This window comes from Ipomoea nil, unplaced genomic scaffold (assembly GCF_001879475.1).
Source record: "Ipomoea nil cultivar Tokyo-kokei standard unplaced genomic scaffold, Asagao_1.1 scaffold3105, whole genome shotgun sequence".
NCBI lineage: Eukaryota > Viridiplantae > Streptophyta > Magnoliopsida > Solanales > Convolvulaceae > Ipomoea > Ipomoea nil.
In genome coordinates, this window is record NW_017619533.1 from 2348 (window position 1) to 74436 (window position 72089).

General features: G+C 39.6%; 3 protein-coding genes across 9 annotated transcripts; 1 reads left to right on the forward strand and 2 right to left on the reverse strand.

The window, feature by feature from the left end:
* Positions 1-8396: 8396 nt before the first annotated feature.
* Positions 8397-9154, forward strand: LOC109166752 (uncharacterized mitochondrial protein AtMg00810-like). Its single transcript, XM_019315642.1, has 2 exons — positions 8397-8851; positions 8971-9154. Exons 1-2 carry the CDS (start codon positions 8397-8399, stop codon positions 9152-9154), a joined length of 639 nt encoding a protein of 212 aa, XP_019171187.1.
* A 6800-nt stretch (positions 9155-15954) lies between these two features.
* On the reverse strand, positions 15955-22370 carry LOC109166811 (RNA-binding protein 25). 7 transcript variants are annotated; one of them, XM_019315688.1, is made up of 10 exons: positions 21762-21876; positions 21338-21424; positions 21080-21124; positions 20751-20769; positions 20332-20582; positions 19975-20127; positions 19012-19462; positions 18201-18848; positions 17527-18104; positions 15955-16369 (listed from the first exon to the last, which is right to left on the reverse strand). In XM_019315688.1, exons 2-10 carry the CDS (start codon positions 21392-21394, stop codon positions 16118-16120), a joined length of 2454 nt encoding a protein of 817 aa, XP_019171233.1. In that variant the 5' UTR covers positions 21395-21424; positions 21762-21876; the 3' UTR covers positions 15955-16117. The 7 variants fall into 7 exon arrangements, with proteins under 7 accessions (XP_019171233.1, XP_019171236.1, XP_019171232.1 ...); XM_019315691.1 differs by lacking the exon at positions 21080-21124; XM_019315687.1 differs by lacking the exon at positions 21338-21424 and having other exon boundaries at positions 21762-21865.
* A 6373-nt stretch (positions 22371-28743) lies between these two features.
* On the reverse strand, positions 28744-34211 carry LOC109166743 (deoxynucleoside triphosphate triphosphohydrolase SAMHD1 homolog). The gene is made up of 19 exons (XM_019315636.1): positions 33901-34211; positions 32976-33013; positions 32836-32858; positions 32313-32419; positions 32178-32229; positions 32018-32102; positions 31682-31772; positions 31342-31377; positions 31170-31237; positions 31020-31082; positions 30799-30854; positions 30603-30676; positions 30412-30504; positions 30225-30326; positions 30032-30112; positions 29847-29944; positions 29693-29708; positions 29178-29288; positions 28744-29072 (listed from the first exon to the last, which is right to left on the reverse strand). Exons 1-19 carry the CDS (start codon positions 34126-34128, stop codon positions 28965-28967), a joined length of 1530 nt encoding a protein of 509 aa, XP_019171181.1. The 5' UTR covers positions 34129-34211; the 3' UTR covers positions 28744-28964.
* Positions 34212-72089: the final 37878 nt, after the last annotated feature.

Sequence of the window (72089 nt, forward strand, 5' to 3'; positions counted from 1 at the left end):
GTGCAAGAGGAGAGTTCTCCGGCTTCTTTGAGGAATCCTTGAGGGTCAAAACTTCCTCCGGCCTTGATCCCACTGCTAGCTTTGCAAGGTTGAGTTGTGTGGTGTGTTCTTCATTTGGTTGTGAGCTTGTATCTCCAATGGTGGCCATAATGCGGTTGATATTTTTAGGAGATTTAAGGGATTGAGAATTTTTGGAAGAAGAGGTTTGTATTTCGGCTATGGAAGATGAAAAGCTTTTGAAAATTTGAGTGTAATGGTGGCTTCTCCAACCGATCGGGTAGAAAGGAGGTGTCTTTACACAAATATCCTCACAATTAAATGTTGACTTTTAGTAAGTGAGGGGTATTTTTGATATTCCAATAGCTTCCAACCTTTGACCTAACTGATAGTTAGTTTAGGTTATATATTCTCCATCCAATTTGTCTGCTGATGTGGCGCCAAAATTTAGATACTCGGACTGATTTTACCTGAAATAAAATTCAAAGAGCACTAAATCTGTTCGAAAATAATATGTATGTATCTACACGTTTTTATGTAGATAGAAGGGAGAGAAATCTATTCTTCTAGACTATTTATTGTGCACAACTACCATAAAAAGGTGTTCTCATTTAAGACATTCTATCATCACACCATCTTATCACTCTTAAATGGTAAGATTTGGCATATCTAGATGATTTCTACTTGTACAAATGTATATAGATATACGGTTAGAAAGATATATAAGCACTATGTGCTTTAACACCATTTAATAGATATAGGTGGACATTAAAAAGATGTGACAATTTTTGCATGTGTGACACATAGGCACGAAAATTTAAATCAGATAAAGTGTCGAAATATCAGATGGAAAATTGAGCTTATAAATAGAATAGAGTTTAGAAACTTAGCTCAATTCAATCATGCCCATTTTGTGTCTCAATTTCGAAAATCTTGATTCACACAGAGGCTTTGTGAGAATATCAGCTAATTGATTCTCGGTTGGGATATATTCGATTGATAATTCCTTCTTTTCAACATGATCCCGGATAAAATGATGTCTCACATCAATGTGTTTTGTTCTTGAATGCAACACGGGATTATGTGTTATGGCAATAGCACTTGTATTGTCACACAATATATTGACATTTTCACAATTTACGCCATAATCTTTCAGCTGTTGTTTCATCCAAAGAATTTGCGCACAACAACTTCCAGCAGCTATATATTCAGCTTCGGCTGTACTTGTAGCTATGGAGTTTTGCTTTTTGCTGAACCATGAAACCAACCTTCCCCCTAAGAACTGGCACGTTCCTGAGGTACTTTTGCGATCGATTTTACATCCTGCAAAATCTACATCTGAGAAACCAGTTAGTGTAAAGTTACCTTCTTTGGGATACCATAATCCCACATTGACTGTTCCTTTTAAGTATCGGATGATTTTCTTGGTAGCAAGAAGATGACTCTCTTTTGGCTTTGACTGGAACCTAGCACATACTCCCACTGAGTAAGATATATCTGGTCAGCTTGCAGTGAGGTATAGTAATGATCCAATCATTCCTCGATATTTTGTTTCGTCAACATCCTTGCCTTCATCTTGACCGAATTTCCTTATCAGATCTTTTGTGTACTTGGCCTGATTAATGAATATTCCTTCACTGAGTTGCTTTACTTGTAGTCCAAGAAAGTAATTCAATTCTCCCATCATGCTCATCTCAAACTTATTCTGCATGAGCTTAGAAAATTTCTCACAAAGAATTTTATTAGTACTTCCAAAGATAATATCATCAACATAAATTTGTACTAATAAAATGTGATCATTTTCTTGAATTCTAAATAAGGTTTTATCAACAAGGCCTTTTGTGAAACCACAGTTAATTAGGAACGTTGATAGGGTGTCATACCAAGCTCTCGGTGCTTGTTTTAACCCATATAACGCCTTCTTTAATCTGCAGACCTTATTAATATCACCTTTTACCTCGAAACCGGGAGGTTGCTCAACGTAGACTTCCTCTTCAAGTAATCCGTTTAAAAATGCACTTTTCACGTCCATTTGATAGACAGTGAAATTCTTGTATGCGGCATAAGCTAGAAATATTCTGATGGCTTCTAGTCTTGCAACGGGTGCAAATGTTTCATCGAAATCTATGCCTTCTTCTTGTGAATATCCTTTTGCCACTAAACGTGCTTTATTTCGAATGACGATTCCATCCTCATTAGCTTTATTCCGAAAGACCCATTTTGTTCCAATTACATTGTAATTTTCAGGTCTTGGAACTAATTCCCATACGTCATTTCTTTTAAACTGTTCAAGCTCTTCTTGCATTGCATTGATCCAATCTGGATCACTTAGTGCTTCTTCAATGCTTGTGGGCTCCACCTGAGAAAGAAAACAAGAGAATAAAGAGTTTATACTTGAGGACATTGTTTTTACTCCTTCTCGTGGATCTCCAATCACTAGCTCTGGAGGGTGATTTTTGAGCCATCTCAAGTCAGGTTGTAGATTATGTGAGCTTTCCACGTTTCCCTGTTCAGTAGGTAAATTGGAGGTAGACACATTTTGCTCATCAGATTGATCTCCAATTTGTGCATTGACTTGAGAGTTTTGATTTTCCACGTGTGCATCTTCATTGGCTTCCACGTGTTCTTCACTATTGCAATCAATGTCCAATTGCTCCATACCCTGTACAATTTGATCTTTAAAAGATATGTCAGCATCATTAAATGATTTTTCAACTTGACAAATCTCCTGATCATTTTTGTTGCTTTGGGTTTCCTTTATATGAGCTTCATCAAATGTGACATGAATTGATTCTTCTACCACCATTGATTTCTTGTTCAATACTCTAAATGCTTTACTGGTAGATGAATATCCCAAAAATATTCCTTCATCTGCACGCTCATCAAAAGTCTTTAGATATGTTTTACCATTATTAAGAATAAAACATTTGATACCAAAAGTATGGAAATAGTTGAGTTTAGGTTTTCTCCCTTTCCATAATTCGTACGGAGTCTTATTGTAAGACTTATGTATCAAGCTCCGATTTTGTGTGTAGCAAGCGGTGTTGATTGCTTCAGCCTAATATCTTTTAGGTAGCTCGGCTGACGTAATCATCACTCGTGCGGCTTCTTTTAGCGTTCTATTTCTTCTTTCGACTACACCGTTTTGTTGAGGTGTACGTGCGGCAGATAGTTGATGTAGAATTCCTTGGGAATTGCAGTAGGCTTCAATCACTTGATTCACGAACTCAATTCCACGATCCGTTCGGATTTTTGCAATTTTCAAGTCTTTCTCATTTTGTAGTAGCTTCAGTAGCTCTGGCAACTTTTGCTCCACTTCATTTTTCTTTTTGAGAAATATTGTCCATGTGTACCTGGAAAAGTCATCAACAACAACTAGTGTATATTTCTTACCACTTAGACTTGCTGGGTCTACTGGACCAAATAGATCCATGTGTAGTAGACTTAGCGGTCTTGTTGTAGATTCTTGAGCTTTGGATTTGAAAGATGTCTTGACTTGCTTTCCTCTTTGGCAAGCATCACATATTTGATCTTTCTTGTAGACAATGTCGGGCAGACCTTCAACTAATTTGTTTCTTGCTAGCTTGTTGATAGTTTTGAAGTTTAGATGATTCAACTTCTTGTGCCATTCCCAACTTGTTGCGTGTGAGTTGTTTGCTAGTAGACACACTGATTCTTTTGTTGTGTTCCAATCCACAACGTACATATTTTTCTTTCTTATTCCTTCGAGAACAACTTCTCCTGTGGAATTATTTTTCACTTGGCACTTCTCTTTGAAGAATTCTACTAGATATCCTTTGTCACAAAATTGACTTGTACTTAACAAGTTGAATTTTAGACCTTCAACAAAGGATACATCTTCGATTTTCAAACCATTTCGAAATATTGTACCGATTCCTTTTGTTATGCCGTATCGTTCATTTCCACCGAATACAACTTTTGGTCCTTCGATATTTTTAAGATTCACAAGACTTGATTTATTTCCAGTCATGTGTCTAGAACATCCACTATCGAAGTACCAAACTTCCTGCAAATGAATTAAACATTTTTAGGTACCCAACTTGACTTGGGTCCTTGAGTGTTAGTCATTTTTGGTACCCAAATCCACCTTGTACTCACTGATCTAAGTTTAGGTGATTGGTAACCATTAAACACATTATAATCATATTTAATTTTTGAAAACATTTTTTGTGCCGGTTTTTGAAAATTGACTCGATTTCTTGGCACGTGGGATATAGATTGTTTGGGCCTGTGATAAGCATTAAATCTGGACTTAGTCCATGGTTTAATATTTCCAAACCAATCTTGTTTAGAGGGATAGAATCTCCCTGCCCCAATCTTCGGATTTCTTCCCATTTTCCTATGAGGACTTTGTGCACTAGACTCATTGGTGTATTTCCATTTAGGAACAAACTTTTGTCTTTTAGTGTACTGTTTGGACGAAATATTGTTTCTTTGAGGCTTTGGTCCAACAGTGTTAATTTTGACATCAGTTTGGTAACCAGTTCCTTGTCTCACTGTGCTTTCTTGACCTTTTACAAATTTTACTACTTGAACTTTATTACTTAAAGTAGTAGTAGAATTGGTCAATTTCTCGGAGGCTTGAGAACACGATAGATCATAACCAAGTCCGGTTTTATCACTTGAGGGTTTTTGCATATTTACCATTTTGTCCATTATTTTGGACGAATGCGTAAATGTTGCTATAACCTCTCTGAGGTTGTGTTCTCTCACTTCCCTTGATTTACACTCTTCTTGAAGACAAATAATTTTATCTTTCAAGTCTTTCATTTCAAGTAGAGCATTTTGCAATTTTTCATTTAATTGATCTTTTTCAAGAATCAGATGATTATTGCGCTCTTTGAGTTGAGAGTGAGTGTCCATTACGGTTTGACATTCTTCCATTAAGTGAAAGAGGGACTCTCTAGAAAATGAAGAATTAACAGAGTCATAAGATTTAGATGTTACCTCATTTTCTTCATGCCCATTAGCCATAAGACACATGTCCTCGTGTGGTGTATTGTTGGAGATGCTCATGCAAAACATTGCATTGTCATCCTTTGAGGTGTCACTTTCATCACTTGAAGATTCTTCTGACTCACTTATTTCAAGTGGATCACTGATGAGTGTTTTTCTTCTTTCTTTTAATCTTTTATCTTTGGGCTTGAATTCTTCCTGTTGAGGGTTAGTAACATTTGTATACTGACTTTTACTTACCTTGGGATATGGACAACTTGCTGCAAAGTGTCCCGGTTTTCTACAGTTGTAACACAAATTTGAATCTTCCTCAATAATTTCTTTCTTCGAATTCTTCGTTGTATTCCATGATTTCCCTTGTGGATTTTTCTTTTAGTTGCTTCTCTTCATGAATTTCCTGAATTTCTTGACAAAGAGAGCAAATTGATCATTAGGCAATAATTCAACATTTTGTACTGACCTTGAGGTTGATGGTTGCTCGGCTATAAGCGCGTTGTTCTTTTCTTCATGATCTTCCTCTAATCTTGATTTCATCTCAAATTCATAAGCTTTTAGATCACTAAAGAGCTTATCGGTTGATAGGGTTTTTAGATCCCTATGATCTCTCATGGCTGTGACCTTCATGTCCCATGTAGATGGTAGACCACGTAGAATTTCGAGTGAGATTTCTTTTTGATTAATATCTTTTCCAAGATCATTAATCTCTCCTAAGATTTTGGCAAATCTCGTTTCCATATCAGTAATATTCTCGCCACTTAGCATTTTGAAATCCTCAAATTTCTTTAATGCTATGGTAAGCTTATTATCCTTTTCTTGTTCGTCTCCTTCGCCAATTTGAATGAGCGTTTCCCAAACTTCCTTTGCGGATTGAAACTTTCGAACTTTTGGAAATATCGTGTCATCGATAGATTTAAACAAAATATCCTTGGCAATATTGTCCAAGTTATTTCTTGTTCTATCTTCACGAGACCATTCCACTTTAGGTTTTGGAATGTATTGCGGAGTCTCACTTGTTTGTTCGGATGAAGTGTTGACTTGCAAAATCTCAATAGGACCACTTGTAACCACTTCCCACATTTCATCATGTAATGCGGATAAATGTACCTGCATGCGAATTTTCCAATCATCAAATTTTTCTAAGGAAAATAATAAATTTTGGGCAAGAGCGTAATCTCTTTTCATCATCTTGATTTTTCGAGATCTGTCTAGCAGTCAAAATTGACTCAAATAGACAACCGCTCTGATACCAATTGTTGGTCCCAATAGGGTGGTGAAAGTCTAGAGGGGGGGGGTGAATAGACTTCCAAGCTTTTTCAGATTAAATAACTCTTTGGTAACTTCAACTCTAAGTAACAAGTAAATAGAGCAAGTTTGTACTGCACAGCGGAATAATAGTAAAGAGTTATGCCCAACTAGTAAATTAAGTGTGCAGGTATAAGTAAGTTAGGTACAAATGATATGTAAAGTAACAGAGATATCTTGAATATATAGAGGAGATGGTTCACTCAATATATAATGACAATATTCAAGATTGTAAATAAATATCGTATCACGTCGAACGTGTGACGAATGTTACATGCAACACGTCAAACTTGCTTAGAATAAATCACTATTTAAGCTCGAGAAGTTTGAGTCACATGCATACGTGAGAACACACTAAACCCGGATGATTAAAATTAACTGTGAATAGTAAACGGGTTAGTCGGATGAGATAGATAGATATAGCAAATAAAGTAAGTGCGGTATGTAAATGAGAGAGGCAATTTATAGTGGTTCGGAAGTGGCGTAATCTTCCTAGTCCACTTTTCTCCTTTCACGTCTAGGAGAAATTCACTATTTTCCACACACAGTTACAATAGTGAACAAGTGCTACACAGGCACTTCCTCCGGATGTCTTGCACACAGCTACACCCTGCTCCGAGTGTCTCGCACACAGCTACACTCAACTCCGAGTATTTCGCACACAGCTATACTCAACGCCAACTAAGTGTCTTGCACACAGCTACACTTAGCAACTACGAGTGTTTTGCACACAGCTACACTCACTAGAGTATTTTGCACACAGCTATACTCTTTCTACAGTTTACAAATACAAGGATTTGTATTTCTCTCTCCAACTAGATTTTGAGACTATTCAGACTAAGTCTCTTTGAATATTTGAGCACTAGCACTTTTGAATTTTGTACTTGTATTCTATCTCGTTTTTCTCTGTTCTTCTCACGCCCTTTGTCTTCAAGTCTTCATGGCTTTTTATACTTAATCAAATATATCCGTTGGAGTGGGATAATTTGATATTTGAATTTTGAATCTTCATAGCCTGATATTGTTGACAGTAGATCTTCAATTTTGATTTGATTTGTCAACTTGCCTGACAAAGTAATTATTTCTAGCACAACTTTGATTTTCTAGTTGTTTCTAAAAATATTACTTTAATTGTCAATTTGAATATCCAACGAATCTTTGAAATAAATTCATCTGATAGAATTTATTTCTAGGATAAGTTTTTATATTCATGCCTTCATAAATATTTTTCCGTTCTGATCAAATGTCTTTCAGGCAATTTTGGAGTCTTGTGGCATGTGGGTGGACTTGGAGTAAATTCCTTCGAATTTATCCAATTTCTGATCATCTTGCTCTTTTGCCACATTGTGCTCCTTTGACTTAAACATCGTGCTCCTTGACTTTGAACATTGTGCTTCTTTCGATACATTGTGCTCTTCTGACAACATTGTGTTTCTTAGACAACATTGTGCTTCTTAGGTGGCATTGTGCTTCTTCGCATTGTGCTCCTTAGCAGCATTGTGCTTCTTAGCAGAATTGGTCACATTGTGCTCCTTTGGTGAGCATCGTGCTCCTTCGGACACATTGTGCTCCTTTAACACACATTGTGCTCTTTTGATAAGCATTGTGCTCCTTTAGCACACATTGTGCTCTTTTGAACACATCGTGCTCCTTTAGCACACATTGTGCTCTTTTGAACACATCGTGCTCCTTTAGCACACATTGTGCTCTTTTGAGCACACATCGAGCTCCTTCAAAAATCTGCCTTATTAAAAATATAGTTCCTTGGGGGGGAATCGATCTCGGGTGTGATCGTTTAGAATAAGGACCTCTACCATTTCACCGTTAAGCTCATCCGATCATTCCTTGCAACGCCATTGCTTTATGCTTCTTTCTCGGATGAATACTCGTAGGGCCAAAATTAATTTCTCAAATTAATTTTGTTCTTCCTATGGTAGATTCCTTCTGATTTCAATATTCTGATTTATGATGCTTGTACTAAAGACTTAAAAACCAAGGGGATCTAAAGATACATTTGGCTCATCAAAACTTACAAAAATATTCCTATCACTATACCAATAGACGGTGGGATGGTTTTGTCACAACGCCGTTATATGCGGGACATTCTAGCTCGTGCAGGTATGACGGACTGCAAACCACTCGCCACCCCGGCTTCACTCACACAGCCTGTGTCTACAACAGCTGATCTGTTTGATAATCCGACCCAATACCGTCGTCTGGCGGGTGCCCTACAATATTTAACTATTACTAGGCCTGATCTTTCTTATGCTGTAAACCGTTTGTGCCAGTTCATGCATGCTCCTACGCAGGAACACTGGAGTCTTCTCAAGCGGGTTCTACGCTATGTTAAAGGCACCCTGGCGTACGGGCTACGGCTAGCTGCTTCACCGTCTACGGATATTCACGCCTACTCGGACTCCGACTGGGCCGGCTGTCCGGTGGATCGCAAGTCCACAAGTGGGTATGCGGTCTTTATTGGCACCAACCTGGTGTCTGGGTATCACGGAAACAACGCACTGTCGCACGTTCATCGACCGAAGCCGAGTACAAAGGCCTTGCTGATGTTGCCGCTGAGGTAACTTGGGTTATCTCCTTACTTCGTGAGCTTGGGCTACACTCCGACCGTCCTGCAACACTTTGGTGCGACAATCTCGGTGCTACCTACCTGTGCGCCAACCCGGTGTTCCATGCCAGGACTAAGCACGTAGAGATTGATTATCACTTCGTACGAGACAAAGTGGCTTCAGGGGCCTTCCAAGTCAATTTCATCTCTACAAAGGACCAAGTCGCAGATATCTTCACCAAGCCACTGCCGGCTCTCCGCTTCACCGGGCTACGTGACAAGCTCAATGTTGTCCCAGTTCAACCTTGTACTTGAGGGGGAGTGTGAGAGATAATAGTTTATTGTTATGTCTATTCCTAGTCTACATGGTTAAGTTACGATAGTTTAGTTGTGTTAGTATATTGTACCTATCCTGTATCAGTTTGAATTGAATAGCAACGTTCATCTAATGGAATATTACATACAACAGCAATTTTATACCATATTTGGAGAGCACGGAACGGAGCAGTGTGGGATGCTATCCTGCCGCGACCAAGGAAGTTATTAGCCATGGCGGCCGCAACAATGCATGCATGGCGCAATGCATGGTCCACCGCTAGTACCACGCCACCGCCATTACCCGACCACCCAGGAGCTGTTGGGGAACCACCGCCGCCGCACGAACACATAGTGGTGCCTTCATTAGAAATAAGCTGCAATAATGTCTGGTGGGGAAGATCCCAATACATAATAGTAGGCTACTGGAACGCAGCAGATGCTAAAGCATGAGCTAAATAATTGTCTGATCTAGGGATAAAATTAAAAGAACAGAAATCAAACGAAGCTGTAATAGACTTGCAGCTATCAATAGCATAGCCAACATACGAACGAACTGTAGATGGTGGTGAGATGAGATATCGTTGTAATGATAGGCAATCTGTGTAGAGATGTACTAATCTTTCGCCCCGGTCCTTCAGCCATGATAATGCTTCCTTGCACGCGAATGCCTCGGCCATGAGTGGTGAAAAACAAACCGGGAGAGGAGCACTGAAAGCCGCTACATATTCTCCATTTGCATCGAGGAGCACCGCCCCTACCGTTGCCATGCCCGAGTCGTGGAGGTAGCCGGCGTCGACTCGGCAATTTCTGGGCAGTGGTACCGCTGAGATGGGAGGCGCGGCGGTTATGTGTTCGTGCGGCGGTGGTGGTTCCCCAACAGCTCCCGGGTGGTCGGGTAATGGTGGTGGCGTGGTACTGGCGGTGGACCGTGCATTGCACCATGCATGCATTGTTGCGGCCGCCATGGCTGCATCGAAGAGCACCGCCCCTACCGTTGCCATGCCCGAGTCGTGGAGGGGAAGAAGAATAAATTAGAGTGCAATTCCATTACCCGCATTCCCATAACTGGCTGCCATACCGAGGCTAAAACATGCCGCATATACTCCATCTTAATTAGCTTCTTAGTCAAGAAACGGCCGACTACCGAGTAGACGACCGCCCCTATGCCCGACGCCGGTTCGAAAGCGTCACCCGCTTCCACGCCGACTTCCTCGCCTTCCAGAACCATATCCTCCCAACGTTCGGTCGCTGCCTCAACTCCATCATCATATCGGCGCTGATTCATGCTTGCCATGCTGCTGGACTGCGTCAACGTCGATCGAAAGTACCGCCAAAAAACGGAGAAACCCTAGTAGGGAGATATTTAGAGAGAAACCCTAATTAGGGAGAATATATATATATATATATATATATATATATATATATATATATATATATATATATATATATATATATATATATATATATATAGTAAATACCCAAAATGGTCCCTCGACTATAGCTAAATTCACAAATTGGTCCTCAACTTTCAATTTTAACCAATTAAGTCCTTAACTTTGCAATTTTGACACGATTTGGTCCTCCATCTATTTGACCATTTGTTGACCGTGATCGACGATCTCCAGAAGAACCTTCAGCTTCGTCGGAGCACGTGGAAGCCTCCAGGATGACGTTGCACCGGTTCGGAAACACGTCGTCTTCTTCGCTCTGGTACGAACTCAACTACATTGAATCCAAAGGGAGGATGAAGAAAGGCGACCGAATTTGGTAGATTGCTTTCGGCAGTGGATTCGAATGTAACAGTACGGTCTGAAAATGCAACCGGAACCTTAAAAAACCGATGATGGACCATGAAAATACATATATATTCTCAAAAATCACAGTCAACAAACGGTCAAATAGACAGAGGACCAAATTGTGTTAAAATTACAAAGTTAAGGACTTAATTGGTTGAAATTGAAAGTTGAGGACTAATTTGTGAATTTAGCTATAGTCGAGGGACCATTTTGGGTATTTATATATATATATATATATATATATATATATATATATATATATATATATATATATATATATATATATATATATATATATACTAGGACTATGTGGTCTAATGGTATTCGGGTTGGACTTCGATTTCGAAGGTTGTGAGTTCAAGCCTCAGTGGAGGTGTTATTAGCTTTTTGTGTTTCAATAGGATGAGAAAGTATATGAACAGATACTACATTGTAATAACAGATACTACATTGTAATAGAGCTAGTAGCATTCAAATATATATATATATTAAAATTAAAATATATATATATTATAACAGAAGTGATTGTGAGATTTTCCCACCCAAATTCATGGACAATTTAGTAATATCAACATCATTAGACAAAAGTGTCATTTAGGATTAATATTTAAAGACTTCAAATAAATGATTACACTTTCTTTTCAAAAAATCATACAAATTTATAATTCTCACATTTTCCACCTATAAATACAATAGATTGGTAATTAAATAAATCATAATTCTTCATTTTCAACTTCTTCATTTTTCGTTCATTTTCCTTTTCTTCGATCTATGTTTTCTTTTGCTTCTTTTTTTTTTAAATCATGTTTTCATTCATTTTTTTTTTTTGGTAATCTCAATCATAATTCTTCATTTTCCTCTTTTTCAGTTTCCGTGCGTTTTCCTCTTCTTCGACATGTGTGTTCTCATTCGCTTTTTTATTTTTTGGACAATCCCGATCATAATTCTTCATTTTCATCTTCTTCATTTTTTTTGTCACTTTCCTCTTCTTTGATATGTGTTTGTTTGCCTTCCTTATCATGATTTCATTCATTTGTTTTAGGTGATCCAATGATAAAGTAGAAATTGAAGATACATTTATTTTGAAATTTGATAGATCTGGAGTTCTCAAAATATTTTTTTTCGTGGGGGTTAAGGATTTCAATGGTTAATGAATTGTTTGTGTTTTGCGGCAAGTTGGAGGGATCTGTGATGGGGATGTCGCATCTGAGAATGGGTTCAAGTGCGGGTACAACTGCACATGCAACCCTTGCAATTGCAAGTGATGCGAAATCCAATGGCAAGAAAAAATAAAGCAGAGACGAGTCTATATTTAATTTGCGTTGAAAACTCATCTTAAAATTATTTCAAAGACTTTATTGTGTACGTAGTTCGTGCAGTGAAAAGATTAAGGATTAATTATCTACTTTGTAATAAGACAAGTGGATCGTAATATATATATATATATATATATATATATATATATATATATATATATATATATATATATATATATATATATATATATATATATATATATATAGTAGTGTCGTCTAACAACTTAATGGGGAAACTCCTTTGTTATCTTATTCTAGGAGTGTAAATGAGCCGAGCAGCTCACGAGCCGCTTGCGAGCGGCTCGGTCAAAGCTCGGCTCGAGCTCGGTCAATATCGAGCTCGAGTCGAGCTCGAGCGGCTCGTTTAGTAATCGAGCTCGCGCCGAGCCTAGATATTCTAGGCTCGTGGCTCGTCGAGCCGCTCGCGACCCATATAATATATATATATATATATATATATATATATATATATATATATATATATATATATATAATGATATAATATAATATAATAATAATATATATAAATAACAATTAGAAATTAGAATTTTCAACTCAAAATCCCTAAAAGATTTCTATTATTTATGTATGGATAAAACAAATTAGTTTGAATTTTAAACCAAAAGTATTAAATATGTCAAATTCAATATCAAAATCGAGCTCAAGTTCGAGCTCGAACAATAGAGCTGCTCGAGCTCCGAGCTCGAGCTCGAGCTCGAACTCGAGTCGAGCCTCCATTAACAAGCACGAGCTCAAGCCTACCCAGGCTCGAGCTCGGCTCGGCTCGGCTCGTTTACACCCGTATCTTATTCTAAAGTTTTCTCTTATTTCTACAGATGATTCTTCTTAGTAGAACAAACTGAATATTCATTTCAATATAAACAATTTTTATTTTATATATATATATATATATATATATATATATATATATATATATATATATATATATATATATATATATATGAACTAATGTATAATATTATTATAATTAATGAATTAATTCTGTTAGAAGCAAAGTAGGAAGGGGGCAAGTTTTTCCAATTGCAGTAGTAATACTCTTTAACTCATTACCGAAAACAATAGATGGAAGAGACTTAGACTTGGTGAAATGAGAAAATAAAGATGAGATAGGCTCAGAGGCACCTGAATCGATTAGATTGTGATACAAGGCAGTATGAGCTCCTTTAGTGTAGGCTGAAAGAGTGACACCGAGAGCCTTGGCATTGGTTTTAAATCGAATAAACTCTTCATATTCAGTAGCAGAATGTAAGTGTGTATGTATGTATGTAAACTAAGGTATAATATTATTATAATTAATGAATTAATTGTGAGAAGCAAAGTAGGAATGGGGGAAGTTTTTCCAATTGCAGTAGTACTTTTTGACCTATTACCGAAAATAATAAATGGAAGAGACTTAGACTTGGTGAAATGAGAAAATAAAGAAGAGATACGCTCAAAGGCACCTGAATCGATAACTCATGGTCCGCTCAGGCTAGATTGTGTTACAAGGACAGTATGAGCTCCTTTAGTGTAGGCTGCAAGAGTGACACCGGGAGCCTTGGCATTGGTTTTAAATTGAACAAACTCTTCATATTCAGTAGCAGAATGTATGTATGTATGTAAACTAATGTATAATATATATTATTATAATTAATGAATTAATTCTGTGAGAAGCAAAGTAGGAAGGGAGGAAGTTTTTTCAATTGCAGTAGTAGTACTTTTTGACCCATTGCCGAAAACAATAGATAGAAGAGACTTAGACTTGGTGAAATGAGAAAATAAAGATGACATGCTCAGAGGCGCACCTGAATCGATAACTCATGGTCCGGGTAGGCTAGATTGTGTTACAAGGGCAGTATGAGCTCCTTTAGTATAGGCTGCAAGAGTGACACCGCGAGCCTTGGCATTGGTTTTAAATCGAACAAACTCTTCATATTCAGCAGCGGAAATGGTTCGAGAATTTTGTTCTCCGAGTTGAGATTAAGATTGAACAACACTTGACTGGGTTAACACCAGTTTCCCATGAAGTTTCCAACATCGGTCCTGTATGTGTCCAAGTTTATTACAATAATCACAAAATCTAGTGTTTTTCTGTTCAACACGATCTTTAGTTCGTCCACATCCTCCTGTGTTACTAGAGCTGATTGTTCGGGAGTAGATGTGTGAACAATAGGAATGGAGGTTACCTACAAGAGATGTTTGAACAATTCGGTTGGCCCTAGAACAATGTTACTTCCAAGAATTTGATTCTAGGTACTTTCAAATTCTGGACCTAATTTGGTTAAGAAAAGTACTACAAAGAATTTTTCTCGTTGGGTAAGTTGTTCTGCAGGTGTACGGTCAATAGGCATGAGTGTACTAAACTCAGTTATCAAACTTTGGATTTTGCCAAGAAAAGTTTCCATACCAATACCATCTTTCTTCAAGTTAACTAAATTAGCAACAACATTGTAGAATTGAGAGACATCATTAGTGTATAAAGATTTAGCTTGATTTCATACCTCCACACATGTCAGGGCTTGAAGAGAGGCAACAATTGTGGAGAAAGAGACTGCCAAAGGAGGCTACATAGCTGAGCATCTAACCTTTGCCAAATTGCCATTTCATTTTCTGATATTTCATCTACTCACTTTTGTAAGTGGGTACTGGGTAGCAACTCTTTGGCCTATAAACCATAACTCAATGGCATCAGACCAAAATTGGTAATTTTGAGACCCACATAATTTTTTGGAAGTAATCACCAGCTTCCAAACAAATTAGGCACATAAATAGAGTCGAAACAGTAGGCATAAAACTGGCAAGAGAAAGAAGCGTACCAATATTAACAAAATTTCTATCAAAGGACATTGTTACCAAAAAGAAAATGGATTGCACAGATGGAGTCGCAGATAACCAACGGGAAGATATGAAAACTATCGTCGAAAAATTCTGTCGCAGATGGTCACACGCGACGGCGCGTGAGATCGGAGGGCCGTCGAAAAATTCTGCCGCAGATGGTCACACGCGACGGCGCGTGAGATCGGAGGGCCGACGATTGTGCCAGCGCATGAAAGTCAGTGAAGGCGTTTACTGGGTCAGGCTCGCCAAAGATTGTAGAAGGGATGGGTTACACCAATTTGACAAAAACTCTTACTAATAGCAAGTAATTTGAGAAAATAGTTTTAAATGAACAATAACTTTTACTGTTCACGAAAAAAAACTTTAAAATTTTTAATTGGCTTCTGATACCATGTTAAGAAAGATTTAAAAGAATCTGATGTGTTACTTCATTTTCTCAATGGAGAGACAATAGGCAAGGCATATATATACAAACTCAAAAGACACAATCCTACAAACACAACTTCAAGAATCAAGAGTATATACCTACAACCTCCGTAAGTACAAACAGTGTTCGATTTTTTTTTAAGTTTCTGCAATACCATAAATAGTTTCGTTCTTTCAAAATAGAAAGTGAATGGGACAATATGACAATCAAATTTCCATAGCTTGTTCGCCTACGTCTATTGAAAATGTCAATATCTATTTCATTTTATTTTTTGTGCAAAACCATAAATTGCCAATATTTCATGATTGGAAACATTCATTCATATGAAGAAACTATCTGTTCTGGTTTAACTATCATCAGTTTAACTCCAGATGAGCTAAGACTTGAAGAAACCCAAATCCCATTATGCATAGAAGAAAATGGATACCAAATGAGCAAGTATTATTGTGTTTTCCATCATTTAGGTCCTGTAGCAATGTGATTTTCCAGGAGTCAAGGGGGCAAAAAAGAAAGGAAAATACTAGTACACAGAGATATGGCTCCAAGACAACAAACATGATATGAAAATAAACAGGAAACAAAATTAAGACTTAGACCTGGAAGCCAAACCAGTTTCAACTTTCTTGACTTCAAAGATGAGCATCCTCCACATCTTCAAAACAAACATTTCGGCTTCTTCATCTAATATTGCTTGCAGTCTCTCCAGCATCTCAGCCGCCTTCACGTGTTCTTGAGTGCTGGAGACTATATAGTCTACCAATGTGGGTTCCTCCTCTCCCAGAAATTCTGTAATCTTCTTAGCAATCCATGGCCTCATTCTCTCATGCAGTTCATTCTGTGAAGTGAGAACGAATGATAACACTTTCAATTAGATAAAATACAAGTTGCTAAAATTGTGAAATGCAATATGAACTGTAAGAGTTTTAAGAATAAATCATTTCTAGTCTAGTATATATAAAAACAAAAAACAAAAAACAAAAAAGTGGCAGGATTGAGGGATAGGAGATAAAAATGTCTTCTATTACAATAGGAGATAATCACTTTCTTCCTGTCAAAATTTATATTGTAGGCAGATTATTAGAATTAAGTATTTCTACTAGAACCTTAGACAATGGAACTAGCAAAAAAATGTCCAGCAGTGCATTTTCAATGATGAGGCTGAAGCTATAAAGCTTGAAAAAGACAGATAAAATTTGCCACTCCAAAAAAGAAGGAAAAAGCAAGTTCAGAAAAGAGCCCCATGAAATGTTGAGATGAGTGATGAGCAATGATAAAAGGTCAAAACCAATATACAAGGTTACAGCCTCATAGAAGCTAATATAAAAAGATGTATAAAAAACCTTACCTCTTTTCACAACAGAGGTTTCAAGAACTTGGACACATGATGTTATGACATACAAGGTTACAGCCTCATAGAAGCTATATACAAAGATGTATAAAACCTTGCCTCTCTCTTCAGAGGTTTCAAGAACTTGGACCCATGATGTTATGACAACAGATCAACAATTAGCCATTAACCACTCCATACTTCATATGATAAGAAATGTTCTTGTGGTGAAAACAAGAAGCCTCAAAGATATCTTCCAGAATACCAGAGGAAGAGAAAATTACATCTTGTTTTCACCTTAAAACATTATCAATTCTACATTTCTTGGAAGGGATGTTATCCCACTTGAAAACCAACCAACTATATATATGCACTTATAGCCATGTCAAACTTAAGAGGGGTGGGCCAATCGCCCTCCCCATGGTAAGGTGGCAATTTTTTTTTGGCTAAAAACCTTCACCTAGCAAGCTAAAGACATACTGTGCCTGTTTGGTAAAGCTTATAATTATGAGTTGCGAAAAACCTATTACATAACGCAACTTAAGGATTACTTATTTCTAGCAACAAACATACTGACAAGTATTAGTCCTATATTATTTGTTAAAACTCAACAAGACAGTTGTAAATTCACAATAGAACATATAGGGAAGAGTTTCATATCTCACCTTGTCATAGATAGCCCAATTTATCTCGTACGAAAACAACTCATTTTTAGTCTTTGGAATCATATCGATCAGTTGTTTTGCATCTAAAAGCTTCTGATTATCTGGAGTCCGCGTTTTTTCAGGCCTATGTTCCCGAGCTCGGTCATGGTCAACATTTTCCTTTCGGCTCTCTTCATCATGCCTTTCACGTTCCCGATGACTAGATCTTTCATGAGACCTTCTGCTTCTATCCTTTTCTGCATCCAGCCTATCCTCTTTAGAGTTAACATTAGAAATACGTTTTGCAGTTTCTATTGCTGTAGTTGAGATCAAATAGGGTGCTTCAGAAATGGAAGGATGGACAACCGGCTCTTCTATTGAGTAATCAATTGGAACAAGTGGTCTCATTTTCTTCTCTTTTTGCATGTCCTCATCCTCATCCTCATTAAATACTGAAGGAACAGCAGCTCTTTTTCCTGACCCTTGTAGGCCAAATCCCAACTTTTTAGCTGGGGCATTGCTATTTTGCCTTGTATCTGATGCAGCAGTAGCTGCCCACATTGATTCATCACCAATACTATTATGTGCAAGTGCTTCACCTGTCATTTACAGACAAAATCACTTTAGAAAAAGATGGGAGGAAGACCCTAATATATCTGTAAATTTCATAAAAGAACAAGGAAAAGAGCAATTACTGTGACTCAAATTCAGATCAGAAGTGATCACAACACTCTTATCTTCGCGATTGTTTTTCTCAGGTGAAACAGCCCTGTCATGTCCATTAGCTACATGACCAGATAGGATTCTTAATGCCTCCTCTTGCTCTTTCTTTCGCTGTTGTTCATCATCCCTCTGTTTAGCCTCAGCAATCTCTTCTTCTTCTTTCAATCTGTCGGCCAAGTCATCTTCTTTTTCTCTGTGTCTCCTTTTTCTCTCCTCATCACTACTTCTGTATTTCCTCCTTTTGTAACCATCATCACCATCATGTTCTTGTTCCATTATTTCCAACTTGCGCTCATGTGCCCTTTCTTTCTCTCTTTCCCGCTCTCTTTTCCTCCAATGCTCTTTCTCCCTTTCTCTAGACTCCCATTCCTTTTCTCGTACCTTATACCTACGCTCATCGTCCCGAATTTTGTACTCTCTCTCCTTTTCTCTCTTAGCCCGCTCTTGCTCCCGTTCTCTCTCATATCTTTCAAGCTCTCTTTCCTTCTCCCTCTTTATGTCTCGGTCCCGGTCTCTACTGCTCCTATCATGCCTTCTACGATCAGGAGAGCTTGTTCCTTCTCTATCATGCTCACTTGATGGCTTACTTTCGCTTGTCAAGTCATCTTCATTTTTTACTTCTGATGCATTAGCAAAAATACATTACGACATGCAATGAAATGATTTTTAAATCACTACATCATTACAAGTAATATGAAGCTACCTCAGGTAGGTCTGGTCTTAAAAGAAAAGGGCATAGCAGAGAAGGGTTTGAACTGAAAATGATAATGCCACAAAACTCACCATTTTTTACTGCATCTGCATCTGATTCCCCATCTTTTGACCTAGAATGGTTTTCCACATTCAAGTTGCCACCAGCATCAGTAGGTAATAACTGAGGGGGCGGAGGTGGTGGCGGCAATGGTTTATTCTTTATCCTTTCCTTTATCATGTCTGTAAGCTTCTCCGAGGCCTCCTGGTCAGCTTGCCTATCTTCATCAGTAACAAGGCCAAAGGTGCTGGTATCATGGTTTTCTTTATTTTCCTTCTCATTATCTTTATTTGAGTCTTCTGGGGTGGGCTCTGGGTGTTCTGAGGCGGTCTTTGAAGCTTCACTTTTTTCAGCATCTGACACATTTTCTTCCCCTTTGTCAGCCCCTCCAGTATCCTCCTGATCTTTGGGTTTAGTTGAGCTTTCTATTTTCTTTTTAACATATTGTTCAAGATATTTCTTAGTTGCTTGATTGACATTCAACTGAAAATTTACAAAGGTAACCAAATTAGCAATGAAACTCACTCACTTTATGACAGCAAATATGTTGAGGAATTAGTAGAAAGTACAGAATGATTTTTAGCAACACAAAATACTAGGTGTAGCTGTGTTGTCTTCATGAGAACTAATATAGTAATATTAGGTACTTGGTTGGCCAATCAGATGTCTTCTTTAAGACATTTCTAGAAAGTCTTAATTTGGAGCTTCTAAAACGAGGATTTATCGCTCTCAAAAAAAAAAAAAAAAAACGAGGATTTATCTTTTATCTGAGCTAAAAACGCTTTTCATATTTTTACTGCTTCACCCAGCTTATTTTGGAGCTTATCCGGTCCAAAAAGAAGAAGTTCCAAATACGCTGGGCTAAACAAGCATTAGATATTCATATACATTTATACAAAAGCAACAGATATATTGACAAAGGAGTATGGATAACATCAATATGTGTGTGCATGCACACACGTGTTACGTGTATAGAAACCGAGAAAATGTCTTACCATCAATTCTTGCCCATCAATACTTAATTTGCTAAGCAATCGCAATGCACGAAGAACACCTTCAGCAGACTCAAATTCACACAATCCGAAACCTTTTAATGTTCCATTTGTAGGATCTTGAACACGCTTCCAACTTTTTACAGGCCCACAGAGCTTTAAAATTGAACAAAATTCAGAACCCAAAGCATCATTCCCATTGACATGTATAGCAGGCAACACATTGTAAGTTTAAACTCCAGAGAATATAAAGAAGTAATAAACATACAGATTTAAAAAATTCAAAACTAATAGGAGATATATATATATATATATATATATATATATATAGAGAGAGAGAGAGAGAGAGAGAAATCACACCTGCAATAGAGAAAGCATGAAATCATTTTCTACAGTTGGAGATATCTTGCCAACATAAACTGTTATATGAGTTTTCTCTGTTTGTGTAACAAGTGGAGAGGGAGCCGGCCTAATAACAGGAGGAATGATTGGACCACGAATGACAGGAACTGGCGGGCGCATCAAGGGAGGAACAATGCCTACACCTATCGGTGGGCGAGGAGGGTATATTTGCCGGACCATTGGGTATGGTGAGGGATAACGAAGAATTCCTGCAAAAATCAACGAAGAATTCTATGCAAATTTATCAGTGCATGCTCATATTGAAAGCTTGAACAAGTTGTAAGTATAATAGGCATAAAAATTTCCACAATAAACTAATACTGTTACCAAACATTACAAGCAATAAGAGATGGCACCATAGGCATGACAACACTCACCAGCTGAACAACAAATAACCTGAACATCAAGAGAATAATATCGAATTTATAAAACATGAATATGTGAGCTGGACTTACCTTATGCTTATACTTGACAAAAATGGCTTCTCAAACTATCCAAAATCCCATGCATGCAAAGTGAGGATTTGATAAGAGTAAGATGAGACCCTGATTTTCAGTGTCTCACTATCAATTCCACTGATGCAGTGATGACACAATATTATATTATGTTCTAATATGGAACATATCAACCATTAACATCCTTGTGTACAGCATAAGGAATGCAAGAAATACAATTTAGGTAGGCAAAATTGAAAGGATTGTGATACCTTGGGATAAAAAGGCAATGAGCACTCAGTTGTTAACATGGTCCTCTGCTGGCATATCAAGAATCAATATCCCACCAAAGGGAAAGAATCCTTATTACTACAAATAAGCCTACTAAATGAGCACTGCACAATCAGACATTACATAGCATGGGAAAGTGACAGGCATATTTTTACAGCCTGGGTACTGAATTTTCAAGCTTTAATTCCTATGAAGTTCATGCAACAACTTAAAAGGAAGCTAAGCAGTTGTTTGCATACCAAAAATTTAGTAGTGGGGTAGTCAGTGGTCTCTAAAGAACTGCAATATGAAGCCATCCGACTTCTATCACCAAATCAATCCAAACACTGTAGGAGAAAACATCCTGTCATTGAGGCCCCTAATCCAACTAACACAAGTCTGCCCCACAACTCCTCTCAACCATATTAATTTTATTTTTTTACTTATTCACGCCATGAAAAATAACTTTTTAAATCACATAAGCCCTCGAGAAAGTAAAATTTGCATTCTTGATTTCTTGTGCTCCTAAAAGTAAAGATCTTTTGACCCATACTGATAGAAGAATCTTATTTTTCTCATCATTAGTCAATAGTATATGCACAGAACATTAAAACATGCGAAATTTCAAAAACACACGGTCTTATTCATACACAAATAATAGACAGTCAAAAGAGAGAACCCCACCTGGAGGATGGGCGCCACCTTGGTGAAGAGGCTGAGGCATGCCTGGATAACCATTCGGTATTGGAGCATAGGGTCTCAATGGCTGCCCTGGCATCGCAAAAGGCGGCTGAACATAACCCATCGGAACCCCAGCACCGGCAGCCGGAGCCCCCGGAGGAGGTGCAATCATAACCGGCGACACGGAGCTGACTCCAGGGGGCGGAATCCCAGGCGTGGTCTGATAGTTCGGAGTTTGCTGCAAGCCAGGGGTAGGGATAGGCGAGAATTGAGGAGCAGTACCGGGTACCGGAGCAGGCGGCGTCGCCGGGCGGAAAGTGGGGGCAGGGAAAGGCTGGATCGACGGCGGAGAGATTAGAGAGGGCGGCGGCGGAGTGCTAGGGTTAGCGTTTGGCGGCGGAAATAATGATGAAGGTGCGGGAGGCGTTGGTTCGGTAGAGGTAGAGGGATCGGGCTGAGGTTTCGGGTCAATGGAATCGGTTTCTCGTTGAGGATTGGAATCAGTGGGATCTTGAGGAGGAGTTGCGTCCGCCATTGTTAGATAGAGAGCTCCTCGACTTGAGTTATTTCTGCGCTGTGGTGAATTTTAGGATTAAGCCCTCGAAGATACCTCTTTTTATTTGTCCCACAACGATTGGTAAAAACGCCTAATAAAACTTCTAACATAGCTTCTCTGGGCTAACGTGGTTTTTATTTATTTATTTATTTATTTATTATTTATTGATAATATAGATCAATTTTATATATATTACTGTAGTATTTTCACCCATGCGATGCACGGAAAATTTGTTATAATATTTTAAGAATATTTGTATCGATATATAATTATGTAAATTATAGCATTGAATATTATATAATGCAATTGAAGAATTGAGTTGTATCGACTGTATTTTCTGATGTTATCATTACTTGAATTCGAGCAAATAATTGTCCAATTAATAGCCATTGCGTAGATGTACGCATCCGGTGCTAAAACTTTAGAGATTTTATATATCAGTGTTTATGATTTATATTAAGTGGCAAATTTGCTCGTTGTCTAGCAACCCAGTTATATAAATCATTTGCTATGGAAGATATATTTCTATGTAGATATATACCAATTTTGTCATCTTCGCATAAAAAGAAAACATAATATCACTGGTTGAAATTATACATTATTGAAAACCTCTTTGTAGACGACATTAGTAGTAGCAACAGAATCTTGTCCACCCTCGTCTAGGATTAACACCTTCATACCATCATGCTGGGTGACTCAGGAAAAAGCCACATAAAATTGACCATTGTCCATTGCATTACGATTTTCTCTGAGAAATAAATGAGCTCGGATCTATATGTACTCCATATAATACATATACTATAGTTAATCCGTTTTCTTTTTTAAATAGTTATTCGGGGATCATTTAGAATTTTGAGTCAAATAGTATTATTCATTTCCTTAGCTTTTTCAATTGGCCTAATTTATTTGCTATTTTTAATCATAGTCAATTATTTTTTTTAATACATATCAATCAATTAGTTAATTATTAATAACAGATTTTTTTTTTAATATTTTCAGTCAGTTATTAATTATAGATTCTTTTTCCAATTTACATATACTATTGTTAATCCGTTTCCTTTTCGAAATAGTTAATCCGGATTATTTTTAATTTTCTATCAATTATTAATATTCATTTCTTTTTTAATTGACATATAATTAACATAGTCATGCAATAACGTAGTAACAATCTTCTTTGTGCAAAGTATTCTCAAAATAGTTGTACTCATTGCATAACTATATTTCATATAAAAATCAATAAGTTCAGAACCATATGTATCCCATATAATACCTATATTATAGTTAATACATTTTCTGTTCAAAATAGTTAATCGGAGATCATTTTTAATTTCCAGCCAATTATTAATATCAATTCATTTCCTTTTTTAATTGGCATAATTTTTGTGCCATTTTTTTATCTCAGTCAATTATTATTGTGTTATTACATGTCAATTAATTAATTATTAATAATAGATTATTTTTTAATATTTTCAGTCAATTATTAATAACATATTCATTTTCCAATTTATCTATACTATTATTTGGGCGGTTTAGTAATTTCCTTTTTCCATTTGAATCAATTTGTGATCATTTTTAATCAAGTATTAATATTCATTTTCATTTCTAATTGCTTAATTTTCGTACCATTTTTATTCTCAGTTAATTATTATTTTTAATACTAATTAATTAGTTAATTATTAATAACATATTTATGTTTAATATTTTCATTCAATTATTAATAACAAATACTTTTTCCAATTTACCTATACTATAGTTAACCCGTTTCCTTTTCGAAATAGATAATATGGGGATCATTTTAAATTTTCAGACAATTATTAATATTCATTTTCTTTTTCAATTTGCCTAATTTCTGTGTCATTTATATTCTCAGTCAATTATTTTTTGTAATACATATCAATTAGTTAATTATTAATAACATATTATTTTTTTTTTAATATTTTAAGTTAAATATTAATAATATCATTTTCCAATTTACATATACTATTGTTTAGACGGTTTGGTCATTTCCTTTTTCATTTCGGTTAATTTGAGACCATTTTTTTTTAATTTTCAATCAATTATTAATATTCACTTCATCTTTCAATGAGTTAATTCCAGCAATGGTCCCCCGAGTATTGTGATTTTCCACAATTCGTCCTTGACTTTTAATTTGGACAATTTAATCACCTGACTATTAAAATCTTTCCAATTGCGGTCCTTCCGTTAAATCTTGGTTAATGGGACGTCAAAACAAGGGGTAAAAAGCGTCCTTTCCCTCCTAAGGGTATATTTTATCTTCATCTTCATTCCCCCAATGTTGTATCAGGCATATATAAAACAGAGCACAAGTATATGAATAAAATAAATTTCGAGATTCCTGAGTGTTGCTTTTGGGTGTTCCCGGCGTAACAACAGTCGACCAACCTGTTGTCGCTTGGTCTTGGGAAACTCTCCGGCGGTATGCTTGCCGATGAAGCGCGTGTATTCTCGACCGTTAAGGAAGTAGTGGTCGCCGCCATTAATGCAGAAGCTCGCATGGGTGCTTCCCTCATTCGTCTCTTCTTCCATGACTACTTTGTTGATGTATGCAAATTATTTTAATTTGTACCTTTACTGCATTGGGAAAGAAACAGACTGATATTAATGTATTTATCTTCTCCCAGAAGATATTATCTGCAAGGTTGTGATGTACCTTCACCGGAGAACAGACCGTCGGTGGTAATAATATACGCTGAGTAAGGCTGTAAGGGAAAGGACAATTTTAACCCTCAAATAGACGCCAACTTAACCTTATATTAACGGAATGACCTCAATTGGAAAGAATTTTATAGTCGGGTGGTTAAACTGTCCAAATTAAAAGTCGAGGATCAATTGTGGAAAATCATCATACTCGGGGGACTATTACTGGAATTAACTCTCTTTCAATTCACCTAATTTCCGTGTAATTTTTATTCTCAGTCAATTAATCTTTTTTACATATCAATTAGTCAATTAGTTAATTATTACTAACATATTCTTTTTTTAAATATTTCTAGTAAATTATTAATAACAAAATACTTTACCAATTTACATATACTATTGTTTGGGCAGTCTGACCATTTTTTTTTTTTTTTTGCATTTAAGTTAGTTTGGTATCATTATTAATTTTCAGTCAATTATTAATATTCATTTCCTATTTCAAATGACCTAAATTCTGTGCCGTTTTTATTCTCAATTAATAATTAATTTTTGTGATATTTTTTTTTAAACTATAATTTCGCATATGAACATGGTATGAATAAATAAATAAAACAAATACATATTCAAAATAATGTAAAACCATGCAATCTTGCAAATTTAAACAAAATACAAAAATTTAAAATTATATAAATATAAAATAAAATAAAAATATTGAAATGGCCATGGACAAATGCCTGTAAAATGTCAACCATCAATCATAGGAAGAATGTTTAATCCTGAAAGGCATAAATGGCTAGGCTCTCAACACGAAAACATTTTATTAATAATTTTCAATCCAACTTCTCAACATTCACAGCTTTTAACAAATCTACCATCCTTTGCATCACATTGCTTGTTTCACACCGAAGTTCCAATAGGACTTTCAGCCACATCTCCATCCATAAAGTCCTAAAAGGCAGGAAAAGTCAAATAACTAAATAAAGTTATACAAAAAGAAAAAAATGTTAGTGGCAAATAAGTAATCACAAATGTAAACAATACTGCACCTCATCAAAGAAATCATAATCTTCCTTGTTACAAACATGCCTAGGAAAAATTGCATCATTGAATTTTCTCACAACTGTGTTAAAATAGAACTTCAAAAAATTAGCAATCACAAAAAACTCTTTATACAAAAAAACTCAGCCTTCTTTAAATCGTTCCGAATACTTTTGAACATAATCTTTAGGAATATGCGCATGAAGAAAAGTTTCCTGAAATTGAAGTGTTACAAAAAAATATAGTAAAAAACCATATGCATAAACAAAACATTTTGAATTAAAAATATTCAAACTATAATACAAAAAATACAATGCCCCTTCATCATAAAATATGCACTCTATAGACTTCACTGTTTCAACACCTCTTCTCTCTAAATCTTATAAATACGCACCACTCTAACTTTTATTGCATTCCACTGTTCTTAGGATAAATTTATACTTTAAATTCATAATTTCTAAACCGTAGATTTATAATTTAAATACAATAGATTCATAATTTCTTTCCACCAAAAAAAATATTCATAATTTCTTTCCACCAAAAAAAATATTCATAATTTCTATACTATAGATTCATAATATCTGTACTGTAAATTCATAATTTCTGTACTGTAAATTCATAATTTCTAAACTGTATAGTTATCAAATTATGAACATATAATTATCTGATTTGTGAAAACAGAGTTCAACAATTGAAATCTGAAGTATAAATTTTATGAATCTACAGTATAGAAATTATGGATCTACAGTATAGAAATTATGAATCTACAGTATAGAAATTATAGATATGGAACCGTGCCCAACTTGTAAGGTGGGCACGTGTTCACAGCATAATTTGCCTATGGTAACCCCTCCTTTGTTTAGCGGAGTATCATGGAAGCCCAAGGTGTTATTTGAGGTAATTGCATATGGAGGTTTTGGAATGGGAGCTCAATGAACATTTGGGAGGATCCATGACTACCTTATGTAGATTCCCCTTTCATTGAAACAACCATGCTAGTAGAACTTAAGTTAGCAAATGTATCTTCTCTCATGAACATAGAAAAGTCAGGGTGGGACGATGTTGAAATTTTGAGGGATATTATCACTTAAGAGGATATGGAACAGATTCAGAGTATCAATATTCCTAATTTCCTATTAAAGACTATGCAGACAAACTCATTTGGAGCAAGGAGGAGAACGACATTTATTCAGTTCGTAATTGTTATAGGGCTTTCGCTGGAGAGTCCCCCTCTCTCCTGAATATAGGTGGTCTAAGATGTGGAACCTCCCGATCCCCCCTAAGGTTAAAATGCTAGTTTAATTTGGCAGGCGTGTAGCGGTAATCTACCTACTGCAGCGAATCTCCTTACAAAGAAAGTGAACTGCCCTCAGGAGTGTATTCATTGAAACCATAACTCATGTATTCATCCCATGTGAAATAGCAGCGGTGTGTTGAAATTACTTCAGTAACATTTGTTTTGTTGGGGCTGACTAGATGGGGGAATGGATTGCAAGGAATATGGAATTAATGTCCGAGGACCGAACTTGCCTGGTTCTTACAATGTGCTAGAAATTATGGAACACTATAACAAGCTCTGGAATGGCAATGTTGCTCTGGGAATAATTTTTTTTGAAGAAACTGTTGAATTGCTTACCTTCCATCAGCCAAAAAGAGGAAGCTCCGAATAATCTTTAGAATCCTAGCTAATGATTTTTGATAATTTTTGTAATGTTAACTTTGTATTTGTTAAACTGTCCGCAAATAAAGTTACCCAGGGTGAATTCCATTTTTGGTCCTACTGTTATAGGGGCGTTTCCAATTTCAGTCCACTTTAATTTTTTTTGCCACTTTACAACCACTGTTATTGAATGTGTTCCACTTTTAGTCCACCGTGAATATTTCCGTCAAGAGACGGTATAATCAAAGGATATTTTGGTCTTTTTATGTTTGTCTCTTCTCTTTTAATCCAGGCGCTTCGTCCTCCTCCTCCAATATCCGAAGATGGCTCTTCGAACAACGAGAATGGGAAGCCAAAGCTACATCGTTTCGTTCGTTCCAACATGGGTCAGCGAGGTTTCTTAGGTTTTAGATTTAATGTTCTCATTTCTTTAGTCAAACATAGTATTGGATGAGAAGAAAGGTCAAAACACCCCTAGATTACACGACCTTTTGATGAAAATACTAACGGTGAGACTAAAAGTGAAACACATTCAATAATAGTGGTTATAAAATGACAAAAAAATTTAAGGTAGACTAAAATTGGAAACACCCCTATAACAGTAGGACCAAAAATGGAATTCATTCAGTTACCCATTTACTAGCTAGGGAAATTGTATTTATAGCTGACCATAAGGAATAGAGGTCTACACCTCCCGCCTTCCTTTTGGAAGTACTTCATTCTGACTTGTTTTAATGCATGTTACTTCTTACATTAAAAAAAATGAAGTATAGCAAATTCTATTGTGATTTTCAAAATTCAATCTCTGATCAAATATACTCTTCTGCTGTCTTGTATTCTGAACCATACATTATTTCCTTCTATTGTTTACCACTAACATATACGATTTTTTATTTTTATTTTTATTTTTAAATTTCACCAATTTAAGAGGAAAATTGATTTTTTCACCAATTTAAGAGGGAAATTGAATGTTTGCAAATAGTTAAAAAGCTTAGTACAAAAACCAAATCATGCATTGCGGTATTCTGAACAATAGTCAAAGTTGAAAAAAAGGCACCTAACACTTCCAAGTGTTTATATAAAGTGAAAAACATTAATCTGTATTAGAAGAGCGTCAGTCAGATCAACAACTACCATGATTACAACTAAAGACGGACCGGGGGACAAATATATACAGTACAATTAATTGTACACCTACGTTCTTTTAAACATCTAATAGTGAGACTGAGGATTAGTGTTATCTGATTTGGTGCATGTCTATGTTCCTGAAAATATAAGCCCCACCAGGTCATGACTATATATACCTTGGGCGTTTCTTCTTATCAGGCGTAGCATGCACTTGGGTTTTTGTCCCATATGTTTTGAGCTGAAAGTTCTCGAAGGCCTCCGACACAGCTCCCACCTGTGTATGATTTTATCAAAAATTAGAGAAAGGTGGTAAAAAATGATTTAGCTTCTCTATTTTACTTCGTAAGAAAAGGGGAAAAAAGGAAATGTTCGCATGGACCAGATCAGGCTTTTTGGAGTAAACTCGAACGATCATGTCCTGATAAAATGCTGGAAGCAAGTGACTGACACGATCATCTTTGATGTGGAACTTCTCGTTACTTTCAAAATCCTGAAAAGAACAAACATTAAATCCGTGTGGCATTTATTAGACATATATAAGCAGCTCCACCTGCAAACATTATACTTCGTATTATATTTACAATTACAACTGTATAAATCAGCTAAGCTACTTATTAAGCACCAAATAGAGCTTAGAATATCCTAATTTCATCATTGGGGTTTGATACTGAAGGTAAGGGGTCTTTAGTATTCTTACCTTCTTTGAACAAGGTACAACCTATTCTAATTTCTAAACAATAACTAATGCTCAACCTTCCTAGGTAAAAATGTAAACAAACTCTTCTGGCCCATACTAATATCAGGAGGCAAATCTAATCAGAAGTTGCATTATAAAGGCAAAAAGAAACACCTAAGAAAACCAGATAACACAGATGAGGAAGGAAATTGAGATACCTTGAAAAATTTGATGCTGGATCGGAGAAATGGGAGATCATGAAAAGAACAGAATAGAAAGAGTATGATTTAGATGGCAGTATGAGACAATCACTGGTTATGAGAGTGCAGCATAGTAAATATATCCTAGATATGATCTTCCTACTGTACCTACCATTCAAGCGGATTTTTTCTTCCGCGAGTCAAATCAATTTTGACATTAGTTACAACGATATCTTCCTCCTTTAGCATAGGTGCACTTCCATCAGAGTTCTGCATGATAGAGAAAGGTCCATTAGAGACTGCACTGATGGCAATTGGCACAAACTATAGACACCATAGCAAGTGAATGTTGCAGACCTGGGAACAAATTATATCTTGAGAAGTGACATTTCTGAAATGCTCCAGCTTCTCCTTTGGTACAGCAAACTCATTACAGAACTATTGAACATTTTAAAAATACTTCAGGACTTGCCTTATAGTTAGCTTGAAACAGTATTTAGAGACTGAAGAAGTGATAATAGAACCACTGGTCAACGACTTTTATCTGCACCTGGTACAAGTCCCTTCTTCGAATTCTAAGGATGAGATCTCTGGATTCCTTCAGTTCTTGACAAGAACTGGTTTCAATAGTTTTCACTATTGTGTCATCTAACTGTAATATGCAGGCATTAAGAGACCATTTAAGATAGATATTCAACAAAGTGAATGGATTAAGACAAGTAATAGGCAAATCCAACCTGCCAGTATTGAGATGGTTCATCAATATAGGATGTGATTTTAAGATAATTATTTGCCTTGAGCAGGGCATCAACAATCATCAGTTCAATAGCCTGAAAAAGGAACCAACAAATAAAGAATTAAATGGTTAGAGCATATAAGTAGCAATCTGTCCAAATTGGAAAAAAATTATTAATGAATTATGAATCACCTTCACTTTTGCATGCATATAAACTGTTCGATGCAAATCAGCCCGTGAATAAAATAGCTTGTGGATAGTAAGATCTGAGCAAAATGATCAAATTATTATTATTTATTATTATTTTTTTAAAAAGACCCTAAAATGAAAACCAGTGGCAATAAAGGGATTGTCCTATTCAGGTGAGGGAATAGAAGCAAGTACTAACATTCCTTTGCACGGTAGCATATCTCATTGTCCATAACCCTCATTGTGTCGAAAATTCTGAATGAGCAGGGTAACAGCTCTTTAGGATTGCTTCTTAAGGGTATAAATTGATTGAAATTAAATTCAAATAGTATTTCATTCTTATAGGTAAGAAAATTCAAGGCCCTCATTAAGTATTTCAGCAATCTTGATAGAAGTAGGGCAAGGGTACAAATTTTACACCTTTCAAACTGGAAATTGCAACCAAGACCACAAGCTCGAGAGTCACGGGCTATATAATCAAATCTGAAAGAACATTAATGACCTGTAACTCTTCAAGAATTATTACGAGTGTGAAGTCACATCAAAAGAAAGTCATAAGCAGATTGTTACTTGTCAACATCTATGCCATTGCGCCCATTAGCAACAATATCATACAAGAATTGCTTTTCTTTCAAGCTCTGTGTAGGAAAAGACCGAAAAGTGGGTTAGAACATACTGTAGATTATTTACAAAGTGGTAAAAATGTTTTTTATTCAATATATGGCCCATGGCAATTACTTACATTAGATTGATCACTCTCAGAAGCAATTATCATTTCCTGCATTGGTAACAAGACATACATGATGATGCAATGAGAAGGTAAATACCATGGTTCTCTATCATAAAGCAATCAAGATTAAATCTAAAAGGGAAACAAAAATAATAAAAGAAAAAAAAAAAAAAAAAAAACAGACTCCAAAACAAGTGCCCCAGAGTCCAGTTGCTATACAAAAGACAACAAAGAGATGGAACTCAATGAAAAAAAAAAAAGACGCAAAACAAAACAAAAAAGAGGTAAGAGTACCAAAAACAAATGAAGAGCAGATAAAGCAAGAGAGAGGAAATATAATTGACAAACAAACCTTCACTTTCTTATGCTTCTCAGAATCAATGTCAATGGTATGTTTATCAACAATGTAGTCTATCATCTTCAAAGACATATCTTCATGGGACCTTGATAAATTTCATTTATAATAAGAGTTAATTAAGATGACTACATTGAGATAAGAAAATAGTATGTTTCCATGGATGATGGATATAGATCAAAGAATACTTGTTATATAGAAAAAAGTGAAGAAATGTATACATAAAATAACAAAGCAGTTTAAATGGTTAGAGAATTCGCTCTTAGATAAAATCTTTGTTTGTCTTATGTATGGAGACAACCCAATTTGTTTTAGGGAACACTGTAGAAATACCATTTGATGCCATTAAGAACTCGAGGAAGAAATTCACGCTCAAACGTGTGGCTGAATGGCCCATGACCGACATCATGCAGTAATCCTAGATACAATCAAGAAAAACATTAGAAGAATTTAGTTGAAGAAAAATTGTTTGAAGGCCAGTAAATGGATTTACCAGCAAGTTTCACTGTCTGAACATCAAATGCATCAATGCCAAGCTCTGAACCCTACAAGGACAACAAGCATGCACTAAGAATGGTCTATGCGACCACATGCTTAGAATAATAGCAAACCATGAATATAATCTCACTTGACTGGCTTTAAGTCTGTTTATAGCATCACTAGCCAGCCAATAGACACCAAGTGAATGCTCAAAGCGAGAGTGCACAGCCCCCGGGTAAACAAAGTAAGTAAGGCCTACACACAAAGATGAAGCTGACTTGGTCACATAGTATTGTGACACATAAAACAGCGCATATAATGGAATAAATAACGCCATGAACTTCTTGACAGAAGACATTATTGTAGCACATGGAACAGATACTCATCACAAAACAGAATCAAATAGCTTCTTAAATAAATTACCATAGTGGCATCAAGCAGAAGACTCACATATATTTGGAAAATTAAAGAGCAATATCCTTTTCCAGTTAAGGCGTATGTTTAGATTGAATGAATTTCAGGATGGACAGTATTTGTACATTAGCGATAACTCAATCACATAAGCACTGTGTGAGCAATTTTACTTAAAGCTAGAAATATTTTCATTTTAAAGCTCACATCTTCCAGGATTTAGAATTGCAGAAATTTAAAGATAAAAATTGACAACGCACCAAGTTGCTTCAAATCCCGAAGCCTGTACTACAACAAGAGAAAAAATGTTACTACAAACAGAAAAAGAAAACAAAAACTGTTGCATACTGCAAAGTGCAAAAGGAACTAAGGAAGAGAATTCCAGAATGATTAAACTTGCCTCTGAAACTGTTCTGTATCCACAAACTTCAGAGAAAGCTGCAATTAGTGGAAACCATAAATTCATAAGCACTAAAACTGCAAAAATTTTAGATCAAAGTAACAGAATGTATGCTTGCAGCTGGTAGCTCTTCTCTATTTTTTTTTGGCAATTGAGACAACTTTTGTTTAATTACACATGAGCATTTTTTTTTTTTTGAATTCCTCCGAGCATTAAGTGAAACAAAACCTGTACTTTAAGAGACAACTTAATTGAAAGCAATATATTCTCATTATATATAATATTGTTGACTTCCAATAAAATATAATCAGAACAGAAGCTAAATAGAATATTCTGTAAAACAATTTCGAGGACAGAAGCAAGCTTCACTCAACACACGTGCAAGTAAATGTTTATAAAAAATGTGCAACTAAAATTTAAACATCTAAAGATTAATATTCGTTTACATATCTAGTCGTTTTCACTGATCATTCCCCAAGGAGGAATTTAAACAAAAAAACATACAAAATACAATCAACCGAGTGTTCTGTATTTTCAAATATCTTCACTCTAATCACTTCACAAATAGAATTAATTTAAACAATCATTAGATCTCCTTTGACTTTCTCAGAAAATCATAACTTAAAGCATAGATTTACGTCTAAAATTCATACAAAGTCGCGTACAAGCTAGGCAGGCATGCATGATCATAAAATGACTAAAATCCTCCTCCTATTCACACTTCTCATTTCGTATACGGCAGTGCAATCTCCAACCGAAATCGAAAGCTCAGAAACAAAACCGAAAACCTCGAATTATCAACTGCTCCTAACTTTCAACAGTTCAAACATTAAAAAAAAAAAAAAGAAGAAGCAGGAATTCAAAACATAATACGCGGTCACAGGCATGCAAAAAAAGCATAAAAACGGAGTTTGGAGAAGCGTACAGGATCGAGATAGATGTTTCCGTGAACGTTATCGTAAACTTGCTTAGAGAATCGGCGATCATCGGCAGGCGAGGAGCAACTGTAGCTCGGAAGGGCGGCGTTGCTGCAAGTTACCATTTCTGATCTTCGAGGAAACCGTACCGCTGCAGAGACAGAGAGAAAACTCGCGCTTTCTGTTTCGGCGGAGGGGATTGAAGTTCGAAATGATAGAATGCGGTTGCGTGTCATTTATATATATTCAGAGGAGGGGACGCAGTGTTGAGGTCCAGAAAGAGGAAGAGGGAGTGGGAGAGGCGTCGGGTACAGGAATTTTGGAGTAGTGGTGAAGTGATGCCGCCAGAACAAAATAATTAAAAAGGTTCTCTCCACGCGAGGATGCCCGCGCGTGCCATGACGTGTTAACCACCGCTTCATGAGTTCTATGGAGTGAATTGCACTTGAGCAACATCACACGGTTACTCACATTTTAATAGCGGCCACATCTTTAGGGTGGTGGCGTAGTGGATAATGGTAGTGGCTAATTTTAGTGTCAATTAAATTTTTTATTACTCCGTAATATACATGTATTTAGGATTATATTGTTATAATTTTAGATTTTAGATATTGATATTGATGGGGATACGAGTTATATGCTAAGATTTATTGTGATTTTGTTATTGGGCTAGATTTGGGTCAAGGAAAGAGGAGAGTCAAGCAAGGGATGATGGGCCAACCTAGAAGGGGAGTACTGCCCGGCCATTGATAGGTGGGCGTGAGGTTCGCCACAGGGCGTTGGCTCCCGCCGGCGTGGGCTCCCGGCGCCCAATCGCGCCCCCATTTCGGGGGGTGGCGCGACGCGACGGTGCGGCAAAGGGGGAGGGGGTGTCGCCAGCTGTGATCGGCTGGCTGCACGGCTCCGCCGGCTAGGGCGCTGACCCTTGTCAGTTGAGGCGTGCCCCGTGCCTCGCGCCCCAGGCGTGGTACCCATCGCCTCACCCACGTCCGCCTCCCGGGGGTGGTGCGGCGTGGGGGGTGGGGGCGGTGCAGTGTTGCGATATGATGGTGTGTCGGTAGGAGTGGTGTGTTGTGTTACAACACAATGGTGCATAGACGTGGGACACATGGAGGATGGAGGGAGAGTGAATCTAGGGACGTACATGTGTACAGTGCAATTGCAAGGGATTTTGCTATAAATAGGATGCCTTGCTTCTTACTGGGACATCATCATTTGAGCACTACAGGCACCCTGTGTAACACCCCCAAATTCTATCAATTGAGCCTAGTATAAATTAGATACTTAAGAGATAGAAATAGGAGCACAAGCATTAAATGTTAAAGCCCAAGGTTAACAACCTAAGCATTCCAGGGGATGCTACCACTGTAGCCATCTCCCTAGTTCCGTTGTCAATGCGTTACATTAGCTCTAACCAAGGATATACTATATCATCTACACTTAAATGACCTAGTCCAAACCCTTAATTTTATTGCTTGTTAATTCTCTTAGTTAATTGTTTTACGATTTCAGTTTACACATAGTTGTTCCTTGATATCTTGCAACTCACTCTCAAACTAGCTTCCAAACACTACACTTTTGTGCTTAACCACATACTATTCAGCACTCTTCCGGTCCACTCCTTGAAATGATATCCGGTGTGAGGATACTCTCTCACACATACTCAATTCCACCACTTTAACACAACCTTCAATTTACTTGTATTCAATTGGTACTAGTGAAACCTCCTATGTTAAGGAGAAGAGTGGAGTAGAATTAACTTGAATCATTATAAAAATCTTCACTCAATCTCTCTCTGCCCTACTCCCTTTACATTTATGTTGAACTTAAAATTTGCACTTACATACTCACGTTTTATCTCACTACTACAAAATCTCATTAAGACAAACTTAAAGACTTCTACTACTAAAATACTCTAATTATTTCTTAAAAGTTTTTTAATTCGTTAAAGAATCTATTTAAACACCTCCCACTATTATTTATTTATTTATTTTTTAACCTCAGAACCAACGAGTATAAAAGAGTTTTTAAAATCGTTTCAAAAATAAAAGAGTTTCGAAATGAATTGGGCAACAAAATTTAATTATGGATAAAAAAAGATTTAGATGGAATAGAATTCTAGCTCATAGGATATAAACTTTAATAATAGCTAATATGATTGGTTAAAAGTTTATTTTTAATAGTTCTATTAGCTTATAGGATGTGACACATGCATTTATAAACTTTCCCTAGTAAGGGAAGAGTTTATTATTCTATTGATGGTTTTAATGAAAGCGGGGTCCATACAACGCGAATTGATCAGAAGGGAGTATGCAACTAAAACAAGCGTGTGGCCCTATCAAGGATGAACGTATGTGCAAGCCCAACACCAGGCCCAGAACAACGCAGCGTAGAAGACATGCAACGAAATTAGATTACTAGGCAGCGAATAAGTACAAGCTAATACCGATACTTGGAGTCGAACTTAGGACCAACCAGTAGAGAGAGAAAGGCTTCCACCACCCAGCTATCCAGTCTCTTTCGTCTTATTTCCACACCTCAAACGGATCGTGACACCCCCTCCCATTATATACTAGGAGGGCACCCCTCTGGGCCAGCCACATGTGGGGTACCGGTATTCCTCCTTCTACACCACACACGTGCTAGCCCCCATCGCGCACCCCGATTGCGTCTTGCGTGCCCATTTTCCTCCCCCCGTCTTCCGCGCTATCCACGCTGCTTCGTGCACCCATGATGGTCCTTGGACGTGCGCTCCCGCATTTCCCGTGACCCCTGCATGCAACCACCGCTGCCCTGCCTCCATGCACATACATTAGCCGCCACCCCACGTACGCCCATTCACGCCGCAACCGCCACCTCATGTACGCCCATGCACGCCGCAACCGCCACCCTGCGTACGCCCATGCATGCCGCAGCCGCCACCCCCCGTACGCCTACGCACGCTGTAGACGCCATCGCGTCACCTTGCATGCGACTATCCTCTGTGCGTGCGGGCTACATGCAACCATCCTTTGTATGCAGACCGCATGCGACCATCCTCTATGCATGCAGGCCGGTCTGCAAACCCATCCTTCTATCATTGGGCCTCCCCCTGAACACATGAGCCAGGCCTAATCTAATATATTCCATCATAAGTCCCACACTTCTATTAATTACTAACAAGTGATTAAAAGAAGTAAGACTCAATCCACCAGGCCTAGGCCCACAAAGGACTTAGAAACCCTGGATTTTGAAAGCTTAAATATCACCTTCCCCTTCCCTAGTCAATGATCGTTCCTATTCCCTCTCTTGCATAACAACCACCGTCTTTCTCGCAGTCACTCCCATACACCTCCCTATGAATTCCAATCACCCCAACCTCGAAACTATTCTCTCTGTCTTTGGCCGCCCCCTCGGTTACACCTTCCGCCACCGCCGACAACATGCTCCCACCGCCATCCTCTTCGCCAACCGACGCCATGGACGTCATAATGGCGACTAACTCTGCCCCGGTTGCCCCGTCGACCCACCTTCGAACTAGCTTCCAAACACTCTACACTTTTGTGCTTAACCACATACTATTCAGCACTCTTCCGGTCCACTCCTTAAGACGATATCCGGTGTGAGGATACCCTCTCACACATACTCCATTCCACCACTTTAACACAACCTTCAAAATACTTGTATTCAACTGGTACTAGTGAAACCTCCTGTGTTAAGGAGAAGAGTGAAGTAGAGTTAACTTGAATCATTATAAAAATCTTTACTCAATCTCTCTCTACCCTACTCTCTTTACATTTATGTTGAACTTAACATTTGCACGTACATACTCACGTTTTATCTCACTACTACAAAATCTCGTTAAGACAAACTTAAAGACTTCTACTACTAAAATACTCTAATTATTTCTTAAAAGTTTTTTAATTCGTTAAAGAATCTATTTAAACACCTCCCACTATTTTTTATTTATTTTTAACCACAGAACTAGCGAGTATAAAAGAGTTTTTAATTAGTTTAAAAAATAAAAGACTTTCGAAATGAATTGGGCAACCAAATTTAATTATGGATAAAGAAGATTTAGATTGAATAGAATTCTAGCTCATAGCATATAAACTTTAATAATAGCTAATATGATTGGTTAAAAGTTTATTTTTAATAGTTCTATTAGCTTATAGGATGTGACACATGCATTTATAAACTTTCCCCTAGTAAGGGAAGATTTTATTATTCTATATATGTCAGATCTTTTATTGGTTAATAATATACATTTTTATGTATCTAATATATATATAAACAGTGTGGTTTATACATCACATTGGCAATTGGCAATAACAATAATGCTTCTCTTTGTACTAGTCTCTACAAATTTAGCCTTCCTTTCAAAATAACACCACACTTACTATACGTTTGATAGTCATATTCAGCAATATATATGACCTAGCTAAATTGGAATTAATTAAAACATGGGAACTAAAGGAGTGTACACAACAATAACAAAATTCTCTCTCTAGGGTTTCTAGGGTTCCCTCCAGCAGATTTTCGGCATCACCTACGCAACTGTGCAGACATCTTCGATCTCTTTGCTTCTACGAATCCCGTTATGTCGACGACGCGAGTGGAGGCCAATGTTGTGGCCATAACGGAGCGCTGGGCGGATATGGCGTTGGAGGAAGACGACTTTACCTTCGAGCCTACTGCGGACGAGGTAGGGGCAGGCGCAACCAGCATCGTGGAAACATGGCGGCTCGTTGGCCGATTCTTGACACGAAAGATGGTGAAGATAGAGTTCATGAGCCAGGTTTTGGCATCAGTTTGGCAACCGATCAAAGGCATGCAGGTTACGGAAGTCCAGCCCCGGCTTCTCATGTTTGTTTTTCACCATAAAACTGACATAGAGCGTGTGATGGAGGAGGGTCCATGGGCGTATGACAATGCCACATTGGTTTGGCGACAACTTACGGACGGGATGTTGTCGGGCGATGTACCTTTGGATACTCTTGACATGTGGGTACAAGTCCATGACTTGCCGATGGGATACACGTCGGATAAAATATTGGAGCAGATTGGAAACACCTTAGGTTCGTTCATTTAGGTGGATGACAGGTTCGTGGGTGCCCCGTGGAAGGCGTTTTACCGTATTCGAGTTGCAATTCCGGTTAACAAACCCATACGCCGGAGAATGAGGTTTATGAAGCGGGATAAATCGACATGTTGGGTAGGTTTCAAGTATGAACATTTGCATAACTTTTGCTTCTTTTTTGGCAAGCTTGGCCATCTCTACATATTATGTTTGCAAGCGTGAGAGCCTACGTTATCTGTCGAGGACTACCCGTACTCTGCGGAGATGCGCGCTGGTTTTCGGCGTGGACCTAGGGCGGTAGGGGAGAGTTGGTTGCTATTGCCGGAAGGTCAACCGCGGGTTGTGGCGGTGGAAAGAGTGACCGGAGCTGCACCGGCTGCTGGTATGGCAGTAGCGGCGGACGTGGATGTTGACGACGATAACCCGGTGATGGCGGTTGCGAAGAGAAGGCATGAGGAGCTACCGTGTGGAGGTGGGAGGACGGAAAGGCAAGGGGAAGACGTTACTATGACCGATGTTCCAAAAAACTTGTTTACGGCGGGTTTTGGCTCCCAGACCCGCCCGTCATCATGAGTACCTTAAGCTGGAACTGTCGTGGCTTGGGCAATCTACGAACAGTTCGGGAAGTGGAGGACCTGGTGTCCCGTAAGAAGCCCGAGTTTGTGTTTTTAATGGAAATCAAGGTGGGACGTGTGCATGATGAACATCTCCAAGTTCGTCTTGGTTTTGAAGGTATGTTTTACATTGATAGTACGGGTCTGAGTGGTGTAATAGCTCTGTTTTGGAAAAAGAATAACACTGCGTGATTATTAAGTTACTCGAAAAACTATGTGGATGTGGAGGTAAGCCATGCGAGTGGTCTGGTGTGGCGTATGACAGGTTTTTACGGCTTTCCGGAGAGACATAGAAGAGGGAGTAGTGGGAACCTTTACAGGTGTTGAGTGGCAGATCCGTCCTCCCATGGGTAGTGGTGAGGGATTTTAATGACCTTCTGTTTCAACATGAGAAGAGGGGGGAGAGGGGGGGGGGGGGGGGGAGAATCCACATCCGAATAGTCTCCTACGCGGCTTTGGGGAGACCGGATGGTTGTGGTTTATTACAGTTGCCGATGAGGGGCCACCAGTTCACTTGGGAAAAGAGTCAGGGGACGGATGGATGGATAGAGGAACGATTGGACAAGATCTTGGCTACACCTGGTTGGTGTGATATGAATGGTGGTGCTTTGGTTGAGAATATTCTAACGCGTAATTTAGATCACTCGGCTCTCTTCCTCAACATTAATGCATCATGCATGCAGAGGGGTGGGGGACCGAGGGGTTTTAAGTTCGAAATGGCCTAGCTCCATGATGACGGCTGTAGGGAGGTAGTTGAAACTGCTTGGCAGGGCGGGAGGTCTCAGGGGTTGCTGAATTGTCAGCAGTAGTGTGGGAATCGTTTGGTGATAAAATGAAACAGCTTCGCAAGAGGCCAGAGGAGCTCAGAAATCATAGGGATCCGGCTACATTGGCCGAATTCCAACGATTGGAGGATCAATTGAGTCAGTTAGAGGCCCAGGAGGATGTGTTCTGGAAATAGCGAGCCAAGCAACATTGGCTTTGTGGTGCAGATGCCAACACTCGGTTCTATCACAGGTATGCTTCTGCTCGTAAGAAAAAGAACTATGTCTCTAGAATTATGAATGATGCTGGCATATGGGTGGAGGGTGAGGCTATGAATTGGGTAGTCTTAGATTATTTTAAAACTATCTTTGCCTCTGGAATTTCTGTGTGTGAAGACCCCTTATTTGATAATTTTTCCCCTCGGGTGTCTCATGAACAAAATATTACTTTATTACGCCCTTTTGTGTCCGAGGAAGTCAAAACTGCTCTGTTTTCTATGTTTCTTGATAAAGCACCGGGCCGGATGGAATGAATCCGGATTTTTATCAGCACTTTTGGGATGTTGTTGGGGGTGATGTGTCAGCTTTTGTTTTGAACTTTTTAAATACTGCTTCGTTCCCTAATGGTTTAAATGATACGAATGTGATTTTAATCCCGAAAAAAACTGTGCCTGAAACGGTGGCTGATATGAGGCTAATAGCTCTGGGGAATGTTTTATACAGAATTATGGCTAAAATGATAACTAATAGGATGAAACCATTCATGGGGGATTTGATCTCAGAATCTCAGAGTGCTTTTATTCCTGGTAGACTTATCATAGATAATATTCTTTTAGCTGCGGAGGTCGGCCATTTTTTGAATAGGAAACAATGTGGGGCCACAGGATGGGGTGCTTTAAAGTTAGATATGGCAAAGGCCTATGATAGAATGGAGTGGTAGTTCTTGCAGAGGATGTTGATGGTTATGGGTTTTGATGAACGACGGGTCAAATTAATTATGCTTTGTGTAACCACTGTCAAATATAATATTCTTGTGAATGGTGTCACAAGTGGTCGAATAACACCCACTCGTGGTCTCAGACAGGGAGATCGCCTCTCTCCTTATTTATTTATTATTTGTGCGGAAGGTCTATCTTTGTTGTTGCAGAAAGCTCAGAAGGCAGGCTCTATACATGGATGTAGGGTGGCTAGTGTAACACCCCCTCAAAACAAGCTATAATAAAAGCCTTAACGCATGCAGATACCATAACAAAACACTAGCACAGCGGAAGATAAAAGGGTAACTGGATAACATAAAATCCGAAACAGGGGTGTTATGCCACGCTTATCAACACGATAAACGCTACGGCCAAATCTGCATGGTATACAACTATCCAAAAACTCATAGTCTAAAGCTAAACCGGCTCACAGGCCGTAGACAAACGAAAGGAGCTACACTATTGGGTACTAGACATCGCGCTCGTCTAGACATCACCTGAAAGATCACAAAGATAAACATGGGACGACGCCCGGTCAGCGAATAATGCTGGTAACCTACCAATACATGTGAAATAACATACATAAGTAAGGTATAAGCTGTAAAACCATTTTCGAAATGGAATACATATATATAAGTGTAAAACCAAGAGTAATAGCCAACACAAGACTCAAGACTCTCAACGAACAACACGGGAACACATCCCAAGACCACAAGAACAACACGACTCACAAAAGAGTCAAGGCATGATCCATCATCACTCAATAGATTAAAACCCGACATGCACAACGCAAAGGAAATAAGACTTACACACCCGGCAACACATGCCAAGGCAACACATGCCTCCGTGACTACACACGTCACAAGAGAAGAACACGCAACACTGGCTACAATAGCCCTCGCGACATCACCCATCACGAGTTGGTATGCCTGCCTTATGCCCTGTTCCAACCTTATGGCTACCCCCAACCTTGTTTCTTCTTTCCAACCATTACCTCCAGGACCCCTGTACTTCTTAGTCCAACCTTTTCCCACCGGGACCGTCGTCCCCCACCAACGACCACCAACGAGACCACCAATTTCATAGTACACGAGGTACCGTACACACACACGGCAACACATGCCTTCCCAAGAAATACGTGGACCCATCACTCAGGCCACAACTCCATAATCACGTCACGGCCACCACGAGGACCGCTGCAATACCTTGGTGACTAGTGTCCCATACCACTAATCATGCAATCCAGGTAAAGCCCCACACACCACACCTCAACATGAATCAATTAACGGATTACAACGAAGGTATGAAACATACTCAATCAAGGAATGGATCACAGTCCAACAACAACAACGATGAATAACACAAGTTATCATCAACCAATTGGAAGGTACAAACAACACACATGCTAGCATTTAAACACCAAACTATCATGCTTATCAACGGGGAAACCAAAGATAGTTCCGAGGAACACACAAGACACATCACGGTTCAACGAAACACAATGTTGAACACTTAGCACGATTCAAGACACCAAAGTCCTACATGGATACCTACCATATAGTTCTAGACATACGAAACATCAAGAAGACACTCAAATAGTTCCACAAAAGAACATAGGGAAGTCAAAAGACCAAATACCGAGTCAAAAGAATCACGGGGAACAAATCCCATCTCAACACCACTGTGTTCCCCGCGGGTGGACCCACGGGTAGGCCCCTACCCGTGGTTCCGCCCGCGGGTACACTACTCACGTGGCCATGTACCTGCGGGTGGGCGGCGGGTAGGGCTCTGCCCGTCGTTCCGCCCGCGGGTACATCCCTGTGTCCAAAAATAACCCCTTCGGGGATTTTCAACTCCAAGCTCAAATTCAAGTCCAAAACTTGCCAAATCTCACCCAATACAACGAAATGACTTGAATCAAAGGAAATGCCAAGCAATGGCACAAATGAACCCTAAACACAAGCTCTAGATATGCATTTTCACAAGACAAATGCATAAACACTCACATTTCATAGCATTTCCTGTTTGATATGTAGTGGCTATATTAAGTAAGCAATAAACCTGTGAGTGTTTTGAGCCACTGACTGACATTTCGGTCTTATTTTCTTTCTATTGTGTGATTTCTTCCATAACTTTGTTTCTCTAGAACTTGCCTCGATTCTCTTTTAAAGCTAATTAGACCATGCATGATTCAAGTGTGATTAAGGCCATTATTTGATTTTGAGCCTCACTAGCCAAATAACCGGTTTGTCCCATGATTTATTTCCCTTCGTTAACCCACTTTGAGCTTTATGGCCATTCTTTTCTTTATCCTGAACCACATTATAAGCCCTTTATATCTAAAAATAATGTCTTGACCCAGCTGAATAACTAGTGGAGCAAATTTTGAATTATTCATGTAATCTGCGTGAGGTTGTGAGGAAGAAGTGTGGGGGAAGTCACTTTCTTGTGTTAATATGATTGAGAATGAGGTGGGTTGTATCTTCATTGCCGATTTGTCACTGGTCTTCTATGAAAAAGAAAATGAAGACAATTCATGATTCCAAAAAAAATATGGAAATTGAAAAAATGAAGAAATGGGAGAAATGATGAATGTATGTTGAAAAAAAATGTTGCTGAAATTTATGAGAAAAATGAGAAAGAATCAGCAATTAGTTTTGAGTTGAAGCCACTCCTAAATAAATGAAGCAAGGGGAAGTTCTTGTAATTTTGAGGAAGAATTCTATATTTCTGAGAATGATAATTGGGTTGAAATGTCAATAGGAAATGCTTTGAATGAAAAACTGAGGGTGTTGAGCAAGGGTGTTAGATTCTTTGTATTTAATTGCTCCTCTAATTTGAAGGTTTTGTTTAAACTACTTTCCTAAAATATTCTCTACCCTAACCCTAGCCCCATTACAACCTGTGAAAAGTCCTTATGATTTGTGTCATGCATGACTCTTGTAGTGGTGATTGAGAAGATATGCAAGTATGGTAGAGCAATTTTATAGGAATGAACTTGAGTGAAATTTATACCCATCAAACACTTGATTGATGAGTGATATTCATGTGAGGGCTTACTTATTTAGTTCTCTCAATTTTCAGACATGGGTGCTAACTTATTAATTGCAGGGTGCTTCAGATTGTTGTTCATGATATGTTATGAGTTTTTGAAATTTTATTTCAATTTACTTCGCAAATAATATTTTTGCTTGGGGACAAGCAAATGTTTTAGTGTGGGGGAATTTGATAGGCATATTTTACACTCATATTTTAGGTACATCTTTATAATAATTTTACATTAGTTATTTATAATTATTTAATAATTACTTTATCTTAGAGTTTATTAATTAATTAGTTAGATAAATGTTTTATAATAATATTTAGTTAGTAATTTATTTTGAGCCTAATCCTGTATTTTCATTTTAATCCTAAATAAATAAATCATTAACCACCCAATTGTTTAGAAGGAGACAAAAGAAATAAACATTATATTAAACATTGTTTTGTTTCTTCAATGCGTATGCAGAATGAACGTACGGAGCAAATAGGACTTTGTCCAATTCTACGCTATTCGGACGTGCAAGCGGAAAGTTCGGAAGACTACGGATGGGCGGCACAAAAAGTGGAATCCGGACGGTGAAAAATGATTAGAGTTATATATAAATAGATGATAGGCAGTATCTATTGAAAATCGTTCATTCTTCCCCTCTCGATTATTCTTTAAGGTTGTTATCAATGTCCATTCGCGGCTAATTTCTTCTAGCTTGGCTTAGTGAATTGATGCCCCGGAATTGATTATGCTGTAAGAATATTTATTTATTTTTATTATATATATTTTTATGCATTTGAGTATTAAGTATTCTTCTAAGTTATTTGAAATAATTGTGTCATTTAATTGCTAGGGAGGCCTACTAGTTATTTATTTGATATAATTATTTGCTATATTAGATAATGTTGTGCTACAAATTATTCTAATATTCAGTAGCAACTGAGGTTAATTATTGACGGCTTAGTGATAATTGGACTCGGGTAGAATATGTTCCTAAGTTAAATGCAACCGCTTGTGCTTGTGTTATTTAGTTTGTCGGTTTTCCTAGTTCCTATTGCTGCTATTAAATTAAATCTATAGCGCTTGTCTTAGGTTATTTAGTAGTTAGAGGTAATTAAACCGCGTGTGCTTTAGTTACCTATAACTAAGGGAAAACGGAAATGAAATAATTTCACGACAAATATTCAATTGCATATTAATTACTTTACTAATCAATGATCAGTGTTAAATTCTGGTGGTGGATCTTTACTAACCAAGGTTTTCTATTATAAGTGCTTTCAATATATTAGTTTCATTGCTTTATTCGATTTATTTAATCTCTTGTTTATTTAAATTATCTTTTACTTAATCTTTATTCTCGTTATTTTCCAAACTCCCCATTATTTCCTTGAGCACAAAAGTTAAACTAGTTACTCCTCGTGGGATCGATCCTTAGTCCCGCTACTATGTTTGTAAGGTTTTAATTTGGGAGCCTACGACAGCTCGCCAAATTTTGGCGCCGTTGCCGAGGAGATTTTCTAGCTTATTTTGTGTTTATTTATTTATTTATTTCGTTATTTGTTTAATTGTTGTTCATTTGTCCCAAAAAAAAAATTAAAAAATCTTTTCTTTCGTTACTTTTACATAATTGTTGCACTATCTTTAATGGTTTATGCCTATAACTCGATCTGCTAACAAAGAAGTCTTGCCATACAATCCAGAAATTGAAAGAACTGTACGCAGGTGGAAGAAACAAGCTTTGAGGAAATTGGAGTCTAGTGATTTGGCTACCGATCCCCAACCTTCCGCCAATTCTGATTTAGAAGAGGAACCCATGGCTCAAAATCAAACCTTAAAAGAGCTTGGAGCTCCAAATTTGGATCGGCAACCTTTATGCATCACTTTTCCCGCTCTAGATGCCAATGTGCAATTCGAATTAAAATCTGGATTAATTTATCTTTTGCCTTCTTTTCATGGACTTGCAGGTGAAGATCCTTACAAGCACTTAAAGGAATTCCATGTGGTGTGTTCGAGTATGAAACCCACAGGGGTTACTGAAGAACAAATCAAGTTGAGAGCCTTTCCCTTTTCGTTGAAAGATTCAGCGAAGGATTGGCTATACTACCTACCTTCCGGAAGCATCACCACATGGAATAACTTAAAGACACTATTCCTTGAAAAATATTTCCCTGCTTCAAGGGCGGCCAACATTAGAAAGGAAATCTGTGGTATAAGGCAAAACAATGGAGAGTCATTATATGAATATTGGGAGCGTTTCAAAATGCTTTGTGCAAGCTGCCCACACCATCAAATTAGTGATCAATTACTCATTCAATACTTTTATGAAGGACTTTTTTCAATGGATAGAAGCATGATTGATGCCGCAAGCGGTGGTGCTTTAGTTGACAAGACACAAGACGCTGCAAGAACTCTAATTGCGAACATGGCTGCAAATTCTCAACAGTTTGGTAATAGAATAGTCCAACCGTCTAAGCAAGTGAATGAGGTAAATATTTCTGCTCTTGAACAACAAATTTCTGGTTTAACTACTCTTGTCCGTCAATTAGCAGTAGGCAATATGCAAACTGTAAAAGCATGTGGAATTTGCTCGGTAGTTGGGCACCAAACTGATGCCTGCCCAACTCTTCAAGAAGAACCTATTGAACAAGTCAACATGGCTGGAGGTTTTCCTGGACAACCTCAAGGTAAGTATGATCCATTTTCCAATACATATAATCCGGGATGGAGGGATCACCCAAACTTTAGCTATGGGAACTCACAAGGGAACCAGTTTGTTCAGAATCGTTCTAATTTTCAACAGTATAGACAACCCTTTCCTTCAAGACAACAACCGACCCAAGGCTCTAGCTCAGGTATGAATCTAGAAGATATTGTTAAATCTCTTGCTACTAACACTCTGTAGTTTCAACAAGAAACACAAATATTCCGTCAAAAAATAAAGGTTAGTATTCAAGAAACAAATGCTAGTATTCAAAACTTGGAAAGACAAATGGGCCAACTAGCAACTACGGTTAGTCGGTTGGAAGCACAGAGTTCTGGCGAACTACCCTCTCAAACAGTGGTTAATCCAAAAGAGAGTGTAAATGCAATTAGTGTTGACAGTATGTCGCTGGAAAAGAATGTTGATTTAAACAAGGAAATAAGTGCAGGAATCATTGCCAACAATAAAGAGAAGTCCCAAGGTAAGCTTTCATCTTTTTCTGATTATGAACCAGTACCCCCATTTCCTCAAGCTCTTTTAGAACCAATAAGAGGAAACTCAAATAATGATCTGTATGAGACCTTTCGTGAATGTGATGCTAACAAACCACTTTTAGATTCTATGGAAAAAGTACCTTGCTATGCAAATTTTCTAAAAGAGGTACGCACTATGAAAAAGAAACGAAATAATGAAAGAATTGAGGAAGTGAAAGTGCAAGAGAATGTCTCTATGGCTAGTCAAAGCAATCTTCCTGAAAAGTGCAAGAGAATGTCTCTATGGCTCACAAGGAATTGTTGTAAGAACAACTAAGTATAAGGATTGTAGAACTGGCCCAAATCAAAAAACATTACAAGGATGGATTGCTAACTTCACAACGAAGCTTATATACCAAACTAAAGAAATCACTTAGCAAGAAGAGTTTACACTAAGCTCCAAAAGAATTGCTATCAAGGAAAAACATGCCAAGGATTGCCAAGCAAAGACAACTACGAAACACAAGATAACACTCAAGACAACGACGAACACTATGGTCACGGAAAAACAAGGATAGGCTAGAGGAAAGGGGTTACCTGCCAACTCATCCTCCATCAAGCCCCCCGACTCAGCCTGTGAACACGCCATCACAAAGACCCTTCCAGGTGGCCTAGCTCCGACTGCTCCGCGACCCGAACTCCCTCCCGAAGCTCCACCGACTCCCGGGGGTGGCGGCAACGCTCTCTGACCGGCAAGCTGGGGACACTCCGCGACTTTGTGACCGCGATCCCCGCATCGGAAACACCTAAACGCTTGGCCATGAAAATCTTGGCCCGCGTGCACCTTTCCACATCTACGGCAAACAACCGACTTAGCTTGGTCCCGATGCTCCACTCTGATAGGTCCTTGAGAAGAAGATGACACGATCTTGGCCTTGAAACCCGGTCTTGGCTTCTTAAAGGTAGAAGAACCTCCGCCCTCGGTCCTCTTCCTAGCTTGCTTGAACGATCCTCTCTGAAGCTGCTGCACGCGATACAGATCGGCGGCACACACGTATGCGTCCTTAAGAGAGCTCGGCCTACTCACAGTCAAAGCTTTTCGCACCTCATAGTTCAGACCGGCCACGAATTTCTCGACTTTAGCGAGCTCTGAAGGCACGAGCGTCCTCGCAAATGTGCCAACTCCAAGAACCTCCTGTGGTATTAAACCACAGACATGGATCCTTGCTGCAGGTGGATGAACTCTTCATACATGGCGGCGCGCACATGTGCTGGGTAGAACCTCTCACGCATTCTATCCTTGAGCGCGATCCAACCGAACTCGGGTTCTTCAAGAAGAGCCGGACCTTCATGGACCCACCACAAATCCGCTTCTTGACAAAAGTAGAACGTTGCCAGTTCTACTCTTCTCTCTTCGGGGCAACCCACAACGGTGAAGATCTTGTCAAACACCCGTAGCCACTATTCCAAAACTACCGGGTCTTCCTCGCCGGCGAAGGTTGGCGGCCGATGTCCCGACACCAAGCGACCTACATCACGGTGCCTAACAAGAGGAGGAGGCGGCACAGCGTGATTGTTGTTCAACAAAGCTTCACTGAGCGTCTGCATGTTCTGAGTCAGCTGGTGAAGATTCTGAGCGGGGTCTCCGGGGTGCAGGCTCGGTGACGAGGAGGCATCACAACTTCTACAACAACAACAAGGTTACCAAAAGATAGCAAACAAGCAAAGAACAGAAGGCAACACACAGCTCACCGCGCAACCTATAGTCCTAAGCCTAACACATAGCTTCTTAAGGTCACTTAGAGGTTTCAAACCACACTTAGCCACTTAGAAAGTCTAGACTCAACTCTTCCTAGGTTCAAACCTAGGCTCTGATACCAACTGTAACACCCCTTCAAAACAAGCTATAATAAAAGCCTTAATGCATGCAGATACCATAACAAAACACTAGCACAGCGGAAGATAAAAGGGTAACTGGATAACATAAAATCCGAAACAGGGGTGTTATGCCACGCTTATCAACACGATAAACGCTACGGCCAAATCTGCATGGTATATAACTATCCAAAAACTCATAGTCTAAAGCTAAACCGGCTCACAGGCCGTAGACAAACAAAAGGAGCTACACTATTGGGCACTAGACATCGCACTCGTCTAGACAACACCTGAAAGATCACAAGGATAAACATGGGACGACGCCCAGTCAGCGAATAATGCTGGTAACCCACCAATACATGTGAAATAAAATACATAAGTAAGGTATAAACTGTAAAACCATTTTCGAAATGGAATACATATATATAAGTGTAAAACCAAGAGTAATAGCCAACACAGGACTCAAGACTCTCAACGAACAACACGGGAACACATCCCAAGACCACAAGAACAACACGACTCACAAAAGAGTCAAGGCATGATCCATCATCACTCAATAGATCAAAACACGACATGCACAACGCAAAGGAAATAAGACTTACACACCCGGCAACACATGCCAAGGCAACACATGCCTCCGTGACTACACACGTCACAAGAGTTGGTATGCCTACCTTATGCCCTGTTCCAACCTTATGGCTACCCCCAACCTTGTTTCTTCTTTCCAACCATTACCTCCAGGACCCCTGTACTTCTTAGTCCAACCGTTTCCCTCCGGGACCGTCGTCCCCCACCAACGACCACCAACGAGACCACCAATTTCATAGTACACGAGGTACCGTACACACACACGGCAACACATGCCTTCCCAAGAAATACGTGGACCCATCACTCAGGCCACAACTCCATAATCACGTCACGGCCACCACGAGGACCGCTGCAATACCTTGGTGACTAGTGTCCCATACCACTAATCGTGCAATCCAGGTAAAGCCCCACACACCACACCTCAACAGGAATCAATTAACGGATTACAACGAAGGTATGAAACATACTCAATCAAGGAATGGATCACAGTCCAACAACAACAACGATGAATAACACAAGTTATCATCAACCAATTGGAAGGTACAAACAACACACATGCTAGCATTTAGACACCAAACTAGCATGCTTATCAACGGGGAAACCAAAGATAGTTCCGAGGAACACACAAGACACATCACGGTTCAACGAAACACAATGTTGAACACTTAGCACGATTCAAGACACCAAAGTCCTACATGGATACCTACCATATAGTTCTAGACATACGAAACATCAAGAAGACACTCAAATAGTTCCACAAAAGAACATCGGGAAGTCAAAAGAATCACGGGGAACAAATCCCATCTCAACACCACTGTGTTCCCCGCGGGTGGACCCACGGGTAGGCCCCTACCCGTGGTTCCGCCCGCGGGTACACTACCCACGAGGCCATGTACCTGCGGGTGGGCGGCGGGTAGGGCTCTGCCCGTCGTTCCGCCCGCGGGTACATCCCTGTGTCCAAAAATAATCCCTTCGGGGATTTTCAACTCCAAGCTCAAATTCAAGTTCAAAACATGCCAAATCTCACCCAATACAACAAAATGGCTTGAATAAAAGGAAATTCCAAGCAATGGCACAAATGAACCCTAAACACAAGCTCTAAATATGCATTTTTACAAGACAAATGCATAAACACTCACATTTCATAGCAAAACACAAGTAGAATCCAAGAAATCACATATAGGTAAGCAAAATAGGTTTTGTAGAGCATGGGTTACCTCTTGTAGACTAAAAGACTTCACTTTACACCTCAACAAGCTCTCCACAAGGCTCACTGTTGTGGGCACGGGAATCAACAATTGGTTGTTATAATATTGGAATATTCTAGAATTAGTTTTATTATTTAATTAGGATAATTATCTTAAATTATTTTAGATTTAATTTGTTAATATTATATTATTATTAATGTTTATCTCATTTTGTTAGTTAGGATTAGTTTATCCTATTTTTAATAACTATCTCATTTATGTGGTTGTAATTTGCTTGTTAATGGCTATTTAAAGTCATTGCAGGCCAAATGAAAAATAGAGTTGAGAATTTTTGAGATAGGAAATTGAGTGTTTTCTAGAACTCGAGAGAGTTCAACCATGATCAAGTCATGGTGATCCTGACTTATCAAGTGTCAAACATCACTTGTGGCGTCGTCTTAAATCCTACGTATAACCTTATAACCCGGTGTGGCCGAGGAATTATCAAAACCCAAAAATTAGCCCTTTTCCAACCTAAATTAAACCTTTTAATCAGATTTCACCTAGCCTAATAAATTGTTCTAAAATATTATTTTAGTCAGAGTGTGAAGAGAAGATCGGGCCAACCAGGATCGCATCATTTGGTATCAAAGCACACGGTTGTCTCTTCGCGAAGACTCATGAAGCTTCAATAGTGCTTAGAACGTGGATTTGAGGACGAATCCCTCTAAAGGGAGAGGGAATGTTGTGGGCACGGGAATCAACAATTGGTTGTTATAATATTGGAATATTCTAGAATTAGTTTTATTATTTAATTAGGATAATTATCTTAAATTATTTTAGATTTAATTTGTTAGTATTATATTATTGTTAATGTTTATCTCAGTTTGTTAGTTAGGATTAGTTTATCCTATTTTTAATAACTATCTCATTTATGTGGTTGTAATTTGCTTGTTAATGGCTATTTAAAGTCATTGCAGGCCAAATGAAAAATAGAGTTGAGAATTTTTGAGATAGGAAATTGAGTGTTTTCTAGAACTCGAGAGAGTTCAACCATGATCAAGTCATGGTGATCCTGACTTATCAAGTGTCAAACATCACTTGTGGCGTCGTCTTAAATCCTACGTATAACCTTATAACCCGGTGTGGCCGAGGAATTATCAAAACCCAAAAATTAGCCCTTTTCCAACCTAAATTAAACCTTTTAATCAGATTTCACCTAGCCTAATAAATTGTTCTAAAATATTATTTTAGTCAGAGTGTGAAGAGAAGATCGGGCCAACCAGGATCGCATCATTTGGTATCAAAGCACACGGTTGTCTCTTCGCGAAGACTCATGAAGCTTCAATAGTGCTTGGAACGTGGATTTGAGGACGAATCCCTCTAAAGGGAGAGGGAATGTTGTGGGCACGGGAATCAACAATTGGTTGTTATAATATTGGAATATTCTAGAATTAGTTTTATTATTTAATTAGGATAATTATCTTAAATTATTTTAGATTTAATTTGTTAGTATTATATTATTGTTAATGTTTATCTCAGTTTGTTAGTTAGGATTAGTTTATCCTATTTTTAATAACTATCTCATTTATGTGGTTGTAATTTGCTTGTTAATGGCTATTTAAAGTCATTGCAGGCCAAATGAAAAATAGAGTTGAGAATTTTTGAGATAGGAAATTGAGTTTTTTCTAGAACTCGAGAGAGTTCAACCATGATCAAGTCATGGTGATCCTGACTTATCAAGTGTCAAACCTCACTTGTGGCATCGTCTTAAATCCTACGTATCACCTTATAACCCGGTGTGGCCGAGGAATTATCAAAACCCAAAAATTAGCCCTTTTCCAACCTCAATTAAACCTTTTAATCAGATTTCACCTAGCCTAATAAATTGTTCTAAAATATTATTTTAGTCAGAGTGTGAAGAGAAGATCGGGCCAACCAGGATCGCATCACTCACTTTCCAAACCCACTTCAAGAACAAATGAAAAGATCATAAAGATCCTACTTTTAAGAAAAAGACATCTAAGATGGAACAAAAACACAAGATGGACTTAGATCTTACCCTCCTAGATGCCCAAATAGGTGAAAGGTTGAATCTTGGAAGCAAATCTTGAAGTCTTGACAAGGTCTCAACTTAGCTTGAAGGAAAAGCTACTCACCTTTCTAGAGAGAAGGTAGAGCTAATATTTTAGAAAGTGTAAGGGGTGAAATGAAGATGTCTTCTAGGTTAGGTTACAATACTAACACTTGGTGAAAGGTCAAGAATACCCTTACTAACTTTAGAAAGTGTAAGGAACAAGGGAACTCCCTTCAAAGCTCAAGGTACAACTTGACTTTGGAGTTGACTAGTCAAATATTAGTCCCCAACTATTAAATTTCAGGATTTTAGAAATTAATTCCTCAATTGAAATAGGATTAATTACTCAATTAATCCATGAATTGAATTTGGATTTTTGGGGTGTCACATCCTCTCCCCCTTCAAAGAAGCTTCGTCCCCGAAGTTTGGGTACGACGAATTAAAACAAACGGTGATAGGAACAACATTGTGACAAGTGGTTCAATAATAAGCTCTTTTTGGTCAAAACTCAAAAGGTTTCACAAGAATTCCAAACGAGAGGGAAGGCTTATATCAAATCAAAAATTGGCAAGAGTTTATAAAGGGTTGAATTGAGCATCACGAACTCTAGATTTAACACCAACACCGACTTCTAGACAACAACCAAGAACTAGACAACCACCTCCAAACACCAACTACTAAGCTAGCTAACAACAAGGCAACAAGCAAAGCAAGCAAACACACAAGGCAAGCAACAAACTACCACCAAGCTAACAACGGCTAAAAGGAAACAACAAGGAAAAGGCAAACGGGATTACCACAACACTAGCTAGAACTCCTCACTCTCCGACTCCTCGGCCTCTTCAGACTCCTCGGCCTCCTCAGACTCCTCCTCATCTTCGTCTCTACGGCTCGAACTGCCCTCAACCTGGTCTAGCCTCTGATGCACGGCAACGAACTGCGTCTTCATAAAGGCGAAACCCTCATCGATCAAGCGGTTCTGCTGGCGAAGCAAGGCGATAACGCGCTCCTCGTGTGCCATGGCATCATGCTCTCTCTTCGTGCGAGCTTCCCTTCTTCGTCGGTTTTCTTCACTATCCGAATCACTTTCTTCAGCTTCGGCAGCTTCCGGTGCTCCCACCACATCCTCGCGATCGGCTTCATCCTCGACTTCCTCATCACCTCCCAAACTCTGAACGGCGAGGCTCAACTTCCCGGCATGAATGCCAAGCTCAGCTGCCAACTCAGCCCTTTCTTCGGGTGCTTTCCTTGCAACTTCCTCCAGCGTGATGTACTCACCATCATCCATCTGAAACAGATTACAACTCCGAAGGTTGGCGGCATCCAACACCATCTTTCCCACAGCCTTCGGGAGGCAACCATCCACACTGACACCCTTCCTAACCAAGATCCAACTCAACACCATCCCGTACGGTAAGCTCTTCCGATTGTGATCCCGGCAAAACACCATGTGTTGCAACATCAAAGCTAGCAAGTTGAACTTAACCATATTCTTGAGACAAAAGGCAAAGGTACACTCCAACTTTCCCAACAAACTAGTTTTGTTGTTATTAGGCAACAAACAATCTGATACCAACATTACCAAAATACTTTGCTCTGCAGACAACCACTTCTTCTCCGGCCTTGACGCTTGAGTGAAACCACTCGTACAGCCCAACAAAAAGCTCAAGTAGTCACGGTACCCCATGGTATCCGTACTAATCCAAGCATGACCACTGTACTGAGCTATTCCGGTAGCAGACAAACTCAAAAGCTGAGCTAGCCTCTTCTCAGAAAGCACCAACTTTACACCTCTCACTTTAGAAGTGATCTCAAGCTTATCTCCTTCCCTTGTCACAACCATGTGACGATAAGTCTTGTGTGTTCTTCAGAATGATGTTTAGTTTACCCGTTTGATAAGCATGCTAGTTTAGTGTTTAAATGCTAGCGTGCGTGGTTTGTTCTTTCCTATTGTGGATGATGACTTGTGTTAATCATCGTTGTTGTCGGATTGTGATCCTTATCTTGTTGAGTATGGTTTCATATCTTCGTTGTGATCTGTTAATTGATTCCTATGATGGTGTTGTGTGTGTGGATGTACCTGGATTGCATGATTAATGGTATGGGATATTAGTCACCAAGGTACGACAGTGGTCCTCGTGGTGGCCATGAAGTGATTATGGAGTTTGTGACCTGTGTGTCGGGTTCACATATTTCTTGGGAGGCATGTGTTGCCAAAGTGTGTGATCGGTATCCTCGTGTACTATGAATTGGTGGAATTGTTGGTGGTTGTCGGCGAATGGGGACGACGGTCCTCTGAGGGATAAGGTTGGACTTGGTGTACAGGGGTCCTGGAGGTAAAGGTTGGAACTAGCTATAAGGTTGGCGGTAGCCATAAGGTTGGAACCGGGCATAAGGAAGGCATATCAATTCGTGATGGGTGATGTCACGAAGGCATGTGTTGCCGTTGTGTAATTCTCTATTCGTGACGAGTGATGTCGCGAAGGCATGTGTTGCCATTGTGTGTCTCTTATCTTCTTGTGTTGTGCATGTCGGGTGATATTCTGCTGAGTGATGGTACAATACACATTGAGTCTTCCTTGTGTTATTGTTGTTTACTTATTGTTGTCTTGGGATGTGTTCCCTTATCCTTATTGAGAGTGGTATAGAGTCTTGTGGTTGACTTCTATCTTGGCTTTGTACTTATATATATAGTATTCTGTTTCAAAAATGGTTTTGTATATTCTATCTACGTATAATATTTAACATGTATTGGTGGGTTACCAGCATTATTCGCTGACCGGGCGTCGTCCAATATATTTTATGTGTTTTTCAGGTTCCGAGTAGTGGCGAGCGCGGTCTAGTGACGGATAGTATAGATCCCTCAGGCTTTGTAGTTTGTTTTGGGCCTGTGTGCCTTCGATGTTGGATTTTAGACTTGTACATGTATGGTTTGACCTTGTCCCTTTAGACTGATGATGTGGATGTTGATTTCGCCTGTGCGTTCAACTTAGCGTGGACGTGGCATAACACTCTTAGTTTTCTAGCTCTTATATAGTTAAGACTTCCGCTGTGTATGCTTATATTATGGTTAGATTATCTGCATATTTAAGTTTAAATTGGCATGGAAATCGGGGGTGTTACATAAATTATGTATTCCTAAGAAGTTTGGTGGATTGAGTTTTAAGGATCTTCGGAATTTTAATTTGGCAATGCTGGGAAAGCAGGCTTGGCGTTTTCTCATAAATCCCAACTCTCTGGTTGCGAAAGTTTATAAGGCACGATATTATCCTAATACTTCTTTTGTGGATGCAACTATAGGAAATTGCCCAAGTTATTGCCGGAGGAGTATTATGGCAGCACATGATACTGTTGCTGGCGTGCGAAGAAGAATAGGTAATGGTAAAACAACTTTAATTTGGGGACATCCATGGTTACCTGATGATCCCAGTCCTCTGGTCCATACAGAAATGCTCACGGAACTTAGAGGTGCATTGGTAGGTCGATTAATTGATCAACAGACTAATAATTGGGATCCACACATTCTTTCTGATTTATTTACCCCAGAGGATGTGGCCAGGATATCTAGAATCCCTGTAACCCCGGATTATGAGGACTCATGGTATTGGCTTGGCGACCCCAAGGGAATATATTCGGTAAAGAATGCCTATAGGAAACTTGTTGGTGATTATGTGCATGCCCCGGGTGCTTTTGATAAATGGGCGACTATATGAAAATTAAAGGTTCCTCCCAAGTGGAAGACATTTTTATGGAGGGCAGTTTGTGATATCCTTCCTACTACTAATAACTTAATTTTAAAGAGGGTAGAAGTGGATCCTACATGCCAAATGTGTGGTTTGGCTCATGAAAATGTTATGCATGCTCTAGTACTTTGTAATTATTCTAGACTTGTTTGGGATGTTGCACAATTACCTATCACGAATACTGTAGCAGATTCGTTTCCCTTATGGCTTATGGGTGTGTTGGCAGTCTTGACGGAGGAGCAGAATGGATTAATGGTGGCCATGTTATACCATCTTTGGAAGAGCCGAAATGCGGCGGTATGGGACGAATCCCTGCTGCACCCCAACATCGTCCGGCGACAGGCCGCGGCATCACTGCATGCATTTGGCCAGACCCGACGACGCAACCAGGACCACGAACTGGCAGTGGCGCCCTCCCCTGCACTCCACGCACGGCCGCGCTGCTATGTCGACGTCGGCTTCAAACCATCTTTCGGCGAATCAACATATGGGGCGGTCCTCCTAGCCTTGGACGGAACATTTATGGCAGCAACAAATGGCAAGCTACCCGTCCGCTTCTCACCTCTTATGGCGGAGGCTGCGACTTGTAAGGAAGCCTTGTCCTGGTTAAGGGAAAGGAATGTCACGATGGTGGATCTTCTCACAGATTGTTCAGAATTGCGGAGCGCTTTGCACCATAGCTCGTCAGCTATCTTGTCTTATGCTGGGGTCGTGATAGACCACTGCAGACTATCTATGGCTTCTTTTAATTTTTGCTCACTCAATTGTGTTACTAGACAGGTTAATTTACATGCGCATACTCTAGATTTGTTAGCCTTTACTCAGGATCACTCTATGTATTGGGATGCTATCCCTCCTGACTCTATTGCTCCGATGATTCATTAATACAATCGCTATGGTTGGTTTAAAAAAAAAAGGAGTGTACACAAGTTTTTTTGTTTTGTTTTGTTTTGTTTTTTTTTTTAAACACTCCTGATTTATCTTAACATTTTGAATATAATAGACTAAAGGAAGGACCAAATTTAATAAATTCTATATAGTCCCTAACCAAATATATATAGATTAGAAAAGGTGATAGTCAATAATTTGTGCAATTATAGTGAATTTGTTTACTTAATATATACGGAGTAACTTTCTAGGTTACTCTGTGTAATTACGAGTTAATACTCAAAATGGCCTGACCATCGATTATAGTACACTAGTAGTTTTTCTCAAGTTTGTCCTAAACGATTTTGGTGACCTAATGTAGTTTTAGAGTTTTGTGTTTTTGCTCAATTTAGTTATCCGTTTGTTATTCTGTCAATCTGGTGGTATTTAGAGAGATAATTCAGTAATTTCAATATTGGCATCTCTTTACTCCTAGACCTGCGAAGTGCGAAATCCCTCTTTCTTTTATTAATTACTCCCAAACCAGCGAATATAAAATTTGATTCGTAGGTTTAAGATAATTCTGAGAGTAATTCGTAAAAGAAAGAGGAATTTTGCACTTCACAGGGCTGAGAGTATGGGAGGCCAATATTGAGATTACTGAATTATCCCTTTATTTTACACCAATTTGACGGAATAACAAACGGAAAATTAAATTGAGCCAAAACACAAAAGTATAGGACTACATTAGGTCACCAAAGTCTAGGACGAAATTGAGAAAAACCACTATAGTCGAGGATCATTTTGGATATTAAGTCGTGAAATTACTCTCAATGTTCACCCATTCTATTTTATTTTATTTTATTATTATTTTTTGAGTTAAAGCACAAGATGTCCTGAGCATATCCTAAATGTAGGAGACACCCTTAACTTTAAACCTGTACTATACTAAGACCGATCTCCATTCTAGTTTTGTTACATTATTATCATTCATTTACTTCATGTATTAATCTAATTAATACCATTAAACACTATAATCAACCAATCAAAATCATAATAATTCTTTTTCCAATTATAAATACTTCATTCATTTTATTTTTTTTGGTGAATTTATAAATACTTCATTCATAATACTAAATAAAACAACAACAACAAAAACAACAACAACAACAACAACAACAACATACAAAAGTAACACTGTAACAACATATTTCAATTCAAACAAGTTCTAAGAAATTAAACATGACAAGAATTAAAGGCAAATTGCAATGATAAATCATTTCAGTAAGTTTAAAAAGATGATGAGAAGTTGTAAGGTCAAACTTGATTGAAATCAGCATCAGGGAAGATCATGTCATCTTGTTGCAAAGGCTATCTAGCATTGAGGATTAAGTTGATAAATCTTATCAGATCAACTACAAAAGCAAGATGGACAATAAAAATTGACAGTTGATCAACCCGTAAATAGCTTAATCAGCTATAAACCCATGGATATTTGAAGATAAAAAAAGGGATCCAAAGAACAGACGTGAGACCGAAAAAGAGCAAGCTAAAACGTGAAATATTCAAAAAGGGGGAACTTGAACTTTCTACGAGATATCTTCAAGTCTGAGAGAGAAATATTTTATTTCTTTGTAGCATTATCTCTACTGAGTGTAGAAAGATGACAGAGTAACTAGGGAGCTTGTGAAAACTCTGGTGGAGTGTAGCTGTAACACCCTGTGCTACGGACTTTAATCCCGGATTAATTATTTAATTAATTCCGTTAATAATAATTAAAAAGGATTTAATTTGGTTAGGATTCTCTCTAATTAATTAATATGGTCCACCATGGACCGTGGACCATTGCCTAAACTAGAGTCTTAAGCCTATTAGGAATAAAGAGAGTAGGCCTTTACTATTCAGATTCTGATTAGGATTCCTGATTCTATAAATAGGGGGTTAGAAAGCAATTAGAACCCATACCACCCATAGTTATATTACACGAAATTATTCCCAAGAGATTGTCCACCACCAAGCCTAGGGAGATCAATCGAATGGAAATCTTACGGAAGAACCTTAATAGCCAAGGGAGGATTAATTAAGGCTAAGAGGTAACCCATGTCTCGACAAAACCTATTTTCCTTGCTATATCTTATTCATTGGCTCCTTTGATAATCGTATGTGTAATTCTGTGATTAAGTCTTGATAGAGCCTTGCCTAGGGGTTATATGGTATTTATGTGATAATCTTGATGTTCTTGATACTATGATTGATTATATGAATGATCTTGTATTTTGATTATGTCTAGAGCCCCATGGTTATATTGTGAAACTCGTATTATGATGTTCGGGGAATATTTGGGTGGGATTATGCATGATCGGGTGTTGAGTCTAGCCTAGTTCTTGTGTTTAGGACTTTGCATATAGATATCTTGATATTCTTGTGGTTCCGGATGCTCCTGAACTGTTATTTGATTAATGTGGAGTCTTGACATGTTTAGGAATTATGTTAGGACTTATTTGGTGTGATTCTTGGTTTAATTCCATTAATTGAATACGTGGTGGTGTCATTATGTGTTTAAATGTGTTTGGACATGGTTACGGGTTGCACGAGAGATCCCGGGGCCGAAAATTTTCTGTCTATCAGTGGGGGGTAGGTGGGGGGACTGACCACCACTTACCCGCTGCCCGTATCACTATTCCAACGGGTGGTGGTCTGCCCGCCGGCCACCCGCTAGAATGGCGAGTCACCGTCGGCGGGTGGTCACCCACCCGTCACCTACCCACTGAAAATCGATCGAGTGTCGTGATGTTTTTCCCCGTTTGATGTTTCTCCGTGTCCCGTTGCATCATGTTGTAACCCGTTTGTCGTGTATGAGTCTCGTTTGGTGTTTTAGGTATCGTTCTAGGAATTTATGTGTAATACGTGCCGTTGTTGTTGTGTGATTATGTGTTGATTGATTGAATGGTGATGAGTATCGTGGTCATAACGCAATGGCCGGTGTGATTAATGATGATGATAGTGATGAGATTGTGATTGGTGGAAACGAATTGTTGGCGGTTGGCACCACTTGTGCCTGGTCATTGTACTAAAGGTACATGCCATAGCGGTGACTGTGCTAAAGGCACACACCCACCTTCGACTAGCTTGCCGTTGAGCATGGGTCAGGTTATAAGTGCTGCGGTGTCATGTTAGAGCTATATGCGCTAACCCCTTGATAGTGGCACTAGAGTTGCGGATCATTGAATGGCACTGCGGCACCATCTTGATATGTTGGTGGTTGATAGGTGGTTTGTCGGTGGGGGCATGTAGTTGCCCGGAGGCATAAGGGGTGGTGATATAAGGGTGGCCTGGAGGTATATGTAACACCCCGTATTACGGCCTCTAACCCGAACTAATTATTTAATTGATTACCATTAATAATAATTAGAAATGATTTGATTGGGTTAGGATCCCCTTAATTAATTGAGGTGGCCCACATTGGATCATGGACCCTTATTCTTAAACCAAATCCTTAATCCTATAAGGAATAGAATAAGTTAATCCTTACCATTCATACCCTAGTTAGGACTCCTAAATATATATAAGGACTTGGGAAGCACTTAGAAATCCCACCACAATTGATTCTACCACACAAGATATTCCCAGGAATTCCCCTGTCACCAAATGTAGGAGAACCCACAAGAAGAAGATCTTAGAGAAAGAACCTTAGTAGCCAAGGATACTAATTAAGGCTAAGAGGTAACCCATGTCTCAACAAAACTTATTTTCCTTGCTATATCTTATTCATTGGCTCCTTTGATATATGATTCTGTGCTTGAGTCGTGATAGAGCTTTGCCTAGGGTTCATATTGTGTTTATGTGATAATCTTGATGTTTATGTGTTAATCTTGATGCCTGTGTGATAATCTTGATGTTCTTGATGCCATGATAAGTTATATATTTTGATTATGTCTAGAGCCTTAGGGTAATAACGTGGATTTCGTATTATGTTATTCTTGGTATGTTTGGGGTGGGACTTTGCATGATCGGGTGTTGAGTCTTGACATGTTTAGAAGTCGTGTTAGGATGTATTTGGTGTGATTCTTGGTTTAATTCCGTTACTTGAATACGTGGTGCTGTCATTTATATTTGAATGTGTCTGGACATGGTTTTGGGTTCCACAAAAGATCCCGGGACCAAATATTACATGAGTCAGTGGGGGGTAGGTGGGGGTAGGGGTGTCAATGCGGGCCAGCCCGCCCCATTAGGCCCGCCCCAATGCGGACTTTTTATTTGGATGACTTTTGCGGGCCGGCCCGCGAAACCCGCGGGCTTAAAACTACACAGCCCAAGCCCGCCCTATGCGGGCTTGCGGGTTGGCCCGCGAGTCATCACTTAAATTAAAAAATAATAATAATAAATAGTACATAAACTAATAAACATGTTAAAACCGCTGGCTGACTCACGAACTTTTTTTTAGTGTTTAAAAAATTTTAAAATTAATATTTTAAAAATATTAATCTCATATATATATATATATAATGTTACACAGCAAGGCAGAATTCTGCCTTGCTGTGTAACGTATATTTATTTTTTTATTATTTTTTATTTTGTAATAGGTTTAGCCCGCGGGCCGGCCCGCAGCCCGTGCGGGCTAACCCGCGCGGGTTGCGGGTTAATTTTGGCCCGCCTCGTTAGGCCCGCATTTTCACGGGCCTATTTTTTCATGACCTTAACCCGCCCCACCGCGGGGCGGGTGCGGGCCAACCCGCGGGCTTCGACCCATTTTGACAATACTAGGTGGGGGCAGCCCGCCTCCTACCCGTTGCCCTTGCCCGATTACCAGCGGGTAGCCGGCGGGCAGGCGACTGCCCGCCGGGCACCCGCTGGGATTGACGTCGCCGCAGGCGGGTGGTCCTCCACCTACTGGAAAGTTGGTGGGTAAGGTGATGTTTTCCCCCGTTTGTTGTTTCCCCGTGTCCCGTTGTGTTCCGTTGTACCCCGTTTGTCGTGTGTGAGTCTAGTTTGATGTATCGGGTACCGTTCTTAGGACAAAAGAGTCTTGTGTATTGCATGTTAGATGAATTGGTATCCCGGTTGTTATAATGACTATCTAGTGGGTTGAGAACCACCAGGTATTAACCCGACCGATTGCGATCGGTCGGCTATACAGGCAGTTGGATTGGTTGACAACAATCGGCTGTTATATATATATATATATATATATATATATATATATATATATATATATATATATATATATATATATATATATATATATATAGGGCTGCGGTCCATAATCTGGTTGCAATGAGACATATATGATAATAGGGCTGCGGTCCACCATTTGGTTGCGATCAAACGTTTATGATACAAATGAGCTACGGTTCATTGATTGGTTGCGATCAATCTCCTTGTGCTGCGGTACAAGTTAAAGTGCTGCGAGGCCATGTCAGAGCTATATGCGCTGACCCTCATGTATGGGCATGTGATTGGTCCTGCGGCACCACCAAATGTGTGCGCACCATTACGTGTCTTGTTGTTGATTGTGTGATGATGGCTGAATAATGATATGATGGTACTGCGTAGTCGTATGACCTTAGGATGCATGCTAGAATCTTTATGGTTGTGTCTAATTGTGTTGAAAGTATCTACTATTGCTTGATTGAGTCTGCTCTCGGATTTAAATTAGAGTTTCTTAAGTATATATGTATTCCAATTTCAAAATGAGTTTCTTATATCTACCTATACTGTACTTAACGCGTTGGAATGAGTTACCAGCATTATTCGCTAACGGTTGTTATACGAATGTTTTTCAGGTAATGAGCCTTAGCTTTGGAGCGCGCTAGTCAGAGCCTGGACTTAGTTAGATTAGTTCAATTATCGGTTTGCGTGCCTTGAAGTTGTATCGAATATTGATTTGAGGATTTCTTATGTTTGGATAGTTTAGCCTGTGCATCTGAGTTCTCCAGCTCAGATGTGGCATAGCACACCAACTATTATGTTTAGTTTATGCTCTGTTTGGGAACTTATAATAGATTTGCCTTTGTTTCATAGGCTTTAAAAGTTTTAAAAATTAGCGGTGTTACAGTTGGTATCAGAGCCTAAGTTCGACCCTAGGATAAGACTCTTAAGATAAGACTTTAGGACATTAAGCTTGAACTCTAGGTATTTAGCTACATAGGATTCAGGAAACTTAGGACACGCGGTGAGATTGTGAGTTTATCTGTTATTATATGCCTAACTCCCCCCTCACTCTATCCTGTGCTTAGTTTTAAAACTCCCCTATACTTATCGCATTAAGGTAAGGATGCAACCCACTAACGTACCATTACGATCAATATTGGCTATGCAGACCATCAGAATGGCGCCAACAAGAAGTCTGTCAAAGACCCTTGAACCCTCCGCTCACGAATCTCTAGCCCAGAACCTACAGCAATTGACTTAGGTCGCCCAAACGCTAAGCGACGCTGTCCTCCATAACAATAACCGACCACCACCACCGCCAAACGGAAACTCAGATGTCGCTCGCCATGTCTCGAACCATCGCCCGCCCACCTTCTCAGGGGAAGAGGACCTCACGATCCTCGAAGAATGGATTCGAACCTTTGACAAGATCTTCAGAGTAGTAGAATGCCCGGAGGGATGCCGTGTAGAAATAGCCTCATTCTACTTCGGACACGAAGCCGATCTTTGGTGGGTCCACGAAGGACCTGCTTGTAGGCAAGAACCAGGGTTCAACTGGGAGTCCCTAAAAGTGCGACTACGGGGACAGTTCTACCCTGCACACATAAGGGCAGCCATGTACGAGGAATTCCTCCACCTAAAACAAGGGATGACCACGGTCATGGAATACCACAAACGACTCCTCGAGCTAGCTCGTTTCGCGCCCGAATTGGTGCCTACAGAAACGACCAAGATAGAGAAATTTGTGACGGGCCTCAACTTCGAAGCCCGAAAGGCCCTAATCGTAAGCAAACCCCAAACCCTTAACGAGGCTTAAACCAGCGCCTCCGACCTCTATCGAATCCAACTTCTACAACGAGGAGTTCAGGAACAGATTTGCAAGAGGAATACCGGAGGCGGGGGACCACCTGTGAAAAGAGCAAGGAACGACTCTAACACAAGCTAATCATGGATCGTCTACAAGGAACAACGAAACCAACGCGAGACCATTCCTTTGCCGAAGGTGCAATAAGGATCATAGGGGCAAGGATTGCCTCGGAAACACCCTACGGTGCTTCAACTGCGGAGGGGAATGACATAAGGCCTTTCAATGCACGCGGCCCCCAAGCACAATCCCTACGACCATGGTCCAACAAGGGAGCACGAATAACCGAGGGAGTTCCGGTGCTCCCGGAAAGGTATTCGTTATCAGCCGCACCCAAGCCGACCTTGAAACCGAAGCCAACATCGACACAGAAAACATAGCTCTCGGGGACGAGGACCCCACGAATCAACCAGAGGAGAATCCGGAAGAAGAATTCTGCTTAGGATAAATTGTGAACCCCTGTAAACTAACCTCTTAGTAGAATCGCTTGTTTAGTTCGTTTATTTAGAAATTCTCATGACCTTAAATAAAGGACAAAGTCAATTAATTCGATAAGCTTAAATTTCCCTGACTACCGCCCCTCGGAGTAAGTGAAGGACTAAGATCCGCGCCTTCTATAATCTACGAACCCCCAAAACCCAACACGTGGTAAAACCAAAAGGCCCGACAAGAAGATCTAACCGGAGCACTTGCCACGCAGGATCAAAAGAGCTAATGCAACCAATGGGAATGGAACCTTAAACTTCTTACTTAAAAAACTAAAGCCTTAACCACTATGCTATGGGTGTTTCTTGAAACCTCAAGGAAACACACCCTTCTTAAACCCCTCCAAATCCCTAAAACCCACACTATCCCCAAATCAAAAACCCTTCTCCTTCTTCTTCCTCCCACATTCTCTCTCTCTCTTTCTCTCTCGACAGAAACACCGCCGGCACCACCCCAAGACCATGACCACCTGCCGCCGCATCACTGCCGACCGCCCGGTGGCCGCCCGTTCCATACCCGCCGGAGACCTGCTGCCATCGCTCCCCGCCACAACGCTGACCATCGAGACAAGGCATCACCGCCGCCACGACCCCCGACGCAACACCGCCCCCCACCGCAACCGGACTGCACGCCACCACCGACCGGCGCAGCCTCCGCACCCCGCCGTCGACACCTTGCCGCTCCATTCCCATTGCCCAGCTCACCAGAGTTCCGCTGGAAGGTCACTGGAAAAGCCGCCGGAAAAGTCCCTCCAAACCATAAAGCACACCGAGCAATACCGAAGAAACCCATCGGTACTCGAGTCCCGAAATGGAACAACACCGACTACACGGTGATCGGAGGTAAAACACTCGAACCCGACCAATTCTCTCCGGGGTTGGTTGATATGCTTAAATTCCAAGACCTCTTGGATACCTATCTCACGATTAAAGGAAATACGTACCCCGAGTTGGTAAAGGAGTTCTATTGCCATTTGGTAGCCACCAAAGGGGGGACAAGTTGGAGATCACCTCCAAGGTCCGGGGCAAGGAGATAGTGCTCTCCGAGGGCCGCTTGGCTAAGCTCCTAAAGCTGACCACTACGGGTGTATCAGACTATGACCGGAAGGCTTGGGTCAGTACCCGAGACACGGGGTACACAGACTACCTTGGGTATTTGTTGGGGAGAGAAGACGGTTTCATTTCGGCCACAAGGCCAAACAAGAAGTGGCTAACCGCCGAGCAGAAATTGCTAGTTATGATTGTGTTCGACAGCTTGTTGCCCACTAACAACAAGAGCAAGGATGTGGGGAGCCTGGAATGCACCTTTGCCTATTTCCTTAAGCATAAGGTCAAGTTCAATTTGCCTGCCCTTATGTTGAAACACATGGAATTCTGTAAATCTAGCAACCGGCTCAACTTGCCCTACGGGATGATCCTAAGTTGGATCATGGAAAGAAAGGGTGCTGAGGATATCACACAAGGGGACTCAAGTTCATTAGCTCAACACGAAAATAGGACGCAAGATCCATTACAAGTGCAGGTGGTCCTATGACACGAGCTCGGACTGCAAGGGTACGTGAGGCCATTTGTGCGTGGACAGAGAAGATTGAATGGAACAAAATTTATTCCTCTACAAAGGAGAATGGAGGAGAAAGTATGACCAGCAAAGGAGAAGACCAATACTACCATATTATTACACTTAAAGAAGGCTAATGATAGCAGCACAAAGGACCGTATAAATGAGACATCATCTCATTATTTATAACTTATGTTAGGCTAAGTTCATATGTAATTATTTTAGCATAAGTTATTTTCTGAATTTTAGACTTCCAGCACAAATAAATAGGCTAGGACAAGTTTGAGAAGACATAGTCTTCTTGTAGTTACAAGAACACTAAGTCAAACACAAATATAGGATCATATAACCACTAGGAAGAATTTCTCTCCGTGTGGGGCTGAATTGTGTGGTTTTCCTTGCTTGAATAAGTGTATTTAAACCCCTCTATGTCTACTTTGAGGGACAGATTATGAATGAGAAAATTGAGTTAGCTTTTGCTTACTTCCAACTCTTGTGTTACATAGAGTCACCTCTAGAAGCTGTGAAGTGCATGCTGTGATTGTGTGTATGTAAGCTTCTATTTTCCTTCGTGTGATGCGAAGCTTCTATCCAAAAGAAAATCCTACATACATTAAGTTTTTAGCCTTCCAAGAGCCACGTCCCTTTCACCCAAAACAACATCCAAAACACTTCGTGAAGAACCATACATAACGTGAAGCCTCCTGGCTGAGTTTTAGCACAGAACGGAGTGGAACGAGATGAAGATTTGACACGAATCATATCAAAGGGGGTGGACCTAAGCCGGACTGAAACCAGGCCCATAGGCGGAATGGTTTTCAATGCCCAAAACCTCCGCCGTAACGACATCTACTATGTCGTAGAGGGACAGTACATCACCCTCGAGGAGGTCTGCCTGAAATCCTCAGAAGAGCGACGAGTGTTTGTTGATCAATTGGAAATCTCTAACAAGAGGATGAGACGCGCAATGCAAGAAAATGGAGAACAGGAGGAACATGAAGAAGAAAGCGAGCCTAGCCAGCCTGAGTCCACCCGAGGAAGAGGAAACTTGGAAGACCAAGATGAGAGGACCATCAATGAGCGCATCCTTGCGCAACTCACGAGACAGAACCGGATCATGGATGACGGATTCTCGTCTCTGATTCTTGCAACGAGCTCGCTGGATAGGAGAGTGGCGGCAATTGAGACCATGTTGGGCACTCGGGGAGCTTCAAGTTTAGGAATGGGAAGCCAAGGTACACCCAAAATCTGCATGACACCTCCCGTCACGAACCTGACCAAACCCCACTCTACCCCCAGCAAACAACACGTTGAGCCACATTTCCTAAATCAGGAGGCCGAATGCGTGACATCCAGGGGTGATAGAATGGATCCATGCCCAGGCTTCGGGGACGAAGCCTCTTGTAAGTGGGGGAGGGTGTAACACCCCGTGTTACGGCCTCTAACCCGGACTAATTATTTAATTGATTACCATTAATAATTAGAAAGGATTTGATTAGGTTAGGATCCCCTTAATTAATTGAGGTGGCCCACCATGGATCATGGACCCTTATCCTTAAACCAAACCCTTAGTCCTATAAGGAATAGAATAAGTGAATCCTTACCATTCAGACCCTAGTTAGGACTCCTAAATATATATATATATATATATATATATATATATATATATATATATATATATATATATATATATATATATATATATATATATATATATATATATATATATATATATAAGGACATAGGAAGCACTTAGAAATCCCACCACAATTGATTCTACCACACAAGATATTCCCAGAAATTCCCCTGTCACCAAATGTAGGAGAACCCACAAGAAGAAGATCTTAGAGAAAGAACCTTAGTAGCCAAGGATACTAATTAAGGCTATGAGGTAACCCATGTCTCAACAAAACTTATTTTCCTTGCTATATCTTATTCATTGGCTCCTTTGATATATGATTCTGTGCTTGAGTCGTGATAGAGCTTTGCCTAGGGTTCATATTGTGTTTATGTGATAATCTTGATGTTTATGTGTTAATCTTGATGCCTGTGTGATAATCTTGACGTTCTTGATGCTATGATAAGTTATATATTTTGATTATGTCTAGAGCCCTATGGTAATAATGTGGATTTCGTATTATGTTATTCTTGGTATGTTTGGGGTGGGACTTTGCATGATCGGGTGTTGAGTCTTGGCATGTTTAGGAGTCGTTTTAGGATGTATTTGGTGTAATTCTTGGTTTAATTTCGTTACTTGAATACGTGGTGCTGTCATTTATATTTGAATGTGTCTCGACATGGTTTTGGGTTCCACGAAAGATCCCGGGACCAAATATTACATATGAGTCAGTGGGGGGTAGGTGGGGGCAGGGGTGCCCGCCTCCTACCCGCTGCCCTTGCCCGATTACCGGCGGGCAGGCGACTGCCCGCCGGGCACCCGCTGGGATTGACGCCGCTGCCGGCGGGTGGTTCTCCACCTGCCGTCCACCCGCTGGAAAGTTGGTGGGTAAGGCGATGTTTTCCCCCGTTTGTTGTTTCCCCGTGTCCCGTTGTGTTCTGTTGTACCCCGTTTGTTGTGTGTGAGTCTAGTTTGATGTATCGGGTACCGTTCTTAGAACAAAAGAGTCTTGTGTATTGCATGCTAGATGAATTGGTACCCTGTTGGCCTAGGAGGAAGGTGTATGATCCCGTAGGAGTGTCATGTGTGGGTTAATGTAGTTTATTACATATGAGTTATGATGGGTTACGTGTTCCCGAGGGTTCCCCCTCGCTATGTGTTAATGTGGGTTACATATGAGTCAGTGGGGGGTAGGTGGGGGCAGGGGTGCCCGCCTCCTACCCGCTGCCCTTGCCCGATTACCGGCGGGCAGGCGACTGCCCGCCGGGCACCCGCTGGGATTGACGCCGCTGCCGGCGGGTGGTTCTCCACCTGCCGTCCACTCGCTGGAAAGTTGGTGGGTAAGGCGATGTTTTCCCCCGTTTGTTGTTTCCCCGTGTCCCGTTGTGTTCTGTTGTACCCCGTTTGTTGTGTGTGAGTCTAGTTTGATGTATCGGGTACCGTTCTTAGAACAAAAGAGTCTTGTGTATTGCATGCTAGATGAATTGGTATCCCGTTGGCCTAGGAGGAAGGTGTATGATCCCGTAGGAGTGTCATGTGTGGGTTAATGTAGTTTATTACATATGAGTTATGATGGGTTACGTGTTCCCCGAGGGTTCCCCCTCGCTATGTGTTAATGTGGGTTACATATGAGTCAGTGGGGGGTAGGTGGGGGCAGGGGTGCCCGCCTCCTACCCGCTGCCCTTGCCCGATTACCAGCGGGCAGGCGACTACCCGCCGGGCACCCGCTGGGATTGACGCCGCTGCCGGCGGGTGGTTCTCCACCCGCCGTCCACCCGCTGGAAAGTTGGTGGGTAAGGCGATGTATTCCCCCGTTTGTTGTTTCCCTATGTCCCGTTGTGTTCTGTTGTACCCCGTTTGTTGTGTGTGAGTCTAGTTTGATGTATCGGGTACCGTTCTTAGAACAAAAGATTCTTGTGTATTGCATGCTAGATGAATTGGTTTCCCGTTGGCCTAGGAGGAAGGTGTATGATCCCGTAGGAGTGTCATGTGTGGGTTAATGTAGTTTATTACATATGAGTTATGATGGGTTACGTGTTCCCCGAGGGTTCCCCCTCGCTATGTGTTAATGTGGGTTACATATGAGTCAGTGGGGGGTAGGTGGGGGCAGGGGTGCCCGCCTCCTACCCGCTGTCCTTGCTCGATTACCGGCGGGCAGGCGACTGCCCGCCGGGCACCCGCTGGGATTGACGCCGCTGCCGGCGGGTGGTTCTCCACCCGCCGTCCACCCGCTGGAAAGTTGGTGGGTAAGGCGATGTATTCCCCCGTTTGTTGTTTCCCCGTGTCCCGTTGTGTTCTGGTTTACCCCGTTTGTTGTGTGTGAGTCTAGTTTGATGTATCGGGTACCATTCTTAGAACAAAAGAGTCTTGTGTATTGCATGCTAGATGAATTGGTATCCCGTTGGCCTAGGAGGAAGGTGTATGATCCCGTAGGAGTGTCATGTGTGGGTTAATGTAGTTTATTACATATGAGTTATGATGGGTTACGTGTTCCCCGAGGGTTCCCCCTCGCTATGTGTTAATGTGGGTTACATGTTGTTTGGCTTCTATGTTGTTGTGCATGATAACCCAATTGATTGTGATCAATTGGCTATAATGACTATCTGGTGGGTTGAGAACCACCATGTAACACCCCCGATTTCCATGCCTATTTAAACTTAAACATGCAGATAATCTAACCACAATATAAGCAAAGCACAGTGGAAGTCTAACTACATAAAACTGGAAAACGAAGAGTGTTATGCCACGTCCATACAAAATGAACGCACAGGCAACAACATCATCAACATCAATCCAAGAAGGGACAAGGTCAAACCTGTAACATCCCGTGTTACGGCCTTTAATCCCGAATTAATTATTTAATTAATCCCGTTAATAATAATTAAAAAGGATTTAATTTGGTTAGGATTCCCTTCAATTAATTAATATGGTCCACCGTAGACCATGGACCCTTATCCCTAAAACAAGCCCTTAGTCCTATAAGGAATAGAATTAGTAAACCCATACATTTCAGACCCTAATTAGGACTCCTAGATATATATATATATATATATATATATATATATATATATATATATATATATATATATATATATAAGGACATAAGAGGCACCTAGAAGTCACACCACAATAGATATCACCACACAAGAATTTCCAAGGGATTCCCCACCATCAAGCCTAGGGAGGTCAATCAGATGGAAATTTTAGGGAAGAACCTTAATAGCCAAGGAAGGATTAATTAAGGCTAAGAGGTAACCCATGTCTCAACAAAACCTATTTTCCTTGCTATGATCTCCTTCTTTGGCTCCCTCTATATACTTGCGTCTTGATGAATTTCTTTATGATATTTGTGATATAATCTTGAATGATTGATGTGATGATTTTATGAGGGATCTTGATGATTTTGATGTTAAAAAGAGGTTCTTGATATTTATGTGATGATTCTTGATAAATCTTGATGGTTCTTGATAATGAAAATAAAATATGGTTTTGATGATTTGGGTGGGATTAGAGCTCTAGGTTGGATTAGGAATTGATATTGTGATGTTCTTGATTTATATTTGGG

Excerpts from the sequence above, each read along its gene's own strand:
- LOC109166752 (XM_019315642.1), top strand. The coding sequence starts at position 8,397 with ATGACGGACTGCAAACCACTCGCCACCCCGGCTTCACTCACACAGCCT. Across the intron at positions 8,852-8,970 it reads TTGCTGATGTTGCCGCTGAG|GACTAAGCACGTAGAGATTG; the intron begins GTAACTTGGGTT and ends GTTCCATGCCAG.
- LOC109166743 (XM_019315636.1), bottom strand. The coding sequence starts at position 34,128 with ATGACACGCAACCGCATTCTATCATTTCGAACTTCAATCCCCTCCGCC. Across the intron at positions 32,859-32,975 it reads GATACAGAACAGTTTCAGAG|GCTTCGGGATTTGAAGCAAC; the intron begins GCAAGTTTAATC and ends GTTGTAGTACAG. Across the intron at positions 31,773-32,017 it reads GTTCTTAATGGCATCAAATG|GTCCCATGAAGATATGTCTT; the intron begins GTATTTCTACAG and ends AAATTTATCAAG.
- LOC109166811 (XM_019315686.1), bottom strand. The coding sequence starts at position 22,293 with ATGGCGGACGCAACTCCTCCTCAAGATCCCACTGATTCCAATCCTCAA. Across the intron at positions 20,583-21,761 it reads AGGTGGCGCCCATCCTCCAG|GAATTCTTCGTTATCCCTCA; the intron begins GTGGGGTTCTCT and ends TGATTTTTGCAG. Across the intron at positions 18,849-19,011 it reads TGCAGATGCAGTAAAAAATG|AAGTAAAAAATGAAGATGAC; the intron begins GTGAGTTTTGTG and ends CTAATGCATCAG.